General features: G+C 33.1%; 5 protein-coding genes across 7 annotated transcripts; 2 read left to right on the top strand and 3 right to left on the bottom strand.

The window, feature by feature from the left end:
* Nucleotides 1-9,658: 9,658 nt before the first annotated feature.
* Nucleotides 9,659-12,951, bottom strand: LOC133284498 (superoxide dismutase [Fe], chloroplastic-like). The gene is made up of 9 exons (XM_061481525.1): nt 12,821-12,951; nt 12,689-12,741; nt 11,585-11,635; nt 10,964-11,152; nt 10,713-10,884; nt 10,477-10,574; nt 10,169-10,195; nt 10,027-10,050; nt 9,659-9,924 (listed from the first exon to the last, which is right to left on the bottom strand). Exons 1-9 carry the CDS (start codon nt 12,834-12,836, stop codon nt 9,814-9,816), a joined length of 741 nt encoding a protein of 246 aa, XP_061337509.1. The 5' UTR covers nt 12,837-12,951; the 3' UTR covers nt 9,659-9,813.
* A 7,556-nt stretch (nt 12,952-20,507) lies between these two features.
* LOC133284489 (stellacyanin-like) lies at nt 20,508-21,401 on the bottom strand. Its single transcript, XM_061481508.1, has 2 exons — nt 21,242-21,401; nt 20,508-20,902 (listed from the first exon to the last, which is right to left on the bottom strand). The coding sequence occupies exons 1-2, from the start codon at nt 21,399-21,401 to the stop codon at nt 20,508-20,510; spliced, it is 555 nt and encodes a 184-aa protein (XP_061337492.1).
* Nucleotides 21,402-23,790: 2,389 nt separating this feature from the next.
* On the bottom strand, nt 23,791-24,648 carry LOC133284505 (uncharacterized). The gene is made up of 2 exons (XM_061481531.1): nt 24,402-24,648; nt 23,791-23,972 (listed from the first exon to the last, which is right to left on the bottom strand). The coding sequence occupies exons 1-2, from the start codon at nt 24,646-24,648 to the stop codon at nt 23,791-23,793; spliced, it is 429 nt and encodes a 142-aa protein (XP_061337515.1).
* Nucleotides 24,649-31,108: 6,460 nt separating this feature from the next.
* LOC133284496 (polycomb group protein EMBRYONIC FLOWER 2-like) lies at nt 31,109-58,761 on the top strand. Of its 3 annotated transcripts, none has more exons than XM_061481524.1 (23): nt 31,109-31,722; nt 32,202-32,313; nt 32,451-32,598; nt 32,930-32,985; nt 34,424-34,529; nt 34,709-34,823; nt 34,912-34,980; nt 36,483-36,622; nt 36,784-36,846; nt 36,980-37,101; nt 40,903-40,935; nt 41,149-41,180; nt 41,533-41,585; nt 41,681-41,734; nt 41,818-41,877; nt 43,192-43,238; nt 43,423-43,646; nt 49,188-49,326; nt 50,063-50,111; nt 51,287-51,370; nt 57,422-57,501; nt 57,693-57,782; nt 58,096-58,761. In XM_061481524.1, exons 2-23 carry the CDS (start codon nt 32,279-32,281, stop codon nt 58,448-58,450), a joined length of 2,154 nt encoding a protein of 717 aa, XP_061337508.1. In that variant the 5' UTR covers nt 31,109-31,722; nt 32,202-32,278; the 3' UTR covers nt 58,451-58,761. The 3 variants fall into 3 exon arrangements, with proteins under 3 accessions (XP_061337508.1, XP_061337506.1, XP_061337507.1); XM_061481522.1 differs by having other exon boundaries at nt 34,664-34,823; XM_061481523.1 differs by having other exon boundaries at nt 31,712-31,737; nt 34,664-34,823.
* A 6,974-nt stretch (nt 58,762-65,735) lies between these two features.
* On the top strand, nt 65,736-66,417 carry LOC133284539 (ethylene-responsive transcription factor 2-like). The gene has a single exon (XM_061481573.1). It carries the CDS (start codon nt 65,764-65,766, stop codon nt 66,292-66,294), a length of 531 nt encoding a protein of 176 aa, XP_061337557.1. The 5' UTR covers nt 65,736-65,763; the 3' UTR covers nt 66,295-66,417.
* Nucleotides 66,418-72,089: the final 5,672 nt, after the last annotated feature.

Below are 72,089 nucleotides of genomic sequence, written 5' to 3'. Positions count from 1 at the left end.
GCCCTGAACAATCAAAGATAAGTGAGACATGGAAGCAAATGTAAGGGAGTGAAGCAATCAAGCAATAGAGAAAAATCTCAAACTATCTGAAGCTATTATCCTCATCTTCACTGAACCTTCCAACACTGCATAACCTCTAAAAAAGCTCTCCTCTGGCTGCATACTCCATTACTATTGCTAAATGTGTAGGAGTCAAAACCACCTGCATAATCAAAATCCATTGAAATAAGAACACATCATATCATAATATAAATAGTGCTCAATACAAAGTGATCCAACAAGATAAATAAAAGAAGCAAATTCCTTGCCTCCTTGTAACGAATTAAATTGGGATGCCGAAGAGACCTGTGGTTCATAATCTCCCTTGCCACGTTCTCAACAATTTGAAATTTGAAGGGGGGGGCACAATGCCGAAGAGACCTTCTTTGTACACTGCTATTTTTTATATTTTGTTTCTAAATCGTGTTTCAAAGTTATATTACACGAGTAGTTTCGTAAAAAAAAATTCGTTTTCCGAGCAATATTTTATCATCAATCAAATAGCCTTTCAGCAGGTAAATTAACTAATATTTTTGGTAATATTTTGGCCTATCAAATATCTTTTTTGTAATATTCCTGAAAAACTTTTTTCCCACCATATTCTCAGTAATTGTAATTTTTGATTAAAAAAAAATTCTCTTGTACTAAACGCCGTTAAAGTTTATAATTTAAGTGGAAAAATATGTACTACATGATCACCTCAAATTAATTACGCTGAAGGATATTATTGGAAGAAAAATGGAAGTAAGACAGAACACAACTGTCTGTCAAAGTTATGTTGGGATAAAATCTTGGGCTGGTTAACCAAACACGGGAAACAAAGTTAAAAATTATCAAAAATAAAATCATATTTACCTGTATGTTACATAAAAATGAAGGGTTTAATGTTTTTGTATTTCGCAGAAAAAAAATTGGTAACAAAAATAGAAATATTTTTTCAAAAAATTAAATAGGAACCATCATGGTTGCATGGGCTTTTTGACCCTTTTGCCCCTCATTAATTAATTAATAACCATTTTGCCCCTTACCCAGAACTATCTACCAACCTGTTCGTCTTTAATCGATTAACTTGAATATTTAATCAATTAAATGGTCAAAATAGACAAAAATTGTTAACTCGAGATTTAATCGATTAAATCTCCCTCTTTAATCGATTAACTTGAATATTTAATCGATTAAATATCCCAAATAACGTGAAAGCATTGATTGAATGAGACAAACAAGGAAAACTCGCTACGTTCAAAGGGGATGATTAAGGTTTAGTTTACTATAATGATTAAGTTTTTGCTGCCCCAAGTGTTCGTTTGAAATCCGTCTTACTTGCTGTGAAGAAATACAAAATGGAAGTATTTCACCCGGCCTGAACTGAAGTTTGAATATGTTAATAAGGGCAGTGAGTACATGCATGGTGGTCATCCTCAACCAGTATATTGTGATTTAGGGACTTCAGAGGGTACTATTGAGATATATACTGATTAGAATGCTAACAGTGATGGAAGTATTAGATGTGCTCCAAATGAAATGAGAGGTTGTGGTTACTATGTATTGGAGCTGAAGTCCATACTTCCAAATGGATGGATTTCTAAGTTGGAAGCCAAAACTCGTGACATGCTGAAGAAATTTTGCAAAATTAAGCACAAAACTCTTCATAAAGAAGCAATATTAAGCAGCAAATCTATGATAAGAGCTGCTTTTAGAGATGGTACGAATGATAATAACATATATTGTCCAGTGTCAAGTGACTTGTCAGAAGAAGGGCTATTTCTCTTCCAACAACATTGGATTAAAGGTGAACCAATCATAGTTCGGGATGTTCTTAAACTAGGGACAAGTCTGAGTTAGGAGCCAAAGGTCACTTGGCGAGCATTATGTGAAAATTTGCATTCAGGGAACAACTCAAATGCGTTAATGAATCAAGATTGGTTCTCGCTATGCAGTTAACGTAGCGAGTTTTTCTTGTTTGTCTCATTCAATTAATGCTTTCACGTTTATTTTGGATATTTAATCGATTAAATATAAGTTTTAATCGATTAAATATTCAAGTTAATCTATTAAAGAGGGAGATTTAATTGATTAAATCTCGAGTCAACCATTTTTGCCTATTTTGACCATTTAATCGATTAAATATTCAAGTTAATCGATTAAAGATGGACAAGTTGGTAGATAGTTCTGGGTAAGGGACAAAATGATTATTAATTAATTAATGAGGGGCAAAAGAGTCAAAAAGCCAAGAAAATTAAGAGCCTCTTTGACAAAAAATTTTAGGTTAATTTTTTAAAATTAAAGTTAAAAAATCTTTAAAAATAAAAATAAAATTTATTTAGGGATTATATAAAAAAATTTATTAATATTTTTAGGGTTTTGAAGAAGGGACAAGGAATAATTTTTCATTAGGATAAATTAATAGGGTAAAAAAAAAAAAATTGACACGTATCTTTTAACTTTTTCTTTTTTTATTCATTATAATTTTTTATAATTTTTTTTTTTTGTAAAATTATATTTGGTTTAAACTTTTGCTTTTAAGAGAAGAAGCTAAAAAAAAAAAGACTTGTCAAACAAGCACAAAGACATTCAATATTATTTCCAAAAAAAAAGACATTTAATATAAACCCCACCCGTTTGACTTTATTATTATGGATTTATTCGATGGACATGATAATAAAAATAAGATAGCATAAATTATTATATTTTATTCTTATGAATTATTTGGTGAGTCAATAAGATATTATAAATTTACATTGTTAATTTATTTTATTATGCCCACGGTTTGAAAGCTATCTTAGGGGGAGCTTGGTTAGAATCCAATAGGAAAAGAAATTATTGTACTTTTTAAGCTTCCCTAAGAATATGAGAGTCATTTTTTCTCCTGCCGCGAATAGCCAACACCATCATGAGGATCAGCCATAGCCACCACCCACCACCACCATGATGTGCATGCTTGAAAACAAATGTCATTTAACTTTTACCAAATAACAAAACTCTAACTTACAAAACCATAAATCATTTTGTTTTTGTTTTTGTTTTTGTTTTTGTTATTTTGTAATATTATTCAAATTATTTTTGTCGTGTTAATAATTGAAGATTATTTTAAAACTTATTTTTAAAAATTATTTTTAAATGATATTTATATTTTAGTTTCCTTCAAACACAATATGTGTAACGTGATCATATTAGACAATTTATTTAGTGCACATCAAATATGAAATACAATATGAGCTTATTAGGTGATTATTATTTTATACTTTTATTCAACATCGTTTTTGTTCACGAAACGAGCCCTGAGGATGAAAATAAGTCAAGGCAAGGTTAGGTTTTTATATAATTATATTTTGAGTTTTACATGATCTAATAGTTTGATGGAGGCTAAACAATACGTTTGATCTGGTCTCTTTTTCAAAAATGAAAGGCTTTACCTAGCCAATATGCATATATTTAAGACTAAGAGATCTTTTTCTTGAGCATATCTTTGGTACTACATAAGCAAATATACTTTTATCAATAAAAAAAAGAAAATGGGACTCGATGACATTAACTATAAATGAAAAGGAAAAATAAACACATTTAAGCAATGTTATTAAAATCGGTCCGGTCATTGACCCGGTCGAGGTATCGGGTCACTGGTTCAACTGCATGACCCGGTAATTATATGCAATTTTGTAATTTATATTAAAAAATTATAAACATGCTCAAATATCTATAAAAAAATGATAAAATTTCAAATATTTTAATACAAAAAATCACATATTATTATCAAATAAAAAATCGAACAAAAATATAATGATCGTCATACAAGACTTTAGGTTCATAAAACGACATCTCTAACTATAAATTAATTCAAAATTTTATGCATAGTACATAATTGAGATAATATTAGTGTTGTAGGTACATAACTTATGTAAGTCAATAAGCAAAAAAAGATTCAAATATGGCTATTATGATTTTTTTTGAAAAAAACAAAAATTTGGATTTTTTTTTTGGGACCGGGCCGGGTCACCGGTTTTTATGAAACCTGGTCGGGTCGCACCGGTTCTGATGTATGGCCGGTCCGTTGCTTCAACCGGACCGGTTATATGACCGGTTTACCGATTCCTGGGTCGGTCCAATTTTAATAACTATGCATTTAAGTCGATTAATATTTTTCCACTCTGATATGTGATATACTGAATTTTCAGTTTTACGGAAATATCGAAGATATCTATTTATTTTTTTATGCATAAGATTTGAAGTAGACATGAAATAAAATTCCTTGAGAGTGTTAATTATTGAAAAATGATATAGATCTTTTTATTCACGATATTTGAAATAGACGTCCAAAAAAAAGAATTCCTTGAACGAAAAAGTGGCATAGATCTTTATATTCATAATATTCGAAGTAGGTAACTAGGTATCGGAAATAAAAGTCTTAAAAAATGTTAGTTATTAAAAAAGTGATATATTTCAGGCTTTAATGTTTCTAGAGTGAATGTAGATAAGTTATCTACATTCGCTTTCAAAACGAAATCGTTTTAGGTTGAAAAATTAAAAAATTATAATGAAAAAGATAATTATAACCCTTAAATAAATTATAATTACAAAAATACCTTGATTTCCGCCTCAAAACGACGTCGTTTTGGGCTCAAAGTATTAGGAATGTGGCTTCTATACTCAAGAGGGGGGTGAATTGAGTATTGCAAGATTTTCGCAAAAGCCCTCTTTCAGTTTCTAAATAATCATTTCAAGCAAACTTTGATATGTGAAAAGTTAATCAATACATTCAAACAATCTACAACTCACAATTATAGAACTTATTCTAGCACATACAAGATATCAAAGAAGCAATTAAAGTGCTAGAAATAAAGAGTTTAGAGTTTAGAGATATGCAAATACAATATATCCTGGTTCGGTCACCACCACCTGTGACCTGCGTCCAGACTGAAGTTACTCGATCAACTCCTTCACTAATGGTCAAGCTTCACGGGTGCTTGACAAACTTTTACAATCTTTCAGACTTTGGGTTCTTGGATACCTTTCAATCTCCAAGTTTACGGGTACTTTGTAACCTTATAATTCACTCTAAATTTACTTAGGTATTTGGCCACCTCTCAAACAATGGGTCTCACAACCCTTTCAACTCAAGAATACAAGGAGGGAAATATTTGAAAATGAATATACACTCTCAAAGTGTGGATATACAACTTGAAGCACTATGGGTATATGAATTTTCAAGATATGAGCTCAAATATGTTTGATCTTTGAAAGATATGAAAGAATATGCAAGTGATAGTTACAAGCTCTCAAAGTATGTTTAATATGTGTAGGAATGATGCCCAATATTTTTGAGTCATTGTGAATGCATATATAGTGTTTTCATTGAAAACTAGCCGTTGGGAAACTAGCCGTTTATAGCCGTTGGGATCTCATTTGAAAAACTAGTCGTTTTATAATTGTTTATAGCCGTTGGGACCACTTTTGAAAAACTAGCCGTTTTATAGCCGTTGGGATCTGTTGCAATGGTAGTCGATTCCCAACTTGACAGCAAGAACGTTGTTTTGTATTTTGACTATAATTTGAGTTATACTTGTCGGATTGATGTGATCTTGGTCTCTTTGGAAAGATAAAAAAGAGATCTACAATTTTTATGAAGAACATAAGATCCAAATCCATCATATTAGATACGAAAAATTGTATGGAAGGCATCAGCGAAATTAAGCAATAAATTTTAAGCTCAAATGTGTTATAATTTACTTCCAACTACTTTTTGTGAAAGATCTTGAATTGATAAATATGTTTTAAAGTTATAAAATATGTCAAGGATCTTTTTCATGGATTTTTTAAATTTCTTTTAAGTATATAAAAGTTATGATTATGCACTTTGAAAAACACTTTACTTTGAGAAAAACTTTGAGCTCATGCAATGTAATCTATCATATACCCTCACATATATTCTAAGTCCTAAAGATATATTCCAAATATGATTTTAGACTTAGCTTCAAGTTTTGTGTCTTGGATCTTTACCTGAACTTGAGGCTTTGACTTGTTGAATATTTGACACTTTGTTGGTTTTGATCATTTGTCACCATGATTATGATATTAAGCTTCTCTTAGATGTTGTTCATGGTTAGTTGTCTTTGATCTTGATGTTGCTCTTCTAATTATTCCGTGTTGCTCTTGATCCAATGATCTTGCCACTTTAATATGACATCACTCTTCTTGTGTGGCTACATCATACATCTTAAATATCCACATATGGTTGATGCTTTTTGCTCTTGATCAATACTCTTATCTTTTTGTTGTTGCCACTTTGTTATCATCAAAACATACCTTGTATCTACACAAAGTAGATAAGTTATCTACATTGACTGTAGAAAAAGCGAACCCTATATTTTAAAGGTTTTATATTTCTTATGTTACATAAATGAATCTTCTTATGCTATAGAGACAAAAAGTATATGGAACACATATGTTAAAAAAAATCATATGTAAAATCCATGTTAGTACATAAAAAGTATAAAACCCATATTTTAAACATATTAAAACTAACCAATTAAATCACATAATTCAAATATCATATATGCGCCGATTTGTTAAGGTCACATGCCAAGTCTTTTAAAGTTGGTATGTCATCTGATTTAAAAATAGAGGATTTTCCAATAAGTTTAAGAGCATGTTTGACACCTCTCCTTTTTAAGATAAAAATTATTTTTAAATTTAAATTAAAAAAAAGTTTTAAAAATAAAATTACAAATTATCTGATGATTATATAAATTTTTTAGTTTAAAAGTTATTTAAAAACTATTTATTTTAGAAAAAACACATATTTCAAAAAAGCTGAAATATCATAAAAAAAATTTCTCCTAAAAGCTTTTGACTTTTGTATATTTTTTTTCATTATAAAAACTTTTTTATTATAAGAACTGTTATAAAAACTTATTTATCTTTATTTCTAGTTATAAAGAGAAGGTAAACTAAAAAAGAACTCTCAAGGCATTAAGTCTACTTTATTTACTACTCAGGCCAGGGCAAATCAAAGGCAAGTCAATTTAACTGTTTTGTCGTCTATATCCCTGATAATTATGCTATCCATTACATGTAAGGGGTGTTTCACAGAGGATAAAAAAAATTTATCGAAAAAAATAATTTCTAGGAATATGATGAAATTTTTTTTTTTGAATAAATTACTAAAAAATATTTGGTAGGTCAAATTTTTTCGAAAATTTTGGGTTAATTTTATTGATACTATGTGTTAATTTTTCCACCATATTGGAAAAAAATAATTTCACCCCATCAATGGTAATATTCCATAACCATTTTATGAAGAAAAACAAATGATGTGAAAATAATTTTCTCAACCATACTTTTACTTCACCTCCTATCAAATATAGACAAATAATTTTCCCCATTTCATTTTCTTAGGAAATTTTTTTTTCACCTCCTATCAAACACTCCCTAACTTTATTTGGGTTTGACATGTAATTTCGAAATAAATCCTTAATATGGTTTATGGTCTTCCCTAAACTTGTGAAGGGGCGTGATTTTTCTTAGTTCAAACTTTTTTTTACCAAAAAAAAAAGTAATCTATGTTGGCATTTGCTTCAGCCATAAAAAAAGAGAAAAGTGTGTCATTTTAAAGGACGTAAAGTTGTGTCATTTTAAGAGAGAGGAAGAAATAGATAAAAGAAGAGAGAGAGAGTTGACAAAAAAAAAAAAAATAAAGGTGTGAGTCCCACCTCTTTGTGAGAGTGAAAGAATATAAGTTATATTATTTAAAAGGATAAATATTTTTCCCATAAAAAAATGTGATTTCTAATGTCCGAGGCAAGCCGGCAGTGTTGTGTTGGCATAAATTAACAAGCATCACCTTCAGAATGTTTCTTCAATCATGTCCACGGAGAAAAGTAGTGCTGTGCGTGGGTCAGATTTTTGTCCGACTCGACCCAACTTGATTTTTATAGGTTAGGTATTTTGACCCGACCCGCTTTAATTTGATCCAAGTCAAGTCTGACTTGGTTTGAATTTTGTTGAACTAGTTCAGAACTGGATCGGATCTAACCTGACTTGGTTTCTGAAGTGGGTCAAATCTGACCTGACCCTTTTTTTACTTGGTTTCCTCACAAAATTTCGTCAAAATTTCTACATTGCAAATGGCGAGAATTTCGTCACAAAATTATTTTTTCATCGGAATATTTTTTTTCGAAAAGCAACGAAATTTTTTCTCTAATGAAAATTTTTACAAAAATAAATTTTCTTTCGAAAATTAGTTTCCGTCAAAAGTTTTGACGAAAATGATTTCTTCCATCAAATGTTTTAAACGAAAAAAAAATTCTATCAAAAAATTTGACGAAATGTTTTTCGTTCAAAATTTCGATAGGAATGTGTTCTGACGAAAATTTCAACGAAAACTGTTTCGAGAAAAATGTTTCATTCGAAACTTTCGACGAAATTTAGATTCTCTAAAGAATTTTGACATAATATTTTTTCCATCGAAATTTTTTATTACAAAAATGTGTTCCGTAGAAATTTTTGATGGAAATATTTTTTATCAAAAAACTTGACGAAAATATTTAGTTGAAAATTTTTTATGAAAATGTGTTTCGCTAAAAATTTCGACTAAAATTTTTTTTTGTCAAAAAGTTTAACGTCAAATTTTGCCAAAATTTGAAAATCTGTAAAGAATTTTGATGAAATTTTTTTCCGTCAAATTTTTTTGATGGAAATGTGTTTCGTCCAAATTTTCGATGGAAATTGTTTTGAGGGAAATGTCTCATTCGAAACTTTCGACAAAATTTAGATTCTCTAAATAATTTTGACAGAATATTTTTTCCGTCAAAATTTTTATCGAAATATTTTTTGTCAAAAATTTTTATGAAATTATTTTACAGAAATGTGTTCCGTTGAAAATTTTGATGGAAATATTTTTTATCAAAAAACTTGACAAAATATTTAGTCGAAAATTTTCGATAGAAATTTGTTTCGCTAAAAATTTCGACGAAATTTTTTTTTGTCAAAAAGTTTAATGAAAATGTTTCCGTCGAAAACTTTCGCCGAAATTCGAAATCTGTAAAGAATTTTGATGAAATTTTTTTCCGTCAAAAAATTTCGATGGAAATGTGTTTCGTCGAAATTTTTGATGAATATATTTTTTTGTGAAATATTTTAACGAAATTTAGATTCCATAAAAAAATTTGACAAAAAAAAATATTCCGTCAAATTTTTTTATAGAAATGTTTTTAGTCACAAATTTTGATGAAAATATTTTTCGTCAAAAAATTTTGCGAAAATTTTTTATAGAAATATTTTTCGTAAAAAAATTTGTCGTAATTGTTTTATGTTAATACTTTTCTTTTAATGTAATTGTGATTTTTTTTTTCACGTAATGGATATGGGTCAAGCTTTTGGTCAATGGGTCAATATTAAAATCAGTCAGGTCTAAAACTGACCCAAATAAAAGTGAGTCAGTATTTAAACCAGTTCAAAAAATATAGGTATTTATGAGTCGGGTCAAGGGCAGGGCAAATGAACCAGTTTTTTTGCACACCCCTAGTAGGCTATCTCATCAATTATGTGAAAAGCATGAAGTTCTAGATCATAATATTATTTTTCTTATGCTGATTGTTTATTCATAAATAAACCTACTGCTCACTGGGATAAGTTTTATTAAGATTTCTGATCATAGAACATAATCTGCAGGATGGAGTGATTATTACACCTACTATAGCGCAAAGATCATGTCATCTTACACTTTCTAGATAAAAACAATTCACTTTTTCCGCATCCAATTCAGCATCACATAGCAGATTAAATCTCTGCCTTGGCAATTAAAGCCTTAGCTTGTTCAAGTCTAGAGCTCACTGCATCCCAGGAAACAAGCTTGTCCATGAACACTGATATATAATCAGGGCGTCGGTTCTAGGAAGATAAAAAGACAATCATAATTAAGTTAAACTTGCATATTGCACAGAACTTCCAGAGACAATAATTAATTGTATAATGTTTGCAATAACATATTACCTGAAAGTCAAGGTAGTAAGCATGCTGTGTAAAAATGAAAAAATATTACAAAGTCAGCAATTTGTTACTAATGTCTGTTTCAAAGCTTGTGTGTGAAAATTGTTTCATCAAATCACTAACAAAACGTAAATCTGATTAATACCTCCCAAACATCAATGGTAAGGAGTGGCTGCAAGAAATCAAGATGAAAACACATCAGAATTTATCAGGGAAAAGAATCTCATTAGACCTACCTGAGCTATTATTCATGTTTTTAAGACAGAAATAAATAAAGGGCAAATCTCAGTGCACAAGACTCCTCGACTTAAGAGAGTAGGGATGAAGTTCGATTGTATGCAGTTTTATCCTTACATTTTTGCAAAAAAAGAAAAGACTGTTTCCCATATATATTCGAATCCGTGAGACAAGAAATAATGATGAATATTATTACTAGTTCTTCTTACTACTTACATAATAAGCCCCCCAAACAAGGGGGTTCACAGCATTGGGACTCTTGAGCACTACTAGCTTGTTGCCCTCATCCGATGGAGAAGGAGTTACTATATTATCTGTATTTCAATAACAAAGAAAGAAGAAGGAAAAGAAGGGTAAAAACTACTTGATATGATAAGTCAGATTTACCAAGAGATATATCTTAAAATAAAGCTAGAAAATGGGAGTGTGAGGTAGAAAGGGTTATTACTCACATGCAAGCCAAGCCCAACCTGAACCAAATTGTGTTGCAGCAGCAGTCTTAAACTCATCAAGGAATTTTTCAAATGAACCAAAGTCTCTTTCAATCAGTTTTAAAAGATCCCCTGATGGCTTTCCACCACCACCTGGTTTCATGCACTCCCAGAAAAAGTCATGGTTCCAGACCTGCATTAAGTACAAGAAGATTCCTAAGAGACATAGTTTTGAAACTTGAATAAGACTTTCTGGTTACTAGCATGCATGCCTGTGCTGCATTGTTGAAAGCTGGAAGAAGGTCACCCTTATTGTATGATGTAACTATTATGTCTTCTAGTGACTTCCCATCATGCTCTGTCCCAACAATTTGTTTTTTCAGATTTTCCACATAACTTCTGTGGTGCTTCCCCCAATGATATTCAAGTGTCCGCTGACTCATAATTGGCTCCAAAGCATTCTGAAAATTTTCATTAAATGACAATATGAATAAAATGTTGTATCTCTCGTATTATTGTTTATTCAGTTCAGTGCAATTGATATGTATAAAAAAGAATTTAATTGGCTAGTTGTTTTAATTAAACTTTAGAAGGCTTCCTAACATAATGCTTTAAATTAACACAAGCACTGTACAGTAGCGCACCTTTAAATAGTAAAAGTTGAATGAAACTTTTTTTTAACTACTTATTTATGTATCAACAATGCCACATGCTCAATGGGTTACAAGCCTGCCTACTCTCACAAAAACTGAGATGCCTGTGTTGTTGAATTGTTTCATTTTTAAGTTTCTTTACTAAAATAAGACTAACCAAAGTTTTGATAGAATATAAATTTGAAAATGATAAAACAGAGCTAAATCTACTTTCCTCAATGTACAAACTTCAGATCTTACCAGTGGATAAGGTGGCGGCTTCAGCTCAAACTTTGCATTGACTTTTGTACCCTGCAGAGTACTACATGCTTTTAACGAAGATTCATAATCTAATGTACAAATATAATAATATCTTAATGTAAAAGGTTATATTTACTACCTATTTTTTTTACTGCTTCTTACTACTAAATTTTAATCGTTGATTTTCATTAATCTAATGGTTATAATTTATTGGATCTCACTTATTAATTAATTATTAATTTCTAATAAATTATAACCGTTAGATTGACAGAAATCAACGGTTAAGATTTGGTAGTAAGAAAAAAAAAGTAGTAAGTATAACCCCCTATCTTAATATATGTCATACGTGTCAATACTTGTTATTTTGTAAACTCCTCTTTAAAAAAACTTGGGAGCATTTCTATTGACATTTTCCAAAAAAATTCGTAAATAAAATTATGGTAGTAGAACTAGCCATGTATAGATACAACAAAAATAAGTTTAATTTTCAAATTCTATAAGCGGGTTGTCCATGTCCTACCGTGTCTGAGGTGAAAAAAGAAATTGAAATTGAAATTGGACACGTGACGAATGTGTGTCAAAAACATGTTACCAGCATGTTGTTGTATAAGTATATCAATTGAATAAATCATTCTTCCCCCCACCATCCATATTTAATATATCAAAATTTCAATATATTATGAAATTAGTTGTGTTATAGGTTAATTTCCACTACTGAATGCCTAGATCTGGAAGTGGATATTGCTTTTAATTGATTATTGGATTTCAAGTATTCTTTCTACATAATAATTATACAAAGCAATACATATGAAGCCGATGGCTGATAACATTTGATTTTGGCACGAAACTCTCTTCCTACTGCCTCCCACGGTAATCTACTATTATATGCTCCTACCATTTGACTTCCATTTGACTTTGCATTAGTTCTATCATGATTAATATGCCCAATTTGTGCAAAATCACGCAGAACAATAAGGTTTTCTACCTTCTACATATTGATGAGCTCGGTGAATAGAACACTATTACTAAACTATGCCAATTTTATTATACAAAACCCAGTTTCCTGGCAGTGAGAAAAATTGATATAGCTATATGAAAGCAAACCTCTTTGTTAACCAAGTTGAAGCCACCACCAGAAGAACCCACGTTTGGTAACCCTGCTCAACCAACAAGAAATCAAGATCAACAAAAGAGAGAGGCACAACAGTGGATAGAGAGAGTTTGTGTGTAAAGTACCACTCAATGATGCCATGTCTTTTGGTTTATGCAAATATGCGCAGCGTGTGCCTAGAACGAGGTTTGAGGACAGAGGTCAACCTCTTCCTTGCAGGACCAATTTAAACATGTACCAGCACTTCTTTGTGAGAGTAGTACAATTCCTATGTGGCAGTACTACAAGACTTGCATGTACTAGCACTACAGTCTCACAGTACTATTATTATAAGTTAAATGGCATTATTATCTATTCCAATTATTATTATCTTTTAACATAATGATAGCCCAATTACAACTAGCCCAGATCAACTAACCCGACGAGGGAGGTCATGGCTGTGATTCTTTAGGGATGTTTGATAGAGGAGATATTTTTTTTTACTAGATAAATGCAATTACTAGTAATATAGTAGTAAAATGAGTTTGGTAGAAAAGTTAAAAAAAAATTGTTTGATTGGTCAAAATTTTATCAGTAAAATTGGATTAAATTTTGTGAGTCTTTATTTGGTTGAAGGTGAAATAATAATGGAAAAGTGTGTTGATATATCGAAAATAACCCTTGATATTTCAGAAATGTAGACATGTGTATTTAGGAGAGGGTAATATGGTAACACTCTTCATTCACTTTTTTGCAATTTAGCTGATTTTCTAGGAATACCACATTCAAAATGGTAAAGTTCTACCATGATCTGCTTTTGGTTTTGCACATATTTGGCAAAGGATGGGGAAAAGAGAAGCATAACTAAATTTTTTTAATCTTTCTACCAAACAAAGCAATCATGAAATACCAATTCAAGATAGATGGAAACCAAATGAAAAGCTTGAACCAAACGCCTTCAATATATATTATGTGGTTGAGGCAAATCAGGGTTTTAGGGGTTGAAATAAACCCATCATTATCAAATAGGAATATTCTCAAATGGTAAAGAATTTTTGGGTTTTGTTTGTGTATAACTTATGTTGTTGAGTATGTTGGGTTTTTTTTTAAATTATTTAGTCATTAATTTATTTGTTTTGTTTTAGCTCTGAAACTAGTGCATTACTCGTGCCATGTACAGAGGAAAAAGATTATTTTTTTTGTCGGCGACCGTCGTTAATTAATCTCTAAAAGAAAGAACGTGTCACTATTTTTCCCTCTCTCTCTCTATATATATATATATATATATTAGTATATTACCTGTGTGATGCACGAGGGAAATATTTATGTTTAAATTTTTTTTTTTAAAGTACTTGTATGATTTTTTTTTCTCTTTTGTATTGTATTTTTACAGAAAAATATTTCTGCAATTAATTCAGATAAGTTATCTGCATTTACTTCCAAATTGACGTCATTTTAGAATTGAAAAATTAAAAAATTATAATTATAAAGACTATAATAACTCTGAAATAAATTAAAATTACAAAAACACCATGATTTCCTCCCCAAAATGACGTCGTATTGGGCTTACTGCGGATAACTTATCTGCATTAACCGCAGAAAAAGAGAACCCATATTTTTATGTTAAAATTTTAATTTATTTACTTTAAAAGTATAAAAATTTCATTTCTTATTATTTTACAATTAAATTTCAAATTTAAATTATTTTTTATCAGCTCTACATATTTTTTATATTTTTAAATATTTTTTATTTATTCTATAATTTTATATTAAATTTAAATTTATTATTTATATAAATATTTTTTCTCACTACAGAAATATTAAATGATGAACTATTTTCTTACCTATCAAGTTAAAATTCAAATTTAAAAAGTTTGAGTTTAAAATATTAAATATTTTTCCATCCAATAGACATAATAATAAACATCGTTAATAGGCTTAAAAAAAATTCTTGCAAAAAATAGTGGAAAACATTAAAATAGTTTGTGAAATACTTAATGACAAACATCTTTTTCGACGCAGGAGTTGGATGGTCACTGGTCACTGAATGGTCTTTTATTTTTATAGTATTTTAAATTTTTATAATTTTTTTTTTTACAGAATGATAGATGTCATTTTTTTATTTTAATAAAAAAATTTGAATTCTTTTATATTGATTATACATATTTTTTGCAAAATTAATTTTTATCTTTTAATTTATAATTTTTATATTAGTTATACACAAATATTTAAAACGTTTACGTTAAATATTTTTTATAAAAATACTTCTACGAAGTTATTTTTTAAACAATTAGAATTTAAAAATTAGAAGTTATTTTTTAAATATTTTAGAAAATATCAAAGCTATTTTTTGTAGGGTTTAGTTTTTATGAAAAATTATTTAATTATTATAAGCTTCTAAACATATTTTTTTGATTAAATAACACGTTTTCTAAAGCCTAATGTTCAATGGGTTGGAAACATGTAATCATAATAGCATTAAAATAATATTTCGGTAAAATTTATTTTTTAAAGCTTCTAGCAAAATGATGTTTGGTTTGTTTTTGCAGTAGCGAAATTAATTAATCCTAATAGGTATAATAATTAAGCCTAATAGACACAATAATAAATATTATTAATATACTTAAAAATTTCTCATGAGGAAAGTAGTGGACAATATTGAATGCTGAACTTTTTTCCCAGTTACCAAGTTCAAAATTCAGATGTAAAAAATTTGAATTTTAAATATTAAATATTTTCTCATCCAATAGACATAATAATAAATATTATAAATAGGTTTAACAATTTTGCATAAAAAAAATAGTGGGAAACATGCATAGAAGACTGCGCACATTCTCCAAGTAATAACTTGATAGGCTTGGTCATGCCAAACGCGTCATTGCTATTAAAATATAAACCTATAAACACACAAATAATGGGTAAGACTATGTAGAAGAACAACTTGAGAAGATAAATAAGATAAACAGATAAAAACAGAATAAACACATGCACAGAAAATGGATTACCAATGAAAAATATGCAGTAACCTATATCCTAATTATACACAAACTAATGAGGTTTTTTGAACTTATTTTTTATATTAAAATAATCTTTGATTCATTTGTAGACCGAAAAAATTAATTAATCCTAATAGACATAATAATAAATACTATTAATAGGCTCAACAATTTTTTATGCTGAAATTAATGGTATTATTAATAGGCTTAATAATTATCAATACAAAAAATAGTGGGATATTAATACAGCTATTTGCAACTAAACAATGTTAAACTCTTTTCGGTTTTCCCACCTATATTATATTTAAAATTCAAATTTTGAAAAAATAGTGGGATATTAATGCAGATGTTTACTATCAATTAATGTTGAACTCTTTTTCCACTTATATAAAGTTTATATTTCTAATTTTTAAAAAGTTACCAAAAGAGTAATAAACTTATTTGTTGCTGGCGTGGCTTATAATATGTTGATAGTCCTCTCAATACAATAATTTTTTAATTTTTCAGAACCTTTTAACGTAATTGTGGTCGTAGTAATGAAACATGTACCACGTAGCATGGGATCGCGATCTTATTCATCAAGTCACATGGTTTTAGTCGTTATATTAGTTTTATTATTATATGACCAAGTTTGGTTATTTATATCATTATACCTCAGTGTGGGTGTTTTTTTTTGAGAGAAAGGTGGGCATGACAACCATTCTATTTCCTGGTACTGTTTCTGAAAAGAAACAATTCTTTTCTATTCCTGTGCCTTGGAACAGTTTCTGAGAAAAAAAATGTGTTTGATAACATGTTCTATTTTTATTCGGAGAATGAGAATTGCGTTTGATAACATAACAAATAATATTCTAAAATATAATTCCTATTAAGCATAAAAAAAATTTGGAGTACACTTTCCTTTCCATATGGTGTGGCGGTGGCGGCAGCGGTAGTGGTGGCGATGGTGGTGGTAATGGCATGATGGTGGTGGTGACGGAAGTGGGTGCAACGATAGCGGCGGTGGTATTGGTGGCGGTGGTGACAACAGTGGTTGCGACGACGATGGCGGTTGTTGGTGGCGATGGTGGCGGTGGCGATGGTGGTGACGGTAGTGGCTGTGACAATGGTGGTGGTGACAACAATGACTGTGACGACGGTGGTGGTAGTTGGTCGTGGTGATGGCGGTGGCGGTGGTGGCGGCAATGGTGGTGGTGGTGGTGACAACTTTGGCTACAACGATGGTGGCGGTGGCATGCTGGTGGTAGTGATGGCAGTGGATGCGGCAATAGTGGTGGCGACGGTGGTGGTAGTGGTGGCGATGATGGTTATAATGACATGGTGGTAGTGGTGACAGCAGTGGCTGCGATGATGGTGGCATCGTGGTGATGGTGACAGCAGTGACTGCGACGATGGTGGTGGTGGTGGCGGTGGTACTGGTGGCGATGGTGATGGTGGTGATGGCAGTGGTTGGAACGATGGTAGTGGTAGTAATGGCATGGTGGTGGTGGTGGTGACAGCAATGGCGACGGCGACGGTGGTAGTAGTTGGTCGCGGTGGTAGCGATGATGGTGATGGCGGCGACAGCGGTAATGGTGACGATGGTGGTGGTGGTGAAAACTGTGGTTGCGACGATGGTGGTGGTCGAGTAGGCAGTGACTGTGGCAATGGTGGTGGCGACGGTGGTTGTAATGACATAGTGGTGGTGGTGACGGCAGTGGCTGCGACCATAATGGTGGCATGGTGGTGGTGGTGGTGGTGATGACGGCACTGGTGGTACAACGACAATGGCGAAAATGGTAGTGGTGGTCGTGTCGAGATGATGGTGGTGGTGGTGGTGGTGATGATGATAGTGGTGGAGAGTGATTGAGAGAGATAAATGTTTCTCATTTTGTGCCCGGGAATAAAAAAGCAGAAATTTTTTTATTCTTTTTTTTGTTCCTCAGCACAAAAATTAAATCGGTTCATCTCGGAAACAAAAAAAATAAACTGGTTTTACCAAACAAGTTTCCTATTCATTTCTATTCCAAGGAATAGGAATTGAAAAAGAACTAATTTTAGGAAAGTTGTCATGCACACCCAAAGAGTCATGAATAAGAATGTAATTGGTGTTATCCCAAAGAAGAAGAAAAATGTAATTGGTTATCTACTAAATATTAGTATATTAGAATTTATCCTAATTTAATCATTTATTAATGAATACTTAATTTTTTAGTGAATACGTTCAATTATTTAAAAATAGAAATATTAAACGGTTTTTGAGTTCCAAATTTGATAAATGCTTCTTTTTTTTCTAAATCTGTACTTTAAGGAATTTCGTTAATAATTTAATTAATCCAAAGTTTTATACTTTTCTGTTCTAAGTTTGATAGGTTATGTGGCGTGGATGATATTTACTGTTGTTTTTAAAAAGCACTGTTTTTTTAATGCTATAAGATTTTATTTTATTTTTGGGAAAATCATACCCTTATAACTTCACTTCATTTCAATGTAACCACATCAATAGCACTTTAGATATATGAATTTGATATTGTTAATCAAGACAATTACAATGTGAAGTTGAAATAATTATTACTTACTAGGTACAGAAAATAAGAACTCTAAACATAACACAATGACGAAACACTGTTTAACAAAATGTCAAATTCATATATGAGATACAATCGTGAAATTTCTCCATCAGTTACACATTCCCTTTCAGCAGCAAAGCGCATCCATGTACAACACGAAGACTTAAAACTTCAAGAGCTCATGTATTTTTTGTAGTGGGGACAAAAGAAGACATAAAACCATCTTCATCAGCGTCATTGCAATTCACCGAAGGTGGTAACAAAGACAAAGAAATAAGCAACAATTTCGCATTCATTGCAGATTCAACTATAAACACACTGGATTCATATTCAAAACGTATATGTTCTTCAAGATATTGTTCCAAAAGATAACCCTATAGAACAATGTAATAAAAAATATGTCATCAGAAATTTAATAACACCATGAAACCTCAATGTAACACCACGAAAACTCAATAATGTAACACACAAATAATTTCATAAACCCTATTGAATTGATGCAAGCATAAATAAATTGAACCCTTCACAGCAGAGCAACATAATCTCCCTCGAACAGCATGAAAGATGCTGAATATGTAAATAACCATTCACGGTAGCATAAAACCTTTCGCCCTATAAAATGAATAAATGAGAATTAGTATACAAAAATGAAAACGAATTCACAACGTTTGTCAGTAAAGAAACCAAAAATGATACCAATAGAACAACTCCTACACACACAAACGAAGAAAAAACAAACGCAGGCAAGCCAAAAAATAAGAAGAAGTAACACTTCCCAATTTATACAAAAACTCAATGCGTTATTTGAGAAACACCATTCAATGTAATAAAGGTCTTTCTTGAACACAGCGAAATGAATAGGCCCAACATTTTCCAAGGCAGAAGGTAGTGAGATTTTGTTGTATTCAAAAATTGAACTGCAATAAAAGCTGCACTATTTTCACAAAAATAAATTAATCACAATTTTAATTTAAATCAATTTAAAATGTTTCTAAAAGAAGGAAAAATTAATTTTAAGTAGTGTGAACCACAAAGAGAAGAATGCATGAGAAAGTGACACGTCATCAAATTTGTCAACAAATGGTTTTATTTTAGAATATATATATATATATATAGGGGCAGGATATTCTTATACCGGTGTAAGAGTGAGAAATCTTACAATCAATCTTAATCATTGATCCACTTGTATCCAATGGCTCACATTATTAAAAAAAATTAGAGTTCTTAGATATAAATGGGATCAAAGGACAAGATTAAGAGTGTAACTTACACTGGTGTAAAATGATCCTGACTCATATATATATATATATATATATATATATATATATATATATATATATATATATATGTTTCAAACGTGGGAGTTCAGTTCAGCTGTGAATATAATTTGATTTATTTCTACTGTTGAGTAATTGGTGCAAATGTTGATAGTTCATAAATAACACTATTGATAGACCTCTGCTTTATTAAATGAAAGGGCAGGGTTAAATCAGATACTATGTGACAAAATATACAACAAATATTTGAAAAAATAATCAATTCAACCCAAAAGTTTAAGCAGTTAGGTGAAATTACATTTATACTTCTCTAATACGCCCCTTTTCACACGAGAGCCAATTAAAATTGAAAAGTGAACAATATACGTGCCCATTTACCTGTGCTAAAAAATCACATGAGACTTAATTAATTATTAACTAAATGGGGCGGTGAGGATCGAACTCGTGATACGGAAGCTTTGATACCATGTAAAGATTTAATTCAACCCAAAAATTTAAGTTGTTGCGGCATATAGTGTTATTTAATGGCTTTGTAATACACAAGAAGTGGATGAGTGTAAATTTGTACAACTATCATTACTCAAAAAGAAATTGTGAGCTTTTTCAAAACATTTTTATTTCAAAAAAAAAAATGTTCTTGCAATCTGATAGGCTAAAACATTTGAAAACACCTTTGTCAAAAGTTGTCTTTAGTGAAGTTTGATTTCTGAATATGTGTCACAGGTTTAAATTGAGAGCAACCCTACCTCAACTCAAAGGCAGAGTATACACGTATTCAAATCTTTGACAAAACATTTTTCATGAGGAACCATTATGGCAAGGTTGTTACACATAAACAATATGAATGTGCCTTTCATTTAATTGTGTTCAACAATCATGTACAATGTATGTTGTATATGAGTCTTCCAAATCAAGCAAAAGTATACCCTTTTTTTTTTCAATTAATATCTCAAAATAATACACCCAAAACATGAATTTCTAGCTGTTTTTGCAGTTGCAGTCCTTGGATGCTCAATTCTGCAGCATCCCATAAACAGTGACCATAAGAACAATATAAACTAACTGAAGTGCATCCCTTGCACAATTCACAACTCCCTTTGAAACATGTGTGTTCTTCTTTGACGAAGGAGACTGTGCAAGTGTAGTAGTCCTTTGATTCGGTCCAGCCGCAGATGCAGGAGCCAGAGTTGGTGAAAGTGATTTATCATCTTCTACATGAACATGAAGCTTCATCCCTCCAAGACAATACAACTTGTTTCCACATACAAAATACCTGTCCCCAGCTTTTGTCAATGGCACTGTTGTGTTCCCATTTACATAATTTGTCAAAGGATTGGTTGTGTTGCATGTGTTAAAATCTTCTCTTGTAACCTCATCTAAACCGTTGGCTGATGAATATAGGAAAACTGAAAAATCAAAAAAATTCTCAAACACTTCTCTAACAACGTAAGAAGGTCCAATATTCTAATGAAAAAAGAGAATAAAACATACAACTTTTAAATGTTAATAAATTTGGCCTGTGCATGAATTTTGTTCTCTAAATACTTAAAATTATAATACTAGATATTTGAACTTTCAATTTTTTTATTGAATTTCAGCCCCTCAGAATTGATGACCAATGCAGTGTAAATGCCAATATAAAAACATAATACATTTAAGATATTACTTTAATAGAATTGAAACGTGAATAAAAACAACATGAAAATATGATTTCACTGGCTATAAAAGAAACATTAAGTACTTACGAAGAGCATCTCCTACTTTGAACTTCTTATCTGCAACCCATGTATCAAGGTTAGTACTAATGTCCCAGCCAGAGCTATCACCAACAGTATAGGTTGTGGCTGAGCATGTGATTACTGCAAAAGCAAAGAGAAGAGAATAAACTAGGAGCACCTTTTCCATGTTGATGCTAGAGTTAAATGAAATGAGAACTAATTAACGAGTTGGGGCACCAATGGGTCCATCTTAAATATTTGAAGTTTGCTCTTTATCAGATGACCTAACATCCAAAAGGAATACATTAAATAGAAAAAAGAAATAATCTTTTTTTTTTTTCCGAAAGAAAAAATAAATGATAGTTTGATACAATATTAGAACGTTGAAATGTGCATTTTATTTGGTTGGTGGAGTGAGAAGGGGTTAGGTTAGCTGGGCAGTGGTTAAACCGTATTGAACTGCCAATAAGCCTTTAGGTTTGACTTTAAATTTATTCTAGGCGTGCAATATTATTCTTCCATATTCTATCATAAAGCTAAGCCACTATACAAACTGGTTATGTTTTTTCCCCTTACCCATTTTAATTAACATTAGTGTCTTAATAACTATCACTACCTTTTTTCTAATTTTGAATATTATTGAATATACTATTATGTATATTATTATATAAATGTAAGATATATATATATATATATATATATATATATATATATATAAACATGAATATAATAATAAATAAAAATAATATGTGTTTTTTTGTTAAAATAAATAATTTTTAAGTGAATTATCAATTAATATATAACAAAATGTCAATAGATGTTTAAAAATAATTGTAATTGGGGAGTAAGACTTGCTTTTAATTTTATCATTTTTTCTATTTATATATAAATTTTTAAATGAACAATAAGATATATTTACGAATGTTTATTTTTATATTTATTATTAAATTTTTAAATGATGAATTAAATGTTAAAATACAAAAATACAAAAATTAGGAATCTCATATTACCATTCAAATAATAGTATGGAACTTGAAAAATGTTCAAAAATAGCTTTAATTACTATTTTATCTTGTTTATGTTTCTTTGAACCTTTAAATTTAAAAATGAATGATGAATATATTATGTAAGTTTTAAAAAATAATAAAAATATTTTTTTAAAAAGCACTAATTTGTAAATGTAGAGTAATAAGTATTTATTTACCGAAAAAAAGAGAGTAATAAGTATTTATAAAAAACATTATTTACTTATTCTCGAATTTTTACATGAAGGTGTTTAAAATTTTAGAATGAATTTGAATACAAAAGGTTTTAAAAATATTATAGGTTTGGTATTTTAATTGAAAATATATGAATAACGTTTATCCTATCCGAATGTATATTTGTGATTGAGAAAATTTACTTAGAAATTGAATTTTAAAATAATATAATTAAATACCAACTGTCGATTTTCCTTATTGTGTGCTGCTTATAAAGTAATTCTCATACTATTTGTATCTTTTTCCTTTAAATTTACTGAAACAATTTTATTGAATTGAATATAGCCCAAAATTTAAAATGTGGAAAATGAGGTGTAAAAGTGATTTATGTGGAAAAGTGGAAATTGCATTCGGACATTGCCCCATTTTAATGGCGATAATTATCTCTTTTTAAAGTGGCGGGCTATGTAGTTGGACTAATCTTCCCGGTTCTTCGGCATTGGACCTAGGCCCACTGGACCTGGCCCAGATAAAATTTCATTCTTGTAATTAAGAATGCTATTACTTTTTCTATAATGTGATTTTTCTACTACTTTTTTTATTAACTAAATCTAAACGTTTATTCATATTCTATATGGGATGTTTAATTTCCTTCTTTCTAAATATGAAAATGAATTCTAAATCTTTTTTGACAGTTGAAAAATTAATTTATTCTTATCAAAATCTTATTTTCAACTTATAACAAATTAATAATATTTATGTATAGTTACACACTCACAATAGTTTGTGGGTTTTATTAATATCATGTCAAAGGAGATAAGTTATCTCATGTCATAGGGACAAATTTGTTAGCTCCACCACTTGAAAAAAAAAAGAAAAAGATGGCACAATTATTGAAGGATGTGTAGAAGGAAAAACATATCTCATATAACATGAGAATATTTGTTGTATATTTTTACAACCATTTATTAACTCTCTTCTTTACCTGAAACATGAACATGGCTACAAACTAAAACAGTTTTCTTAAATTGTATGAAGATAATTCAGACTCATCAGTCATCGCTTCATAAAATGATTAAGAGTACGAAAGAACTTAAATTTTCTTTAATCATAATTTAGGAAATAGTTAAAAATTAAAGCAATTAAAAAATATTACATCTTTAGTAGTTTCAATACCTTCTAATAACACAATCAAGTAGGATACCAAAAAAAAAAAAATAACACAATAAAGTAACTAACTTTTGTTACCAAAAAAAAAAAAAAAAGTAACTAACTTTAGCCTTCCCATCTCTTTTTTTTTTTTTTTTCGTGTTGTAAATATTCGAAATCTTAGGACACCTACCACATATTAAACGTTATACATTTAAACATTATTGACTAAAAGTTCTTTAGAGTTATGGAATCTTTTTCAGCTCCAAGTTCTTTTGTGGATATGTCTTCTGGACTCACCACAATAGGTAAGAAGCCCGCTTGAGTACCGTCACTATCATTTTCAATTTCTCCTTCAATGCTCAATCCTTCAATTCTTGCTGCCATAGGATCTCCTATAATCCCCACATCTATTAAAAAAAAAAAAAAAAAAACTCAGTCAAAGAATTCAAATGAAGAAAACAAAGTACACCACCCCTGATTTTCTTAAATAAAACATAATTAAATAAATTATATGTTAGAGAGATATAAAATCATTAATGTAACATCATTAAGTTGTCACGAGTTCGACCCCTACCGCCCTCCATTTTGTAGTGAAATTAAGTAAGCAAAAAAAAAAAACTATAATATAAAATCTAACTAGGGACAAGTTTTATTCTTTTATATATATATATATATATATATATATATATATATATATATATATATATATATATATATATATATATAAATAAGTATTATGATTGTGACATATAATATCCAAGAGTTTAGAATATGATCAAAAATCAAGGAGAACTGAGCTTAGAAATCATACAATATTCGAAGAATGCATGATTAACCTGGATTTGAAAAGAGCCAAAGAATGAAGGCACAAACAATGAGAACGAAAGGGATAACATGCACAGCAGTCTCAGCGAATTTAACACGTGCCCTCTCCTTCTTAGCCAACTCAGCAATGGGGTCATACGTAGGCAAAGTGTTACCATCGAACATAGAATAAGATGATCTATGCCCTGGTGATGTTGAACTCGTTACATGTTTGAAGTAATCATCAGAGAACTTGTTCCAGCTTGCAGACCTATGCATCTTAGTTTCGAAGTTGAGCAAAATTGGATGTTAATTTAATTTAATTGGAAGAGAAAAATGTTATAAAGCATGAGAAAGCTATAAGGTCATAAAATGTTGTGCATAAAAACAAATGCACAATCAAAACTAACTCAAAAAATAAAAATGAAAAGAAAGAAAGAAAGAAAAGTCTCCACGAGAATGAAGCCGCTATCATTGAGTTCGGCAATCTTTGCTCTCGCTTCCCCTCATACCCCCTCTTACCGATTCAAGACAATTAAGATTGACATTATAATCATAGTTATATAGATAGACTAAGTAATTGAATTATTAATAAAATATGTAAGAATTTTTAACTTTATAACCCTATAAGTTGATCTTACATTTTCTTATTTTAATATAATTATGTGCCAATCTTTTCAAAAGATTCACTAAATCAAAGTACATTTATCTTTTATTATGCGTTTTTGGTTTAATTTATTTGGTGTTAACAAATTAAATTTCTTTCCAAAATCAATCAAAATTTAATTTATTATTGGTCTTTTGGAGGTTTAAAATAATTTGTATTCTAGCTAATATATGAATTTTAGTATAAAATATAGTTTTCATTAGTAAAATAATTATATCATTTAACTAATTAACCACTAAAGCTATGGATGCTTGGATACCAAAAAAAAAAAAAAAAAAAGCTATGGATGCTTGAAAAAGGTATCATTAATTAGGTTATTGCGAGACAGGGGTGTGATTTTGGTTAGGGCAGTGTTGACTTGGGTTGGGCTGGTTTTCTTAGCCCTGCCCATAGTAGATTAAACTACATGATAGTTAACTTGCAGTGGGTCAAGAATAATTCAAATTAACAAATTATTATTAGTTTAGTTCGGCCTTATACCAATTATTAAGACCATGGGCTTATCTACCAAAAAAAAAAAAAAAAGAGGCCGTTGGCTTTCTCTTTACATGTTTATATAATTAAAATAAAAAAAAATTAATTTTAAATCATTTATCTAGTTAGCTTATATTAAAAAATTTAAATTGATTCACATTAAGAAAATATTATTTATTTGTTACTTAAAACAAATAAATGATTATTATATAATTTAATTTAATTAATTTCAAAAATGAAAAATATTTACTATAATATTTATTATGACCTTTTTTTGGGCAACGATGTTAAGGACGAACTAGTCCAGCTCGACCCATTACAAACAGACTTATATCTAGTCAAGTCCAATTGAATTACTTCAAAGTCAAACTAAAATATTTGTTTGCAGATCAAAGTTTGTAGAGGTGGGTCATCTTTATCCCATCTTATATTCGCAGACGATATCATCATTTTTTCATAAGCCTCAATTGAGCAAGCTCGCTTGGTAACAGATTGCCTAAACCAGTTCTGTAGAATGTCATGTCAGAGTATCAGTATTCCAAAATCTATTATTTTCTTTTCTCCTAACACGAGAGAAGGGGTAACTGTTTCCATTACTCCATTGACGGAATACAGACAGGTGACTAGTATTGGTCGTTACTTGGGTTCTTTTCTAAAACAAGGTCGTGACTCTAAAAGCAACTATTCTGCAATCATGGATCGTGTGAGGAGAAAGCTCGATGGCTGGAAAAATCAGAGTTTGTCTTTTGCAGGTAGGGTGACTCTTGCTAAATCAGTAATTAGTGTTATCCCATCTTCTCATATGCAAAATTGGCTTCTTCCCTGCACTTTATGTGATGAAATTGAACAATTTCAGCGTTCTTTTATTTGGGGTAACAACAATGCTCATTTGGTTTCTTGGGACACTATGTACAAGCCTAAGGATTTTGGTGGCCTAGGGATCATTAACCTTAGAGCCCAAAATGAAGCTTATCTTCACAAAATGGCATGGAAAATTCTTAATGGCCAAGGTGAACTCTGGGTGAGGGTCTTGAAAGCTAAATATGGTAAAGGTCAAGATTTAAGAAGGGGTGTTATTTCCAAGTCTTATGATTCCAAATTATGGCGTGATCTTAGTAAGTGTTGGAATTGTTTCCTTTCAGGTATTCGTTGGGGAAATTGGTGATGGTAATAACATCAGATTTTGGCTTGATAATTGGCTGGGATTGGAGATGAACCTTTGTTCTTTAGGTCAAGCTCTGATTTCAGATTTTGATTTGCAGAAAAATATTGCTCAAGCGACTCCTCAAGGGGTTTGGGATATTTTTCATATTCAAGAGTTCCTAAATGATGATATAGTTTCTAGTGTTGCGGGCTATCCCATTCAGTTAGCAGAAAATGTTGATGACAGATTGGTCTGTTGAATAACCACACTGTTACTTCGTTGGTTAAGGTGGCTTATAGAAATCTGATGAAAATTTTCTGATCCCCATGACAACATCCCTTGGAGAAAGATATGGACTTGGAAAGGTCCCGAGAGAATAAAAACCATGATGTGGTTAGCTTTTCTAAATAAACAACCGATGAGAGGTAGAACTTGCAAATGGAATGGAGGTCCAAACTCGTGTATTAGCTACCCCAATAGCGAGGAGACCCTTCTTCATTTCTTTGAGATTGCATTCATGCTCAAAGCATTTGGAAAGACTGGTTTTATAACTGGGTGCCTAGCGATTTTTTTAATTTGAATATCAAGGATTGGCTCAAAGGGAATGTGAGTAATCTTTGAAACAGGTATGATCATTTAGACAAATGAGACATTTTCCCCCTACGTGCTGGTACTTGTGGACATGGCGCAATCAACACATCCATGATGATAGCTTTCGAAGGTCGCATAAAGGCAAGCATGTTACATCTGATTTTATCTCTCTCATGTTTTCAGTTAGGGACAAGCACAAGAGCATTATTGGACACTCCCCTAGTATTCTTTATCCTAGCGAGTGGTCTCCGCCAAGTCCAGGTTTGTTAAAAATCAATACTGATGATACATCTTCTGCTATTAGAAAGCGTGCTAGTTGTGGTGGTCTCATGACGGATCATAATGGAGTTTTCTAGGTGGCTTCGATTTTCACATTGGTTTTTAATCCCCTAGATGCATAACTTTGAGGAATCCTTAAAGGGTTGGAGATGACTTTGGGTACCAGTGCTAGAAGAATTGAATTAGAATGCGGTGCGGTGAATGCTCTCTCGTTGATTCATGGTAGTCATGACAACCCCATAAATTCCCAGGTTGTGTCCTACATTCAAAAATGGCTTTTAGAGGACTGGATTATGAAGTGTTCTCATATAAATAGAGAGAACAATAGCTATGCTCACTGGCTCGCTTCTCATCCTCACGATGAGCTTAGCAACTTTAATATTTTCTATAGTCCCCCACCACAGCTTGCTGATCTTCTGCAACAAGATATGTCCAACAGGCTTTCTTTAGTTGTAGTTTCTTAGTTCTGTTCTGTTCTGGGGTTTTGCCCCTTCTGTATTAAAAAAATATTTGTTTCTATACGTATATATATGTATATAGATAGATAGATAGATAGATAGATAGATAGATAGAGATGATCATTTGACATGATGTCAAACAAAAAGTTTAACACCACATTTGAGAGCGTTGATCTTTCCTTGATCTAACGACCTGATTTGTAAGCATGTGATATTTGATCTGCCTTGTATGTTATTTGAACAAAATGACAATCTTGTCCACATCTATTAAGTTATTTTGCTTTAATGAAATTATTATAATTTAATACATATATAATTATTTATTTTAAATGCACAAACACTTTTCTCATTGTGATTTGTTATTTTAACCCAAATTTATTATGGATAGACTATTACCTAAATCGTATTGATTTTGTGGCTTTATATACTCGAGTTATCTAGTTTCATTTGTCATTTTTATTCTCCTCTGCGTCGCTACTTACAAACCCTAGTCGTCGAGATATACAAATCAAATCTATAGAAGATTATCAGAGATCGAATCATATCCGGTAATTCTTAATTTTCTTTTAGATATTGAAATTTTGTTTATCTTTATATCTCCAATTATATCAATACACATATAATTATATATTTTAAAGCACACAATGTCTCATTATGATTGAAGTTTTAATGAAACCTTTCTTATGGAAAAAATAATTATCTTTTAATGATATTGATTTTAAAGTTTTATGTATACTCACATTCTCTACTCTTATTTATTTTTATCATTTTGTTCTGCATCGTCGCTTACAAATAATTATAAAATAAAATTTAATTAATTTTCAAAATGGAAATTATAAATATAATATTTATTATGATATTTTTTGGGCAACTTAATGTTAGGGAAAAAATGGGCCAGCTCGACTCATTACCAATAGACCTGTATCTAGTCAGGTCAAATTGGACGACTCCAAAGTCAAACTAAAATATTTATTTTCTATATATATTGGACGACTCAAAAGTCAATTGGATAGGATCATTTGACACATGTGTCAAATAAAAAATTTAACACCACATCTAAAAGTTTCCGATCTTACGTTGATCTAACGACTTTGATTTATAAGAATGTGACATTTGATTTGCCTTATACATTATTTGAACAAAATGACAATCTTGTCCACATCTATTAAGTTATTTCTCTTTAATGAAATTAGTATACTTTAATACATATATAATTGTTTATTTTAAATGCACAAACATTTGTCTCATCGTTATTTGTTATTTTAACCCAATCTTATTATGGAAAAACTATTACCTAGATTGTGTCGATTTTATGGCTTTATATACTCGAGTTCTTTAGTTTCACTTGTCTTTTTCATTCTCCTCTGCGCCGCTTCTTACAAACCCTAGTTGTCGAGATATACAAATCAAATCTATAGAAGATTGTCAGAGATCAAATCATATCCGGTAATTCTTAATTTTCTTTTAGAGATTGGAATTTTTGTATCTTTGTATCTCCAATTATATCAATGCATATATAATTATTTATTTTAAAACACACAATGTCTCATTGTGATTTGAAGTTTTGATGAAACCTTTCTTATGGATAAAATCATTATCTTTGAATGATATTGATTTTTTAAGTTTTATATATACTCGCGTTCTCTAATCTTATTTACTTTTTTCATTTTGTTTTGCATCGCCGCTTACAAATCGTAGTTATTGAGAGAAACAAAAGAATTAATTAGATCCATAGAAGATTGTCTGAGATCAAGTCATATCAGGTAATTGTTTTTTTCTTTTGAAATATTTCATCGGTTAATCGCTTCGTGACTAGCCCGATTCGGGGTGGGTCTTGAATTAAAGCTTTAAACCCTTCCTAAAGATAATACTGGAGAGGATCGAATAAACAATTTCACTTAATTCTATTTGAGATTGAAATTTTTTATTGGTATATATCTAATTATATTCATACACATATAATTTTTTTTTTAAAATGCCTAATGTTGCATTGTGATTTGAAGTTTTAACCCAAGTATCTGTGAATGATATTGATTTTAAAGTTTTTATATACTCAGATTCTCTAATGTCTTTTATTTGGGGGCACGATCTTTTTAAACTGGTGTAAAAAGTTTATGATTAATTAAGGGTTCATTTTTTTTAAAGTTATTTTAGATAATTTTATCTAAAGTTATTTTAGATAATTTTATCTAATGTTCATCGAAATGATGTCGTTTTGGAATAAAAATTATGATGTATTTGTAATTTTAATTTATTTTAAAATTATAATAATCTTTATCATTTTAATTTTTTAATTTTTTAATCTAAAATGATGTTGTTTCGGTGAATATTATATAAAATTATATAAAGTAATATTAAATAATTTAATTGAAGATAAAAAGAAAGATCGGTTTGACTATAGGTTGAGCAATCTAATTAAAATTCAATTTCAAAATCAAACAGTCACTAAAGAATCTGGCCACTTGAATTAAAGCTCATATACAAATACTCTTCAATATTATTTCTTTTCATTATACTTTTTATTTTATTTTTATTTTATGAGTCTTAATGTTTAAAGCGGAAGCATGGTTTCCTTGATTTGAGTGTTGATGTAATCTTAATTATAAGAAACTACTTTCGGATATTCTGATAAGTGGCTGTGTATAATATTAATTAAACTGTCTTTGGAGAGTTTGTGGAGAAGCAAACTCCATCCCTTAATTGTAATCATAAATATTTTTTAATTTATTACGATTATGTAAATTTAAATATTTATTTATGTATTTTTATAAATATATTTACTAATAATAAAAAGTACTTTTGGTAAGCTTGTATTTTTTTTTACATAATTTATTTTATATTCATTACTACTTTTTAATTTAGCAATATATATATATATATATATATATATATAAATGATATTTTTTATAAATTATACTAAGTATAATTAATTATATACTCTTCATTGAAATATGATCAGTCATACTTAGCGTAATTTATGAATTTTTTATTTATAAATATAACCTTTATATATATATATATATATATATATATATATATATATGACATTTTCATTTGATTAATCCCTAGCCTAAGATGGTCTATATGACCTTGCATTGGTTTCACCCTCTCTTTCTCTCTCTATGCTTTTGTTTTCCTTGTGCTTCTGTTCTTCACCTTCCCACCCTTTAAACCCTTTGTTCCTGTCCAAGAGCTGGTAGAGTGTCAATTTTTGTTTTTTCTTCTTTTTTGTAGCACCCATTTGCCTCTTTTGAAGTCCAAGCTTTTCTTTCCTTTTCTACGCCCCTTTTGGACAACTCGACTTTGCTAATGTTTTTTCTGGGCTATGAATGCGTATCACAATGCTTATTAGTTCAAGTTTAGGTCTTGTGCATTGTGTATTCTTTTTTGTTTTAATCCATTTTTTTAATCCATTTTTATTTTATTTTTTATAATTGTTATCTCAATGGTCTTACATATTCCAGTCTTGTCCCTTACATATTCTTCTTCTTCTTCTTCTTCGTGGACAATGAAACCTGAAATTTCCATAATATTGAAAAGAAATAAAAGACTAAGCTAACTTGACTGGCAATCCCTGCATGTGTGAAATGCCAAAAACAAAATATTTTGAATTAGTTTGTTGTGCAAAAGGGGAGATAGATAGATAGAGAAGAGAAGAGAATTTGGGGTGTTTTGAAACTTCACATGGGTGGTTGAACAACTTTCCAATTTTGTATTAGCATCAGCAGAGGCATATGCAGGTCTGCATCAAACAGGCACTCTCTATTCTTCTATATGATTCATTTTCTTACCCTTGTTATCAATAATATTATTTCAGACATTGTAGGCATAGTAGTAGTAATGTTTGTTGTTTTAATGCTTCTTCATACACTACTTGATATATTACATCTGGCTTTACAAGGGAACTAAATGTTATTTTCGCTCCTCTTGTTTTATTTTCCTTAACTTTGAAATCAAATGGAATATTTGTGAACTTGGTAATTTTCCTTAACTTTTGAAGTCACATGGAATGTTTGTGACTTGGAGCTTGCCCTCATTTCATTATTCATGTATTATTTGGATCGGTAGATTTTCAACTTCGAAAAGAAATGGGGTTTTTGTCATGTGTTACTGTTTAAGCTGTGATGTGGAGCACTGATATTGAATGGATCTCCATATCTGAATTACTAAATTTTCAATATATGGTTTTTATGATCTCTTACATCTTTTTCAATTGTAGGCTTTTTGCTTCAGAAAAGTTCACATACTTAAAGGTTCAGATAAATGTGATATATATGCGAGACTACTTTATAAAGAATGCCAGGCTATCCTGTTGCAGCTTGTGAAACAACGTATGTTCTCTTTTAGACAAGGCGTGCAATTAACAAATGTTCTCTAGGTAGTTTCCCATGGAAGGGAAACAACTGTAGTTATTCTTTTTAGAAAAGGGGGCAACATATCCAATATTAATATATGTTTGACCCTGCAGATATTCTATAGGCACAGATCAACCAAGCCATCGAGACGCTTCTGTGCATTTATCTGCGGAAGAGGAGCTTGCTGCAGAAGAGAGTCTTTCAATTTATTGCAAGCCTGTAGAGTTCTACAACATTCTTCAGCGACGTGCTATACGAAATGTACTTCATCTGATTGGCTAAAATTATCTGCCGCCATAAATTATATTTTATGCGATTGTTTATAATCTTTCCATGGATATATTGCACAAGTCATAGGACTGATTTTATTCTTGGTAGCATTATTGTTTCCTTTGAAAATTTTCTCTTTTTCTACCTGGTTTTTTAGGAGGATTTCATATACTTTCTATTTACCTCTCTTTCCTAGTTACTTCTTCTTTATTCTTTTTTTTTTTCCCTCCTGAACTCCTGATTTCTGATCTCTGAAGATATCATCGTCCTACAAAATAATATTGCATGTTGTATTCTAATAGAATACGTGTTGGTTTTGTAGCCATCATTCCTTCAGAAATGTTTAGACTACCAGATAAAGGCTAAGAACAAGAAAAGGTAAAAGCTATCATATATAACCTTCCTTCTCCTATTTACTCCTTCTTCTTTAATAGATTTATATCAATTATATGCCATATGCACATGTAGATGCTTATGCTATGTTTAGTTTAAACAGAAATATATTTTAGGCATGTATCTGTGAAGTCTAGGAGCCATTGTGTACTGGTGACCATAGACCTGAACCTTTTATTTATTTATTAAAATAGACATACGTATTTAATATTATATATTAAGCTTTGTATGGAGAAAAAAATCAATGTGTATTTGCTATTATCATAAAATTATTGGCAACTTTGATATGGAAAAGGGGTATAGACTCAGTTGAAGGAATGTATTTAAGTTGCTAGTTTTGTACTTTGACATGTAGATTTTTGTGGTGCAAAGTCGAATTAGGATTGGATTTGGTATTTCTAATGCAGTTTCTTTGAGCCTCTGACTTTGAGACCTATTCATACTATTGCTGTGGTTTATCATGTGAGCTGTACATGTAGCATTGACTAAGTTAATGCATCCATCTCAAAATAGTGTTGCCATCAAGTGGGAAGATTCAGCTGATATTGATGTTTGACTCTCTTCAACAGCCCTTGATCTATGGGGTTTCACTAACAGATATGATGAGGGAGTGGGCAGCTTTGCTCCGTTGACTCTCTCTTTAGTTGTTTTCTGTTTTGTTCTTTTGTTTAGGAGGATTCCTTGTCCTCCTTTCTCTTTGTGATTTTTTCTCCTCATCTTGATGTTGTGGTTCTACCAGAGTACATTTGCCAAAATAGAATTCTTATGCAAGCATTGCGTCACTAACCAAGACAGAAACAGAATTATGCTACCTTCAGTATTTATACTGTGGAGCTCAGGAAGTGGACTCCGGTTTAGTTATAAGGCACAATTGGTCTTAGCCATTTCTTGTGTGAACTTTGTTGTGTTTATCCTTGGTTTGGAACTCAACCTCTAAAGTAATTCCGATTAACATCCACATTGTGTGAGCCCCTGATCACCATTCAACTACATGTCAACATCAGTACAGAATCATGTTAGTATTCAATGTATACAAAATAAGTACAAAATAAGTCATTGTTGGTTCAATACCAAATGTCTCCTGTTTTCAGGAACACCTAATGTTTAAAACATGCAAAATAGTTCTTGCAGACATACCTCATCCATCCTTGACAGGATAACTGGTAATCTTGTTTAGTATGAGATGATATTTAAAGATGAATGAGGTTTCTGTTATGTAGACCTTGTGATACCTTTTCTATTTGCCTTTATTCAGGTGGCAATATTTTTTATTTTTTCCAGATAAGGTTGAATTTGCTGTAACTTCTAGTGATTTCATATGAGTCATTGTTTTCATTCTGCTGTTGCTTTATTTTCTCTGGTTGTACTTAAGTATAAAAATAAATTTTGAGATGCTAATGAGACATCACGTTTGAATACTTAGGATAAAAATGACAGTTTCATTGTCATGGAGTGTTGATGAAACTCAGACTGTGTTTCCTCTGCATATCTGTCTGGCAAGGCTGAATCCTAATAATAAAGATGCAGAGGTAGGAATAGTGCTTCTTAAGCTGAATCAATTTATATTTCTTACGCTAACTAGTTTCTTTGTGTATAATACCTTATTTAATAATTTTTTCGGCTGCATAATACTTTTTGTTTTAACTTACCAAAAACAAAAAAGTATTCTGCTGTTTACCGAACCAGTCGGTTATTCATCTTTCATGAGTCCTCTGGAATTGATGGAAATACTCTAGTCCGAGCAAACTTTACGCTCCCTGAAGTTAAAAAGTTAGCTGTGGAGGCTAGGGCTGACTCAATTGCTATCTTGTTTTTCACCACTGGTACGCATATGGTTGTGTAATCCAATTGACATGAAAATATATATCTCTAATTTTTGCTAAATTCCTTATTATAACTATTTACTCGCAGTGGAAAACCCAAATTCATCATCTGGAGTCAATGCAAGCCTGGTGCCATTGGATTTGACTTCTTATGAATGTGAGATATGCTTTAATTTCTAACTTCTGACATGGAAAATATGGTTGCCGAATGGCTGTACTGTTACCTTGCTGTTACTTGAGCCACTTTCATATACAATTTGTATAATTTTCTTTGTAAATATAAAAGAAAAGAATTCCATTAAGTGAGTTACATATAAAGTCACAAGAAATCCTCCATAACGAACCAAAGGAATAGTAAAACATAATAGCTGCTTTTTCCCTCCCCTTCCCTTCAAGGAGGACTTTTTATCCTTTTCTTCTGTATAATCTTTCTCTAATACTGAATTCACTTTCTGTTGTATCTACCAAAAAAAGAAGAAGAGTTCCAATCTCTTTGAATATTAGAGCTTTATTGGGGTTGGGGTGATTGATGTGAAGTTATACAATTGTATACTCTTTCCACTATTATAAATAGAGTGTGGGCTAGAGGCTGTGTGTTCTTGAACCTATGACCAAATAGTCAAGAGTTTGATTTTACCATCCCATTCTTAAAATATAATCTCAGTGCAAGGTATGATGGGTGTGTATGAGATAAAAAGAATTCTTGGTTTGCACCTAACAACTTAAGCTCTTGGATGAATTGGTTCTTGACTTGGTATCAGAGTGGTACCATCCAATGTGCTTTGGTGATTTGGGATGAGCTAGGAACAGTTTTCTGACATGAGTTTAAATGCTATAATGTGGTCATTTCGCTGTAACTTTGATGGTGAGCAGTTGCTTAACACTACTGCAAGGAGTGGATATAGTTCCTTGGAGTTCAAGTGGTTCTGATGTGATGTATTGCTTTGATTAGATATTGCTGTGTTTGCCTTGTTTGTCCTCTTATTCTGATTTAGTCCAATGGTGTTATTGCTTGAAGACTTGGGCACTTGCAAGGGTGTTGAGTGTGTTTCTACTAGGCTTTAGAGACCAGCTGGGGAAGGTTGAGATTGTGTCATGTTTATCACAGTATGCTGAGGAGAAGCTGTGTACCCCATTTTTCTTAATGAAATTATAATTTCAGCTTATGGCCTGATGGGTGTGTTAGAAATGAAAATGCTCCTAACAGCTTAAGCTCTTGAGAAGTTTGATCTCTACAATATTCATTAGTATAAATCCCTAACACTGTTGCAAGCAAATGAAATGAATTGTTATCTGAATATCTTTCCCTCAAAATAATAAGAAATTTATAATGGATGATAAAATTACAGTCTATTGAAAATCATTGAGCAGGTGGTAATGTCTTTTTGCAGCAGTTCCTCTTACAGATATTTTGATGTTTTATTTTTTCTCCATTGTTTGTTTTCTTTGTTATTTTTTAAGGAATCTCTTATCCTCCTAACTCTTTGTAATCATTTCCTCTTTGTCTTGGTGAATTTCTTCTTTCATAAAAAAAATATTTTTAACTCTAGCTAGTAGCTACTCATGATGATTCTCCCCCCCCACAAAAAATTATGTTGATTTTGTTATGTAAAAGAGTGATTTGTGAACTTTCATATCATTTCTTTCTGTGCTTGACAGCAAGAGTTGGGAAGTACTGCTTATGTGGGAAAGTATCTTTGCAATCACTTTATATGGCTTGGGATAGTTCTCCAAATTTTAGGTTGGGACAGCGAGCTGAGATAATGTCTACTGTTGATTTGCTTCCATGTATTTTGAAGGTATGACGTCTATCTTTATTGTGCTAGTTAAATGACATAATTCTGTTCTGCTGGTGTTGTTTATTTTATTTTTATTTTTTCTAACATTCCATGTCAAGCTTTTTATCTATTCTTCACAATTATGATAGATGTACTACTCTACTAACTTTTTCATGTTGCAGTATGAATTTCTAAATAAGGGCGGGAGCGTCTCAGTTCAAGACCTCTGTAACTCTGAGAATGTGGTTTGTTCTAGCTTCAATATCGCTTACCCACTAAGCAAAAATTCCCGAACCTAAACAAAACAGACTTAGTTCTTTAATGGAGAACTTGTATTGACTGCTTCTTGTTTCTTTTCTGTTCTTATGGTTTCCAAAGAGTACATCCAAGCAAGTTCAAATCACAATTTCTGCCGAAGAGTTTGGGGCCAAGGACAAATCTCCCTACCATACACATGCAAGCAGTGAAGTATCGTCGTCATCATTATCTCGTATCATGCGGTAAATTTCATTTTTGTCGTAAGTGTCTGTTGGGGAGTTTTGGATATATCAGGATGCTACCATTAGTCTTATTGTTTTAGTTATGTAGCTTTAGCTTCATGAGTTATTCTTTTATACTATTTTTACATCTGTTAAATCTTGCTAAGCAAGCTCGCTCATTACTTAGGAAAGTGAGATGACAATGACTGAAAAACTTACAACTTCCTCTCTCCATCTCTCGGGTTTATCTCTTTCTATTAACAAACATAAAATCATTGGGGATTCCATGGTTGCGTTAGATACATGTTGAGGGACAAAATGAGTAGAACAACACAAGACAAGTAGCTAAATCGCATCACAACTTTTTGTTCATTGTGCTTTTTGTTAGTCGATGCACTGCACAAATGATTTAATGCTATATGTTGTTTGATATGCATAATTACTGAAGAGAACATGCCAAAACTATAATACTCCTTGTGTTGTGCACTGTTTGTTTTTTACTAAAAATATGCAATTGACAAGATTTTAATATTTTTATTTTAATATTTATCATTTAATTATTTTCTCGCTCTACTTTTGTTTATAACTTATTAATAATGTTAATATATTTTTGAATTAATATTATATTTATCATATAATTAAAAATTAGGCCCCTTCAAGCTTCTCTCAGGCATCAATGAACCATATGAAAGGTCTGTGCTTTGAGGCACCACCTCAGTATGAGAAGTGGTGTTAAAAATAGACTGATTCTCTTCTAGCTTCACCCTTAATGTGCAATAGTTTGCCAAATTGCCATTATGAGCAACCCCAACAGACCCAAACTGATATCTTGCACCCAAAGGCTGAAAATCCTTGAGCATGGTTGGCCTGTGGTTGAGTACCTAACATGGCCAACAGCCAAATTTCTGGGTAACTGGTTTTTTCCAACATTTGTCACATCAGAAATGAGCCCAACACTGGTTATTGATTGAAGGACGTTGTTATAGAAGAAGAAGAGGGTCAGTATGTGAAGAAGAAGATGAAGGGAGGAAGCATACAGTGAAATAATGAAGGCTGGTAGAATTATGGGATAAACTAGTCTTTTTCCTTTTTTGTGTTGTGCACAAAATTTTGTTTCCTGGTTTATTGAGTAACAAAAATTAAGAGCTTTGTGTTACCCCTTGATGGGCCTTAAAGTGAGAGTTAGTTAGCAAATTCTTCTAGAAGGTTCTTAGAGAATAGGATAAAAGGAGTGAGAGTGGGGGAATTTGAGGATCTCTTGGAGCCTAGGGTTTTTGGTTCTAAGGGGGAGTCAGGGTCTTTTGGTGTTTTATTCTTGTATTAATGTTTGTACGAAAGAGGCCATGCCTCCATTGTTTCAGTTAATTTAGTGTTATTTTTCTGGGTTCCATCAATTTGGTATCAGAGCATCTTCGATCCCGATAGTGCTTTTGTTGAGATATATAGTCCCACATTGGTTGTATGTGCAACTACTGTGAAATTTATAAGGTCTTGGGCACTCCCACCCTTAGAGCTAGCTTTTGGGGTGGTGTATCCCAAGGTTCTTTACATGGTATCAGAGCCTCGCCGCTTCCCACTTTCTCTTGTGACGTTTCTTAGCACAGGTAGGCTGAGCCTGTTGCATTGTCCACTCTTCAAGCCCAATGGGCTCTCGTGTGAGGGGGCGTGTTGAGATATATAGTCCCACATTGGTTGTATGTGCAATTCTAACGCAAATGATGGAAAGAACGCGAAGGGGTGCTGGGTCATGTGAGAGATGCATGGGTCATGGGGGAAACGGGGTGGGAGCAAATGGATTTATGGATCGACCCGTTTTGGGAAATAGAGATGAAAGAAATGGGCTGCCACTTAATGTAGGAAATTCACAAATTGCGCTTAACACGGTAACCCAAAGTGCCAATAGTCAAACCAGCCCAAATCTACCTTTAGTAGCTAGTGAAAGGTGAACACACCCTAATCGTGGAATTGGGGGTTAGAATGGCACAATGGGGTAGACAACCAAAGGAGGCAGCCATAAAGGAGTAGGAGCGGCGGCGCAAGGCAGGGCCACCATGACGGCGGAGCATGGCAGCAGCGATGGTCATCGAAGATCGTGTTTCCAGCAACTGACTTGGGAAGAGCTGAATGACCCGGGAAGACACAACTGGGCTTTGTCAAAGCTAATGAACAACCCCAGGGTGCTGCAGAAAGCTTGGGAAGAGAGTGATTAGTGTTGTGGGAAAAGATAGACTTGTTGAGGAAACAAATATTCAAAGTCTTCCTTACATTAGAGCCATAGTGAAAGAGTTAGGCCACATGCACCCTCCACTTCCTGTTGTCAAAAGAAAATATGTAGCAAAGTGTGAGATTGATGGGAATTTGATCCCAAAGAGAGCATTGGTACTTTTCGTTGTGTGGGCTGTGAGAAGAGACCCAGAATACTTAGAAAGTGATGTGGAAGGAGAACAAGGAGGCCCAATTGATCTTAGTGGACAGCATTTCAACTACTGCCATGTGGGTCAGGAAGAAGGATGTACCTTGATGTGAATTTGGCTTTAAGCATACATGGTCCATATGCTTCAAACAATGGGACCCCGGTGGAAGTTCTCTCACATCACTTATCCTCTCTCTTCACCTTGAGGACAAGGTGAGTTTTGGAGGGGAAGTATTGATGGGCCTTAAAGTGAGAGAGTTAGTTAGGAAATTGATGGTTCTTAGAGAATGGGATAAAAGGAGTGAGAGTGTGAAGAGTAAGGTAGACATGTTGTTGAGATATATAGTCCCACATTGGTTGTATGTGCAATCAATGTGGAGTTTATAAGGCCTTGGACACTCCCACCCTTTGAGCTAGCTTTTGGGGTGGTGTATCCCAAGGTTCTTTACATGGTATCAGAGCCTCGCGGCCCCCCACTTTCTCTTGTGGCGTTTCTTAGCACAGGTGGGCTGGGCCTGTTGCATTGTCCACTCTTCAAGCCCAATGGGCTCTTGTGTGAGGGGGCGTGTTGAGATATATAGTCCCACATTGGTTGTATGTGCAATCAATGTGGAGTTTATAAGGCATTGGACACTCCCACCCTTTGAGCTAGCTTTTGGGGTGGTGTATCCCAAGGTTCTTTACATGGTATCAGAGCCTCGCCACTCCCACTTTCTCTTGTGGCGTTTCTTAGCACATGTAGGCTGGGCCTGTTGCATTGTCCACTCTTCAAGCCCAATGGGCTCTCTTGTGAGGGGGCGTGTTGAGATATATAGTTCCACATTGGTTGTATGTGCAACTAATGTGGACCTTTATAAGGTCTTGGGCACTTCCACCCTTAGAGAATGGGCTAAAAGGAGTGAGAGTGTGAAGAGTAAGGTAGACATGTATTGAGTGAGAGTGGGGGAATTTGGGGATCTCTTGGAGCCTAGGGTAGTTGGTTTTGAGGGAGAGTTGGGGTCTTTTGGTGTTTTATTCTTGTATTAGTGTTTGTAAAAAAGAGGCTATACCTCCATTATTTCAGTAAATTCAGTGTTATTTTTCTGGGTTCCATCATCCCTTGAGTTAGTTTTTGTCCGGTGCTTCAACTATTTTATAAATCAAACAAAGCACAACTTTTTGTACTGTGCTGTCCCTTATATTTTAACAAGTCAAATGCACCATCTGAGTGTTAGTTAGTACTTTGCCTCTATGAAATTTTCTTGGGTTTTCCATAATTAAAATAGGAAGCAGTTTTTTTTGGTTTTTTTACTGCGAGGGGGTTGAGGTGGGAGAAGAGGGGGCTGGGGTTTGAAGTATGAACTTTCATGAAATATCTATTATATAAATTATGGTGTATATTTTGACTTCTTGCTGCATGTATGGTTCAGGTTGAAAGAAGGAAATGTCATGTTTAATTACAGGTATTACGTCATAACTTCTTTGATAGGATATTTTTCATGGCTTCTTTGTGGGTTGGAAATATGCAGAGGGTTTGAAGAACTCTTTTGTTTAGTTGCTTTCTACTTCTCTTTTGCTCCCTTTCCACGTGTGTTGCTCTTAGAAGAAATGCTGATCATTCTTCTTCGTTTTCCTCTTATGTTTTAATCATTTTTGTTTTATAAAAAATATCACAGGTATTACAATAATAAGTTGCAGAGAACGGAAGGTAATGTAAATATTGCTCTCTAAGACTCTTGCATTTATTTGTTTGATTTTTTCCCATTTGCTGCTGTTTAGCTTGTATTCGGCCTGTTTGGCTAAGTTTGGCTGTGTTTTCCACTGTTTGGCTGGGTTTATTTGTAACAAGATGGGAGCTTTATATCAGCTTGAGGAAAAGTGTTAATATTACATTGATATTACATCATTAGCATTAATGTTAGAAAATATAAATTAGGCTATAGATTTTTTTTTTTGTCAGCTGAGATTACTCTCTAATTGATAGTTAACTCTTCTTTTCTTTTTTAATATCAATTTTTCTGTTAATTGGCTTATATAGTAACTGAAAGCTTTGATTGCAGTTGTTGAAGATTTCTGCTGTCCATTCTGTTTGGTTAAATGTGCAAGCTATAAGGTTAACACTACTTTGACTACTAATTCAAAGCTATACATTTTTCAATGTGATAATTATAAACCTGTTTTTAATAGTTCTGACATAACCTGTTTTAGGGTCTAAGATATCACTTGTTCTCGTCACATGATCTTTTCAACTTTGAATTTTCGGTCAGTAATCTTCAGTTCTCTTGCAAGCTTTCTAATAACTAAGCTGTAGTTAGCCATGGTTTCAAGTATAAATAATTTTGCAGGCATCGGAGGATTGTCAGGTTGTAAATGTGTCTGTAAAAACTGATAACTGGAGATCTGAGGTGAGAACAGTTTGCCCACAATTTTTTTTCTGTTTAATTTTTGTAAATCTATTATTGCTTCTTAGTATCGAATTGGTTATTATTTGTTTGTTTACTGGTACCTTATTCTTGGAAATATTAATATTCTCTTTCATTTGGGACCTTGTATATATTTTTAGACTTAGATATTATGATTTGGAGCCTTGTTTCATTTCTCCTTTGTTCTGTTCATTCATGTCCATCCCTTTATTAAAGGAAATTTTTTGAGAGAGAAAAGGTAGAAAGTTAAACTAGGAGGAATATAAAACCTTTTTTATGCCATATTGTTCATGGGTTTACTTGGCATATTTCACAAATGTTTTCTTAGAAAAAACTTGTATGATGGGGTTAAAACTATTATGCATACACATGCCAAAGTCATTGGGATTTCTGTAATCCCTATAACATAGGATTACACTAGGAATCAACTTTTTGCCTTTATGTTTTTATCTTGGTTTTGGATGTGCCTATTGAGCATATCCAAGACTTAGTGCCATAATGCATGCTTTTTGCAGATGATATAGTCCTAGTGGGGGAGTTGAGAGGGGAATAAATGGTAGACCAGAGTTGTGGATAAAAGCTTTGGAAGCACATGGTTTCCGATTAAGCAGAAGTAAAGGAGTATATAGAATGTTAGAGAGAGATAAAATCATTAATGTATTTTCACCCAAGCCTTAAGGCATTAGGTGCATGGGTCCTTCCACTTATATGATGCTCACTTAGTCCATTCTTAAGGCTTGGGTGAGACTACATTAATGATTTTATATCTCTCTAACATAGAATGCAAGTTTCGTGATCAACTTGGCTGCCTTTTGATGTAGAATGATAGGCTTAGAGTTCTTCTCTATGCTAGATTACTCCTCTGATTGGATTTCAGATACACATTGAAGAGAAAGGACAAAGAAAATCTCGATATTATAATTATGAGAAAGGTCTGAATAACATAAGGCACTTAAAGAGTATTTATAACCAAAAGGTATAAAAGTCTTAGATAAATTCTATCAAATATTAATTTCCTCAAATATGAAATCCTAATTGAATCAAATTAAATAGGAAATCTTAACATGTTAATATTTTCCTAAGAACATATAACTTATTAAAGACAATATTCGTAAAAATAATGAAAGATCTCTTAAAAATAACATTATCGGTTCCTTTGCATGGTATTAGTCTTGTGGAGAACATCTGCCTAGAAACATGGAAGAAGCATGACAAAACTGTCTAAGCTTTGTTTTAGCACGAATGCATTTGGAATTTTGTGTTTGCTCCAGAGGCTTATTAATTAATTTCCTCCAGATTGTTGCAGATGGTGTTGATCCAAAAGTACAAACTTTCATCTATTGGTAAGATATTTTATTCTTACACTGTTCCGAAATTTTAAGGGGGCAAGCGTAGGAGCAGTGCTATGGTTGCTCTAAGTTTGAATTTAAGAAATAGTTTCTTCGTAATAAATTTCTCATCCCCATATATTTTCATTTAGATACATGCTATGAAGTAATATGGTCAACTAATAATATCTATATGTAGTGCCAAGCCACTTAAGCGCAGAAGTTCGGAGAATGAATCTTCTGAAAATGTGAAGGATGCCGAGTCACTGCTCTTAGAGTCTGAAATTCCTGCAGACCCACTGCTCTTAGAGACTGAAATTCCCTCAGAACCATTGCTCTTAGAATCTGAAATTCCTGCAGACCCACTGCTCTTAGAATCTGAAAATCCTGCTGGAGAAACTGAGCTTTTGGAGAAGGCTGATGGTATGTAACTTACTTTTGCAACTATATCAAGCATTTTAGCTGATGATACATGTTCTTAAAAACTTATAAATAATGCTACACAGCCAGCAAAATTTGATAGAATACAGTCAGAATTTGACATGATTCAATGGTGGTTGTTGGATATGTTGCTGGAATATCTAGGAAATATCTCATAATATCATTATTGTATTTTAGATAATTTCTTAGGATTGGTTTTCATATTTTCATATATTTCATGATTTTTTCCCTTATTTTATTAGAATCAAGAGTATAGTATTAGAATAAAAAGGGGTTAGTGTTTGTCTTTTTTAGCACATTGTATGCACCGATATTACTATAATTTTATGCAGAGTATTTTTTTCCTATCCGTTCCTCTTTACCTACCTAAAACCCTATAATTTCAACATGGTACCAGAGCCATGATGTCCACCTTGAGCATGGAACTTGATTATTACCAAATCCATATTTTTTTTTTGTTTGCTCTTGAACTCTCTTGTATTGAGTTTTTAGTCTCAAGCTCTTGTTCTGGTATGCGTCCTTGTTCTCGTTTCAACTTCTTCATGCAATTTGGCTTTGTTTCAACCTGTCTTTCCACATATGAGCTCCATTCCAGCTTGTATTTCCGCGAATTGGCTCTTTTCTAGTCTATATTCCTGTAGATTGGCTTTGTTCTAGCATGCCCTTCTGCAGCTTGTCTTTCCATAGATTGGTCCTCGTCTTTAGTCCCATAGGCAGTCTGACCTCCATCTCCAGCCCTAAATGTCGTTTGGCCCCGTCTCCAACCTACATGCAGTCTAGCCTCGTCTCCTGCCACTAGGTTATATTTTTTGGTTCATTTTCTTTCGGTTTGTTTAATTGTAACAAGCTAGTAAGCTTTAGCTTCACCCCCTCCCCCCAAGGCTCCCCAACTTGCGAGGGTAAAGGCGAGGGTCATTTGTACGCAACCTTACCCTTGTAGTTTTTCAAAGAAACTATTTACCAACCTTCCAGTCACAAGGAGTAATCTTATCACTCCTCCAAGGCTTGCCCTCAGGGGTAAGTAATAGAATATATCAGAAATATATCATAATATCATAATTGTATCTTAGAATTTCTTAAAGTATGTTTGATAATCTTAGGATTGGTTTCCATATTTCCTTATGTTCCAATATTTGTTTCCTTATTTAGTCAGGATCAAGGGTCTAATATTAGTATAAATAAGGGTTGTTTGAATATTAAAATGTTAAAATATTTTGTTATTGTTTTATTTGTCCTTTGTCATGTAAATAAGGCCTAACCCATGTACTCTCTAATTACAAATACAAGCTTTGTCTGATCACACTAGACACACAATTCATCAATCTTAAGTTGCTATCGGAGCTTACATTACCAAAGCTTACATTCTGGGAAACTCTACTTCCGTGAAACCCTATCTGTGTTTCCTCAAAAACATTAGGCACACTTCCTCGTGGTCATCTCCTTGTCGTGCTTCTTATCGGGAAGCAATCCTCTTCGTGCGTCCTACTGGCAGCCTCCTTAGCCATTAGCCACTGCCCGATTTACGTCTGATCATCTCCAGCAATCAACCGTTGTCATATTGTCGTTTGACTGATGCGGCTGACGATTTTTCCGGCATCGAAACCACCTCCTCAGGGTGGTTCGTTATGTACTGTCGGTGCCCCCATTAGAGCTCTGACGTGCCCACACACGCTTGCCAACCGCCGCTGCCCAACTTTCTTCCACACATGCATGTGGATGTGCCGCCCTCGGACGTCTGATCACTAAACAGGTCATTGTGATCTATACTGTCTAGATTTGCCCTTTTTCGGTAGTAGGTCCTCGGTTTGCGTGACTTCTTGCCTCTCTCGTGTTTTACGTGTTTTTGCAGGTTTTTGGACCTCATATCTTCAGATCCATTAGACACCATAGTGGAAGACTCAAGTTCTAGTGTTTTTGGGTTTTTTTCTCTTGCCTATGCAGCCAAAGGCACTTGCGGCGTTACATCTGCTACTGTCCCATCTATTACCTCAGGAAAATTAATTGGATCATGCAAAGAACCAATTCAACCCAAAAGCTTAAGTTGTTAGATAGGCAGTAGGCTACATTAATGGTTTTATATTTTTCTAAAACACCCTTTCACATGAAAGCCCACTGGACTTGAAGGGTGAATAATGCATAGGCTCACCTATCCTTGCTAAGAAACTCTACAATACTTATTATTTGAATGAAAGCTGTTAGGATCGAACTTTTGACCACTTGGTCACAGAGGCTCTAATACCGTGTAAAGAACCAATTCAACCAAAAAGCTTAAGCTATTAGGTGAGGCTACATTAATGGTTTTATATTTTCCCAACACATCTATTACTCATAAGACTTGGTCTTCCTATGTTGAAATCTGGTTTACAGCTCAAGGATATTTAGACCATCTCACCACAAAATCTGATGATTTTCCTAAGGATCAACAGTCTGAATGGAAGAAGATTGATACTCAGCTTCTAAGTATTCTTTGGCATTCCATTGATATAGAAATCATCGACCCCTTCAGGACTTGCTATGATGTGTGGGAGGAAGCCAAAAGTTTGTGTACAAATGATGTCCAGCAGCTCTACTCGATTGTCTGTCATATAATGGAGTTGCACAAATCATCAAATACTTGGATTGAAACTCACTTTGGTAAAGTTCGTTTTTGATGCAGGAGTTCTCAGTTATGCTATCCTATACGAAAAATTCATTTAAATACAAATAGTAGCATGAGCGCTTCTTTATGGTCATAGCTTTTTCTAGTCTCTCAGGGGAGTTAGATGGCATTCACCAACAGATTTTAACCAATGCTGAAACTCTCACCTTATCACAAACATTCCAACATCTATTGAACCATAAGGGTAAGGATATGTCCGAACCTGCCGTCACTTCTTTGACTATGCACTTCTTAGATTCCACTGTTCTCGTCGCTCATACTCATAACTTCAGTGAGAACAATGGATGCAGTCACGGTCGTGGATAGAGGCCTCATTTGCAACTATTGTCTAAACTTCGGCCATGTTGAGGAGCGTTGCTATTGTTAATTTCCTCATCTCAAGCCACCCACTGCCAACTTTGCTTAGACCAACACTACACCACCCTCTGCTAAATTAGTGATTATCTTTAGCGCAGATTTTTAGGCTATCTTTCAATTCAATGCTGCTTCCTAATCTTCAGTTCCAAAAACTAGTAATCTTGTTTCTTGTTTTTCTCAATCGCCCATTGGGCCTTGAATAATTTCCTCGTGATCATCTCTATAGTAATAAAGACCTTTTTACCTCTCACCCATTCTGATGATTTCTTGCTAATGGAAATAAGGCCATTGTCCGTGGTATTGGACAAGTCCGTCCATATCCTTATCTAACGTTGACATCTGTTCTTTATGTTCTTGGTTGTCCTTTTAATTTAATATTCGTTAGCCAATTAGCTCTTCTCTTTCATGCTCCATCAATTTTTCTAAAATTTCTATTTCTGTGCAGGATCTGGGTACGGGGAGGACGATTGACGTGGGTCGTGAGTCATGAGATCTCTACCATCTCGTTGTACCTAGTTCCCCGGTGGCATGTCCTATCACGGAGTCTCCAGAGCTAATTCACAGTCGTCTTGGTCATCCAAGCCTCTCCAAACTTCAGCGGATGATTCCTTTTTTATTTGATCTCCGGTCTTTAGATTTTTAGTTTTGTTAGCAGGAAAACACAGTCGCTTTTCTTTTGTGAATAGAGTCAATAAACGAGCTGATGTTTCTTTTTCTATTCATTCTGATATTTAGGGTCCGAGTCGAACTATGCCTGTTTTGGGTTTTTAGTATTTTGTTACTTGTATTGATGACTTTTTTCGTTGTACTTGAGTTTAGTTAATGAAAAATTGTTCAGAGTTATTTTCTATTTATAAAATTTTTTATGATGAAATTCATACTCAATTTGGCTCTTCTATTTGGATTTGGCATAGTGACAATGGCAAAGAATATTTATCCTTTGAAATGTCATATTTTTTGGCCCGCACGGCACCTTGCATTAAACTACCTCTTCTAATTCTCCACAACAAAATGGCGTGGTCAAATGAAAAAACAGACACATGGATAAAGTGCGCACCCTTTTTCTGCATATTAATGTTCCGCTTTGTTTTTGGGAAGATGTTGTTTTTACATCCCGTTTTCTCATTAATCGCATGACCCCTTTCGTGCTTAACAATGAAGTTCCTCACATTATTCTATTTCGTGACAGGAGTTAGTGTTTGTTTGTTGTAACTGTAAGTTGTAACACATCCTTGACACCAATATTGATATAATTTTATTCTGAGTATCTCTCCTATCCATTCCTCCTTTCCTTCCTAAAACCTTATAATTTCAACAATTTCAAAGTGGAGGGGCCTCTTATCTGTCTAAGAATTAATATGGATGCCTACTCATTATGGCTGAAAAGCTTTGGCTATATAATATTTTTCAAAACTTATAGAAGAGGCTAATATATAGTTATCTGCAAATTACTTCTCTGCATGGCAGCGGAAAGCTAAGGATTTAACACATGAAAATTAGGGCCTTCTTCGAGAAATTAAAGGAAGAAAACTCTAAATTAGGGGAATTTAAGGCTCACACAAGATATGTGAGGAAACTGCTAGTTTAGGGTTTTATAGAACTATAGTTTTCAAACATGGTATTATAGCTGTCAAATTCACCATGAAAACCTAGGCCTGCCTTCGTGGCAGTGCTTCATTTTCATCAGGAAAAGAAAATTAAAATAAAATACGACCACAGAGGAGGTCAATCTCCTTATTGCATAGCTGTGATTAGATACCCGATCTGGTCCAGAGGAGTGTGGTGTCAATTGTCAACTCAGGTGATATAATTTCCATGCAATCTGTTGCAGTATTGTGTTACGGAAAATATCTAGCAAACCACCAGTGCCAGTGACCATGATCTTAAGAGTTGACTGATTCTGATCAGTCAGTAGCTTGGATTGAAGATCATACTGGTCTGCTCAGAGGTTGTGCACAGCCACCCAGAACTAGTCAGAATGATAGAATCGACTGACGTTACAATCTAGTTTCAAGTGAGGAATAACCGTTAATGATATCTGAACAATTCTGAGATCAAGCAGGCATAACCATATGCAATGTTGCAATGTCCTTGTTGATGCTCCAAATGGGTAACTTCATTTCATCTTCTTAAGTAGGGCCCTTATCTTGGGTAATAGGTCAGTAGGTCGCCAATCAAAGCATCCAATGAAGGGCCTCAAATGATTCTCTCCTCTGTGCTGGGATTCTTGAAAAATCCAGTGATCACATTTGCAGTAAGCCATTAACTCATGTCATAGTTTAGTTGGTCCTGACTCAAAGTTGGAAATATTTTTCCCCCTCAATAAGGTTTGTTAATTCCTTTTTCTCATGTGGTCTTATTGTTAATATATTTGTTGAGCATGACCTCTTGTTTCCGAATACTCATTCTGGTAAAGATGGAAATAGTAATGTCAGATGGTATTGTTGTAGAGTACTACCATTAATGCTGCAGTGTAAGGAGTGTCACATACAGCTATGACATTGCAGGGGTTTCAAATGCTATTATTCAATCAAATCCTGATCCAGATTGTGTCCCACCAATATCTGAGCATGATCATGGCACTTCTGCAGTGCGACGGGTTGCCAAGAGAGGGAAGTTACAAGTGGAGCATTCTGACTCACGAAAGTATGTCCTTCTGGATCATTTCTCTATCCCTGGAAAACAAAAAGGGGTTCTTACATTTTGGGAACTTTTTAGATGCATAATTACTATGGGGAACGATTTGGTCCCTCATTCAATTACGATGCTAAAATGTTACTGAAATATATGTCTCCCAAGCAAAATAATTTCATCGAGCAAATCATGATTATATTTTTGACATAATAACTGACAGAACAGTATTATATAAAGCTGTTCACCTGATAGATGAATGATATGCCTTAATTGTTAAATGAAGATATCTTGTTCAATTTGAGCAGTAGCTTAATCTATTATATGATATAATAATATATAAAACTGATGGGTTGTAGCAACTTGTCAAAATATTACATTTGGGATCTTATTGTATATGGCTGACAGTGTTGATTTGTTTATTCCGGTTTTTTTTAACTTTTATATTTGTGTATGTTAAGTAGCAAGGTCTGTTAACTACGCATGAGCTTGATTTTCCACTTATTACTAGATTTGCTGTATTTGTAGGTCAAATGTATTTGATGTCATTACAAATATATAACAAGTTAATAGGGTATACAATTTTTTTTACATGTGATACCTAGACGAGTGGGATTTCATTGGAGTTTATAGGCAGTGTTGAAATAAATTGTCATATAGCATTTTCTACTTGTGATTATAACTCTTGCTATAAAAGTATAAATAACTTCATGGACACTGCTTTGACATGGTTCTTTTCAAAACATTTCAGCACTGACCTGTTGAGAAAGCGACAGTTTTATCACTCTCGCAAAGTCCAGGTGATGAGTGACTACCATTTATTTTTTTATTTTGTACTTTTATATTCTTTGCATATCAGTAGAAATTGTCTTGAAGAAGCCATGAAGTGAGCACCATGGAGAGGCCTAAACTCAATCCTTCCCCTAAAAAATGTGTGGAAATCATTTGATTCAGTTAACATTGGTTGGGCAGATGTAATTTCAGAATGCATTCTTTAAAATCAGATTGTAGCTTTTAATTTTTGTTGAGATATATAAAACCATTAAAAAAGCCTTCACTCAATAGCTTAAGCTTTTGAGTTGAATTGGTTCTTTACATGGTATCAGAGCCTCGGTGTACCGGGTTCGATCCTCACCGCCCCCCACTTTATTTCTAGTGGAATTTCTTTCTTCGCACAGGTAAGTGGGCCTGTGCATTGTCCACCCTTCAAGCCCAGTGGGCTCTCGTGTGAGGGGGCGTGTTGAGATATATAAAACCATTAAAAAAGCCTTCACTCACTAGCTTAAGCTTTTGGGTTGAATTGGTTCTTTACAATTTTCTAAAACAATTTTTTTTCTTGATATCTGTTTTTATCTGTTTAATAAATTACCATTTCTTGACTGAAGAAGCTTAAATTTCAGTGGGGTTTGTATGCGTGTAATATAGAAAACTATCACGAACTGGGTACATATTTTTAGGGTTATAAGTTTCTCCTGTTACAAGGGAAACTTATAACCCTCCAGCTGAAACAAAAAATTGTGGGACCCACCAAATTTTTATTTTTTATTTTAAAAAAAAGGATGATGTGACAGATATTTGTATCTGCAAAGGGGATGAATTTCTCCTGCAACAGGAGAAACTCATTTCCCTAATTTTTATGTGATGATTGTAATTTTTGCTCTGATCTTGGTACAATATCACAAAGACGCATATTGGTGGTCAACCTATGGACTCTATTGGTATCATTTGTATTGGTGGTTGCAGAAAAATTGCTTTGTGCATTAAGTTTACTACTCAGCTTTTTATTTAAATTAATTTATAGTTGTGATGAGCTGTGGTTGCCTGAAGACTGAACAACATTCTTTTCTGTTTAATATTATAAAAAATAAAAAATAAAATTCCAGTTTTTTTTTTTTATTCAAAATGTTTGAGATGCCTTTGCTATCTTATGTCAGATTAGATTTTTTACTCATTTTTCTCTGCCTTTTGCTTAAAGCCAATTGCACTTCAAGACGTTCTATCTGGTGAAGACAGTGAGAATGAAATTGATGAAGAAGTTGCAGGCATTGAAGAACGAAGGGTATATACAATTATATAAGTGATCTTTTGTTTTGATTCTCTACAGTTTCTTTTTTTTCAATTGTAACTCATGTTGAACTGGTAGAGCTTTATAATAATTACTGGATGGCAGGAGCTTAAAAGTGATATATAGGTAACCTAACCTTTCTGAAGGCTTATCTATGACTGTGAGGCTCAACAATTGGGACAATTTTTTTAACCAAATTTTGTTATAAACTGTTGAAATACAAGATAGTTTTAAGGAGAGACTTGAATATAAAATAATAGAAGAATAATATGTTGTGTGTCAGAGAGTTACAATATATAGAGACCTTAATGGGCTTAAGTGAAAGGCCCAAACTTAATCTTAATACAGTCAGAATATTTACGGATAAGACAGAATCCAATCATATCTAATCATATCATATCTAATATTCTAACACTCCCCCTCAAGCTGGTGCGTATATATTATGAGCACCAAGCTTGTTACAAATGTATTCAACCTGAGGACCTCTAAGAGCTTTAGTGAAAACATCTGCTAGTTGATCAGAGGAGTTGACGAAAGCAGTCTTGATTTCTCCTGACTGAATCTTTTCTCGAATGAAGTGACAATCAATCTCTATATGTTTGGTCCTCTCATGAAAGACAGGATTAGAGGATATATGTAGCGCAGCTTGATTATCACAGATGAGTGTCATGGGTTGTTTCTGTTCACAAAGATGAAGCTCCTGAATCAACTGCTTTAACCAGACTAACTCACAGGTAGCATTTGCCATTGCACGATACTCAGCTTCTGCACTAGATCGAGCAACAACAGGTTGTTTCTTGCTCTTCCACGAAATTAAGTTTCCTCCAAAGAAGACACAATAGCCAGAAGTAGAGCGCCTGTCCGAGGGTGATCCTGCCCAATCAGCATCTGAATAACCACAAATTTCTGTATTTCCCTGATCTGAATACAACAAACCTTTTCCTGGTGCTCCTTTGATGTATCGGAGGATCCTCACAGCAGCATCCCAATGTGAATCACAAGGGGAATCAAGAAACTGACTAGCCGTACTAACAGCGAAAGAAATATCTGGCCTAGTCACAGTAAGATAGTTGAGCTTCCCAATTAGCCTCCGATAACGTCCAGGATCAGATAACGGCTCCCCCTGTCCGGGCAATAACTTGACATTAGGATCCGTAGGTGTATCAACTGGTTTACTCCCCAACATACCAGTTTCTTCTAGGATATCCAGGGCATATTTCCTTTGACAGATAGAAATGCCCTGTCTGGATTGCGCCACCTCAATTCCCAAGAAGTAACGCAGCTTCCCAAGGTCCTTTGTTTGAAATGTACTAAACAAATGCTGTTTTAACTGACGAATTCCGTCTTAATCACTTCCGGTGAGAATGATGTCGTCAACATAGACTAACAAATAAATACACTTATCAGGAGATGTAATCCTATAAAACACAGAATGGTCAACTTTACTGCGGATTAAGCCAAACGCCTGAACAACAGAACTGAAGCGACTGAACCATGCTCGAGGAGACTGCTTGAGACCATATAAGGATTTCCGAAGACGACACACCTTTCCAGACTCCCCCTGAGCAACAAAACCAGGTGGTTGCTCCATGTAAACTTCTTCTTGTAAATCACCATGAAGAAAGGCATTTTTGATGTCAAGTTGAAGGAGTGGCCAGTGACGAACAGCAGCAAGGGCAAGAAAGAGGCGGACTGACGCCATATTAGCGACCAGAGAAAATGTATCGCTATAATCAAGGCCAAAGATTTGAGTAAAACCCTTGGCAACTAAACGTGCCTTGAGACGATCAATATGGCCACCAGGTCCAACTTTCACAGTAAAAACCCAGCGACAACCAACTATAGACTTCTCTGGATGAGCAGAAACAAGGTCCCAAGTGCCATTGGAATGAAGTGCAGTCATCTCATCAAGCATTGCTTGGCGCCACCCTGGATGGGAAAGTGCTTCACCTGTGGTCTTAGGAATAGAAATAGAAGAAAGACTAGAAACAAAGGTGAAATGAAGAAAGACGGTCATAACTCAAAAAGGTATAAAGAGGATAAGGGTTACGAGTAGTACGTGTACCTTTTCTTTGAGCAATGGGAAGAGTCTCTGATGAAGGATCCGGAGGGGAAGAAGCAACAGCAGTGGGCGATGAGTCAGCAAGAGTCGAGTCGACAGGAGGCACAGTTTTGCGACGCTGATAGGTGAGAAGTGGACGGTCCTCAGGTATAGAAGCAATAGGTTGCTCATCTGGAATAGAAGCACCTGCAGCTGGCAAAGACAAGTCAAGAAAATGGACAAGAAGTACATGATCAACCTGTGACATCTGAGATGGGATAGAATTAAAGGGTTGTTGATCAAGAAAAGTGACATCAGCGGAAACTAAGTAACGCTTAAGGTCGGGAGAATAACAACGATAACCCTTTTGAAGACGAGAATAACCAAGAAAGATACACTGAAAGGCTTTGGATGTTAACTTATCCTTACCAGGAGTGAGATCATGAACAAAACAAGTACAACCAAAGACATGTGGAGTTAGAGGATAAAGAGGAACATCTGGAAGCAATAGATTATGAGGAATGTCATTGTGGAGCACAGATGAAGGCATGCGATTGATGAGAAAACAAGAGATGAGTTCAACATCTGCCCAGAAGTGAAGGGGAACCTGCATATGAATAAGAAGGGTACGCGCAGTTTCAATGAGATGTCTGTTTTTACGTTCAGCCACCCCATTTTGTTGTGGAGTGTGAGGACAAGTAGTTTGATGTAAAGTACCTTGTGTGGCCAAGAAATTAGAAAAATCAATAGAAACATATTCCTTAGCATTATCACTACGTAGAATACGAATAGAAACACCAAATTGAGTATGGATCTCAGTAGAAAACTTTTTATAAATGGAAAATAGCTCGGAACGATTTTTCATTAAATAGGTCCAAGTGCAACGGGAAAAATCATCAATAAAGGTAACGAAATACCGAAAACCTAAGACAGACAAGGTACGACTTGGACCCCAGATATCTGAATGAACAAGAGAGAAAGGGGCATCAGCTCGTTTATTGACTCGACTGACAAAAGAGGAGCGTGTATGCTTCCCTTGTTGACATGACACACAATCTAAAGACTGAAGACCGGACAAAAGAGGAACCATTTTCTGCAACTTTGAAAGACTTGGATGACCAAGGCGACTGTGGATAAGTTGTGGAGATTCTGTGAGAGAGCATGCTACTGAAGGACGAGGCACATCCAGATAATAAAGCCCCCGTGACTCACGACCCACTCCAATCATTTTCCCCGTACCCGGATCCTGCACAGAAACAGAATGGTTAGAGAAAGTAATGGTGCAAGTGAGGGAGTGGATCAACTTACTAATAGAAATTAAGTTATAAGGGATGCCAGGAATGTAATAGACAGATGTCAGGGCCAAGGTAGAGGTCGGACGAGCTTGTCCAATCCCACGAACTGGGGCTTTGGTTCCATCCGCAAGGGTAAAAGACGGTAAATGATCAGAATAAGTAAGAGATGTAAAGAGCTCCTTATTAGCACAGAGATGATCGGTAGCACCGTAGTCAAATATCCAAGTGCCAAGTGATGTAGAATGAGAAACACAAGCAACAGGATTACCAGTATAAGACTGAGACTGAGGAGAAGCCTTCCTGAGAGGGGTTTGGAGTGCAGCATAGTCCGAACCTGAACCAAATGATGCATTGTCTGACTGAGCTATATTTGCAACAATAGAAGGAGAGTTAACCTCCGAGAGATCAGGCGATGCTGCTGCCATTTAAAGATAAAATATAAAAGCCGTAAACGAAGGCAAACGATATCCAATCAAGAAGAATCACGCGTCTAAGGTCAGACCCACAGAGAAACAATCACAGATCCAGAAAGGGGAGGAGAAGGCGAGCTTCTCTGTCCAAGACCGGCCGGAAAAAGCCGCCGGAATAGTGCTCACGCGCCGGCAGAAGGTGGCGCGTGAAGCCCACGCGCAGAGAAGACAGGTGGCGCGTGACGGCGCGTGGGAGATGCGTTGCTGACCGGACCACCACAGACCTGGTCGCCGGGAAGAGAGGTTCCTGATCGCGTGAAGTTTGGTCGGAAAAGTTGCCGGAAAAAGTCTCTGGTTGCCTGAACAGTGATTCTGACGGCGGGCGGTGGTTCCGGTGGCCGTCGGACGCTTTTGGAAAAATCACTCAGAGGCTGTTTACAGCCCTAGAAGGCTTGCCGGAAGGACGCACGGCAAGAAAGAGGACTCCTAAGCAGTGGGCTTAGGTTTTAAAGCAAAAAACAAGGTTTCTAAGCGGAAGCGAGGGTTCCCAGAACGAAAGAGCTCTGATACCAACTTGAATATAAAATAATAGAAGAATAATATGTTGTGTATTGATATGTGTCAGAGAGTTACAATATATAGAGACCCTAATGGGCTTAAGTGAAAGGCCCAAACCTAATCCTAATACAGTCAGAATATTTACGGATAAGACAGAATCCAATCATATCTAATCATATCATATCTAATATTCTAACAGAGAGAAAGAAAGAAAATTGAAGAGATGTGAGACAAAATACTTTTGCTAGTTATTTAGATTAGAATGGTTTAAATACATAAGCTGACCCTATACCTTTATTTATACTAATACTATGATTACACAAAAACCGTTTACTTAGGTTGCACTACAAGTAACTAATTACTTAACCCATAAGATTCCCCTAATTACTTAATATTATGTTGTATTCCTTAACACTCCCCCTCAATTAAGCTTTCAGTTTGCCAGAAAAAGGGAACCCAAATTAAAATCAAACTACATAATAGCTCAATCCATTAGCCAAAGATCATATGCAAATAACACCCCCCCCCCCTAATTAACAGCACCCTTGGTGACGTCCTTGATAAATAGCTCTTCAATCCATTTCTCCTTGCTCTTTAACACCCAAACAACTCCTTGTAGCTGCTACTACACACAAAACTCCTGGTTGTGCCCATTGCAGTAAAATTCCAATAACTATCACAAATCACAATCACCTTAACTGGGATTTAGATCCTCTCATGTGAAAAAGTAGTCATGTGGTCATGTTATTTGATGACAACCACTCATTTCCACTTATTAATGATTAGATAAGATAGAGAAAAATATATGATTTTTAAATGAGTGGTTGTGATCAAATAACATGATCATATGATCATTTTTTCACATGAGAGGATTCAAATCCTCTTAACTGAGGCTCAATGTTATCAGCTCCATGCCTAAAAAATACACAAACTTAAAAATAAGAGCACATTACCATCACTAACAGTAGAATTGGGCACATGACTTGCCTTCCCAAGTCAGAACATGCAACATTCTTGCCCAGAACTAAGCTTGTGCCTTGCAGGTTTTTTAAAACAGATTATACAAAGAAATTCATCTGAGTCTCACCTTGTACTTTGGCGCACTGCACTACACGTAACTAATTACGTAACCAATGAGTCTTTTTATTACTTATGTTATTTTCCTTAACAGAAGAAAGATGAATTTTACATCATGTGCGCTACAATTGGTGGTTTGACCAAGTTTTAGACCTAATTTTGAAAGCTTACCATTTTTTTATTCCAACTGGAAAATTAAAGTTCTCCTTGATCAACATCAACATCAACATCAACAACACCTTTATCCCAAATTAATTGGGGTCGGTGGTAGATGAACCCACATGAAAGATACAAAACGGTTGAAAAAAAGTAAAAAAAATAAAAAATAAAAAATAAAAAATAAATAAATAAATAAATAAAAATACACAAATAAAATAATAAAATAAAATAAAATGAAATAAAAATATATGTATATATAAATAAATAAAAGTAAAAAAGAAAGGGACAAGAAGAAGTGGGGGAAATGAAGGGGAAAAGGACTAAAAAAGGACCATCTGGAACATAGGAATAACAGCGAGTTTAACCCTCCACCATACTTATAGCTTTTCACCACAAGTTTTGGTTGAGGCTGGGGTTGGGATTGTGAAATCTGTTGCACTTTTTACTATTATTCACACTTTTATTATGTTTTGAGGAAGCATTGACATACACTGATTCTTTGCAGATGCTTGGTAATTTTATTGATTTGAACGACGATGAGAAGCGACTCATGCATATATGGAACTCATTTACTCGGAGGCAAGGGTAAGTTCTTTTCACTTTGGCTCAGGTCATTCACTACTTGTTGCATCTTCTTTGTTTTGTTTATTACCATCATTAACAAGTAAGGATATAAATATTTTATGCTGAATGCACCTTTGAGCTTTAGAAAGATGATATGCTTTTCCATTCGGATTACTACTTTCTGGTTTTCAATTATTTTCTTTTTGTGGCAGCGTGCTGGCAGATGGTCACGTTCCTTGGGCATACGAGGCTTTCACAAAATTGCATATCGTTGAGCTTGTCAAATCCACCAGTTTTGCTTGGTAACTAGCATCTCTCTTGTGTTTGTGTTCCCATTTTAGAAATTTATACCTAACTTTGTTGTTTCTTTCTCATCCTGTATTGGCCTTTTTTATTTATCAATATTTTTACCTTAGTTGAATGAACATAATCATGACAACATGTACCGTCTTCAAAAACAATTTTTTTCAAGATTGTTTGGTTGTCAAAATGCACTATTTTATGCTATTTTAGCATTCTGTGGCTTTTCTTACTCCAAATGTCATGCATCATACTCTCTCTTCTTCTTTTTTATGTATAAAGATCTGCAAATAATTATAGAAGTCTTTTTGGCAGGCATTGGAGACTGTTTATGATCAAACTATATAATCATGGTCTTCTAGATGCGCGAACCATGAATGAATGTAGTATAATTTATCAAGATCACTACAATGCTGCAAAATCAGATCGCAATAGGCAGAATTCAGATCCCAATAGGCAGAATCCAGATCCCAATAGGCAGAATCCAGATCCTAATAGGCAGAATCCAGATCCTAATATGCAGAATCCAGATCCCAATAGGCAGAATTCAGATCCTAATAGGCAGAATCCAGATCCCAATAGGCAGGATCCAGATTCCAATATGCAGAATTCAGATCCCAATATGCAGAATCCAGATTCCAATATGCAGAATTCAGATCCCAATAGCTAAAGGAAATTCAGTTTTTTTATCCCATATAAATAGAAGAAACAGATTACATTGAAAGGGACTTCTTTACTAGGTGCAAATTGCTATCACCGTTTTGTGGAAGCTTCTTTCTTTCAATTTATAACCTTGTACTGTTATTATCTTGAGAGTGTTGTACCATAAATTTGCCAAGGGATAAAAGTTTCATCCCTTTGTCTCTTTTTCTGCGGCAATGAGCTTAAGAAGTTTTTAGCAACCTGAGTATTATGTGCTTGATCCATTTCTGTTAGTGTTTGAAATTCTGTATGGGAACTGGATCCAAAAGGAACATTGTGTACAATTTGGAAAAATGGTAGACAATTAAAACTCAGTTGTATGCATAGCTTGGGTCTTACTTTCTTTAAATATGTTATATTTTTTTACTTAATATACTTTTTGACAACAATTGGGGTACATTTTCAACGAATTTTTTTAATGAATTCTTCCACGTACATGTTTACAATGTTTATGTCTAGTCCCTTAGTGGCATACCATAAGAGACCAATTTGATTCTCGATGAGACACTTGCATCCCTTTTCCCTATCTACTTGATACCAGAGAAAAAGAAAGAAAAAAGCAATTAGTCCTATTGTAAATGGGTTGTGACTAATCTTTTATTAAAGAGTGAGGTGTCACCTCACCTGTATAAATTATCAATTTTAATAACATGGGTGAAACTTAAAAATAATAATTTGAGCAGGGTATAGTTTTTTCGACCAACCCTATAACTTCAATTTAACATATGGTATTCATCACTCCTTTGTTTACTCGAAAGTTTCTAAATATTTTTATGGTCAAATCAAATTAGGGGTAGGATATTGTAACAACTAAATAGGATTACTATCAATGTTACTACTAATCAATTTCACCGTTAGATCGATTATGTTGATCCAACGGTTATATTTGTTTTCATCTTTGTATGATTATGATATCCCATATTTAATGCTTTATATTTATTTTTTGTTATGATTTTTCATATTTAATATATTTAATGTTTTCACATTAAATATGGAGAATAATAACCATACAAAGATGGAAATAAATATAACCGTTGGATCAACATAATCGATCTAACAGTGAAATTGATTGGTAGTACTAGTAACATTGGTAGTAACCCTAATTGATTGTTACCCTATCAAATTATTAGTTCTTATAATTTTTACTCATTTTAATTATGGTTTTCTGTTTTCAAATCAATCCTTTGACATGCAAACTTTTCAAATATTCCCCTATATCAGCTTTTGTTATAACACTATAAAAAAGAGTAAATATTATTTTTGGTACTCAGTAGATTTCACGATGTCCGCTTTAGTCTCTAGCAAATAAAAAGGCCCATTGTGGTCCCTAAGAAATTCAAAATGGACCCATTTAGTTGAAATCGTGGTCCCTCACAAATTCAAAAAAGACCTATATTAGTCCCTAAAAAGACTAAAATGGGTATATTTTGAATTTCTTATGGACCACGATGTGCCTTTTTATTTGCTAAGAACTAAAGTGAGCATCGTGAAATTTGATGAGAAGCAAAAATAATATTTACTCGTATAAAAAATTGACATTCAATAGATGCGTTTTTTTAGTAGGTACTTTTTTGTGTGCTCTATTTTTGTGTAAAACGTTAACCAAGTGTTCCTTTCTTTCAGAATAGTTTATGTCAGAACAAAAGCTTACTGTGAGGACTATTTTGAAAACGTTTATAAATGTGAAGACTATTTCGAAAAGAAAAAAAAATTATAGGAATAAAAATAAAAATGAGTGGAAACTATAGATCAAAATTTTAATTTAACAATCTTTTATATATCATTTTACTTTTATTTATCAAACAGGATTTTAGATGGTTGATAAGGTGGGATTTATAATAATCATGGAATTTGCAAGATGTCTGTCCAATTGTCAATGGAATTTTCAGGAAGCATGGTAAACCATTCCAATGCTTGCGTTCTCATAAAAATTAAAAAAAGTTTTGCATAATAACAAATCGATCTGCCCACAAAGTGACATTGCAGCTCGGAACACAGTTATGAACTCCCTTGAATCCGAGCTTCCGTCAAATGCCTTCAGATCATTCGGTTGCCTAAACCAGGATGGAATAGGCTCCGCCCTCAGTCTCCAAGTGAGAGGAGTTCCGGATGGTCCATGCAGAGTAGGTCCTGCTTGAAACTGTGGTGGGAAAGGTGGGTGTGGGTATCGCATCCGTAGTGATAAGATTATTCGCTGGTTTATGGGGTATAGACTTCTAGGGAAAGCTCATTGTTGTCCAAGGCCTGGGTAAATTGCTTGCAACCCATGTTATGTTACTAGGATCCGATAACCTCCCTGGAATCCCTGATGGGCAGCGTGGAAATGTTGGTCCTGCGGCTGACGGGTATTATGATACCCATGTTCATGATATTGATTCTCTTGATGGCGTGCATGATGATACATGTGCCCATAGTACTGGTTCTCCTATTGGCGGGCATGATAGTGTCCTTGATCTTGGTGTCCTTCCATCCTTCTGTCATTCCTTCTATCTTCTTCATGATGGATCGTCGTCTCAGAATTCGCGCATGTTCAACTTGGTCCTCCTGGGTACGCTCTTGATTCCTCCTCTGACCATCGTGTCCTCTTCTACTTCGAGTAACTTGTCGTTCAGGCTGGCTCCTAGATTTCCATGAATGTTGTTGCCGGTTCATTATGTTCTCCTCATTGTGTGGAACACCCCAAATTTCTAATAATTTTTAAAATATACTTATAACATTATAATTGTCAAAATATACTTATAACATTATAATTGTCAAAATTCACGTATAATTATTTTATTTAAATTGTATAAATATTACAGAAGTTAATCTAAAATTAACTTGGGAAAATGTTACTGCCGCACCTGTACATGGACAAGTGCAAGACTAACTTTATTACATCAAAACTAAAGTTTAACTTGAAAGAAAACATGTCTTTTTAATAAATAAAGAAAGATGTAAAATCTAGAGCTAGCCATAAATTTTTCACTGCCCACTGTTGGTCCAATACTTTGGGAACTTGACTTACTGAAAATCTGCTCTCCCGAATGATCATTGCAGTCAAACAAACACAAATACAAACAATCAGCAAAGCTGGTAATCCTAATCAAACACAATTTACATAATAAAATAAAATGTATAATATAATAATTGAACCAAATATCAATATCAAATCAAATAATATTTATTATCTTTATTAAGTTTATTTAGTGGGAAGAGAACCATGGTAGACTCGGAGATCCTATTAGTCTACCCTGTGACCCGTATATCATGCCAGTCACATATCAACAATTTGGCCATTATCAAAAACATCTTTTCCTAGTGTGCACACCTCTTTTCAAAGTTGCTACTAGTATCCCAGATATCCTGCCAGATACCACTTTGAAAAGAACGGATAATCTTTTTTCACATCACATAATTATCGGAGGTATAAAGCCCAAAATTTTTGTGCATCACTTTAGGAGGTACCTCATCTTCCCGAAGCTATCTTCCCACTACTAATTTATTTCAAACGCATACAATCAAAAAAAATTCAATCGTAATTATTTATTCTTTAAGTATTATCATTTCTAAATGAGTTGCTCAAGGGCATTATAATTTTCCAGAGTATAATAATTCAAACATCTATCATCATAAATTTTTGAATTTATTTAAGGGATAGAATGATTCAGATATTCCACATTTATTATAGTAAAAACCCATCATAACTTTCCAAATAATTCAAATATTCGACATTTATAATAGTAAAACTCAAATCCAATCATCGTCATTCAAATAATCTCATCACATCAATTATCATAGTTATTCAACTAATTCAATCATATAAATATTCAAATTCAATCATAAAACACATATTTGGAAAGTTTTTCTTAAAGAGTATCAAAATTTCATAATTTTCATAATTATTCAATAAGATCCATATATTGCACATAAATCAATTTTTATATCATATATTGCACATAATCATAGTTTCCAAAATAATAAAGTTTTCCAAAAATATTATAATTATCACATATTGTAATTTAAAATTAAAAATTACCTATAAAAAAATATGGGTTTTATAAGAGTTATGTTGTAGGAAAAGTGATTGTGTAATATTATAGAGATTCGTTTTGCGTGCCTTAATTTTTTATTTATTTTTTTGTTTTAAAAAGTGTGAACCCCACAAAATGTTGTGAGGGTAGGAAAGTTTGTTGTGTTATGTTAAAGGATAAAACGAAAACCCAAAAAATATTCATACAGAACTAACCTAAGAACATCTAGGGATTAATGATTTGGGGAAGAGAAATGGTTGGTAACCAAAGAAAAATAATAATAAAATAAAATAAATAAAAATTTGAAGTAAGAAGAGAGAGGGTAAAGGAGAAATGTTGAGGATTGGAAATGAATTGGTTTGATTAGGCTAGGCCTCTATTTATAGTTGAAGTTCTGGGTTCAAATATGGGTTTCATGCAATTATTTTCTTATTCTTCATTGATGTACCTGGCTCAGATATTGGCTTTGTACACTATTTTCTTATCCTTCGTTAATGTACCTGGCTCAGATATTGACTTCATACACTATTTCTTTTTGTTCTTAATTTCTTATGGCTCAGAATATAGCTGACTCATGACTGACTCATTATTGACTCAATGCTGGCTTATCAGATCTAATCAAATTACTAATCAAATAATCACTTAATGCATAAATCACAATTTATCATCTAATATATGGGTTTTATATCTCTCATTCAACATGAGAATTGAATTCTCATGTTGTAGAGACAAAAAGCATGTGGGACCCGTATGTAAGAAAAAATTATGTGTAGAACCCACGTTAGCACGGAAATCGAAGGGTGTGTAGGAAAATTCAAATTCTCATGTTAAATGAGAATTATAAAACCCCTAATATATATATATATTAATAATTTATTATTAATAATTTATTGTATTATAAATTACTATTATTTTCCTAGATATTATATTGTGAGTCTTTTCTTGCCTCCGAGGTTGAGATAGGGGAATGTAGCTTGGAATAGGAGATCGCGAAGTTCGAGTTCGGTCCCCCTGTTATGGTATGCGTTGTGGTCTCTCTTCGGGTTGATGTCTCATCCTTCTCCTCAAAGTTCCATCTTTCCTCGTTTCTTTGAAGAATGCTCGTTGATCTTCAACCGGTTGGATCAATGCGCGTCCAATGGTGTTAATGGAACGACTCCTAGCATCATATTGAAAAGAATTCTCTTCAAGGAGTGGTCCATTTTCAGTTCGACAGTAATAACTGTTGTTACTAGCCATTACAAAATGTGGGAATAAAACTTTACAATTCTCACAAACGACACTATATGTTCTGAGTGAACAACAACTAGGGTAATTGGGCAAGTGTTTGGATAATGAGAAGTAATAGGGAATAATAAGGATATATGTTTGTTGGGAATTTTGGTGGGTAATATGATGTGTAAGTTTTGGTATCTATGGCCGAAAGATAAAATTGATATTTCAACTGTGTGTTTATCTCATTCATTGGTAGCCTTCAAATAGGCGAACATACAATAAATGGTTAGCACAAGATCAGCGATTTGCTAACAACTAACAACGTAACAGACTAAAACAAATAAATACTCTATATCTAAACAGTCCTACGGTTACAAAGAATTCAAACTATAAACGTTATAAAGAATTCAAACCTACGGTTACAAAGAATTCAAACAATATACGTTACTGTTACATATAATCTCCAACACTCCCCCTCAAGTTGGAGTATGTAAGGATGAAATGCCCAACTTGGGAAGAAAACTAAGAAGCTCGCGTTGTCCCAAGGCTTTAGTAAACAAATCAGCAAGTTGGGAACGAGAAGGCACATGAGCTGTTGTAATATGCTTGGCTAGAATATGTTCACGTACAAAGTGGCAATCTAACTCAATATGCTTGGTACGCTCGTGAAACACCGGATTCGCTGCAATGTGTAAAGCAGCTTGGTTATCACAAAACAATTCCATAGGACTTGAGTGAGTGACCCCAAGAGAGGTGAGAAACGACTTGAGCCACACAATCTCTGCTGCAGCTGCAGCCATTGATCTATACTCTGCTTCTACAGAAGAGCGAGACACTGTTACTTGTTTCTTGGTCTTCCAGGATACGGGTGAAGAACCCAACATAATAAAGAAACCAGTGAGAGATCGTCTGGTAAGAGGACATGAAGCCCAATCCGAATCACAATAGGCATGAATTTTTAGGTCACAATCCGATTTGAGGAGAAGTCCTTGACCAGGATCTCTCTTTACATATCGAAGAACCCGGAGAACAGCCTCATAATGAGCTAGGCGCGGTGAATGCATGAATTGAGAAAGGATATGAACAACATAGCTCAGGTCGGGTCTTGTGATAGTGAGGTAAATCAACTTACCAATGAGTCTTCTATACCGTTCAGGGTTCTCATATACTGGTCCGTCATCCAAGGCAAGACGATGATTTTGTTTTATGGGGGCCGAATGTAATGTAATCTTCATTAGTGTTGCTTGTGTATTTATAATAATTATTATGAATGTTTGAGAGAGAATCATGGGATAGAACGGTTATCAAAAGATAATCATGAAAGTTGCAGGTGGGTTATGTTGGGTAATGGTGATCGCGAGTTTGAGACCTTGATCTTGGCTTATGGGATTAAGTCTGCAATTCGAGCTCACAGTTCTAGTTCTAGTTCTAGTCGGGATGTCAAGTAGAAACCAAATAAGAAAATTATTTAGACAAGAGATTTGTACTAAGTAAAAAAGGCTTGAGTGTTAGGTCAAGAAGAAATATGGGTTTAACCCGGAACAATCCCTAATAAAATATAATTGTCAGATATACAAAAATAAATTAGAAGTAAATTTTTAATCATTAAAAAATTGAAAATAAAAAGAAACAAATCACACTGCGAATGGTGGAGCGCATGAATATAATTAATGTAAAAATAATATTAAGAAATATCGTAGTAAAAATAGTAATATTATAAATAACATTAACAATCGATCGACGCAAGACAATCTTTCTGTCAACTAATCATCCCTTAGGGACGTGACCCAACTCTCAACTCTTCACACGTCACACACTATTTCACCAAAATTTTCCACTCTGAAAAATGTCACAAATGACTTTATTTAAACTGGAAAAATCAACAAAATTCAATTTAATTGGCTTTTACTATGAAAATTCAAAACTAATAATAAATATATACACAAATTCAACAAAATTTTTCCAATTCAGTGGACCTCACCTAGTTCATAGTGCTTTGTTACACTATAAATTGAAAATCCCCGCAATCCGTTTATCTCAAACTAAAAGCAAAATGACCGATGCTACACTAACCGAGCAGTGGAGCGACTTGCCGTTTATGATCAACGACGCTGACGACATGATCGTCTTCAACTCCCTGAACGACGCCGTTTCACACGGTTGGTCTCCATCCGATTACACAACACCAAAACCGGAACCAAACGACGGTCCAAACGCCGTCGTTTTGCCGCATAAGGAGAAAAATAAGAGCTTGGGAACGCACTACAGAGGAGTGAGGCAAAGACCGTGGGGAAAGTTCGCGGCTGAGATTCGCGACCCGGCTCGGAACGGCGCGAGGGCGTGGCTCGGCACTTACGAAACGGCTGAGGAAGCCGCTTTGGCTTATGATCGAGCAGCGTTCCAGCTTCGCGGCTCTAAGGCTTTGCTGAACTTCCCGCACCGAATCGGTTCCGGAGATCCGCCTCCGGTCAGAGTCACGGCTAAGTACCGCAGTGGCGCGCCGCCAGCTACGGCTGTTAATGGCGGCTCGCGCAAGAAACTGAAAGGACCCGCCGCAAGTGAAGTGTTGCCAGCTGGCGAGTAACTATTGGTTAGTTTTTTAGGACTGAGGATAATTAATTTAAGTGTAGTGGTAAATTATGTACCAAAAAAAAATAAAATAAAAAATGTAGCGATAAATTAAGATGAGATGAGATGGATATGTTTGGAGTTGAAATAAATTACACTTTTTGAACGCTCGGTCAATTGGTACGTTTCATTTTTTTTAATATTATTTTTGGGAGAGATTTAAATTTTAAATTTGAGATATATCTCAAATTTTGAATTAATCCATGGAAAATTTATAGAAAAATTAGCATAAATAATCTAAAAAAAAAAAAAAAACTGTTTTGCTATTAGTTGATTGCAAGTTTGAGATGGAAGAAGTGGGTCCATGTTAGATTGAATGGAATGAAAGCAGCGCAATATTGGAAATTGGTACACACAAGTACAAGTCGTTCACTTTATGAGGTTGGAAAGATAAAAAGCTCATTCCCTAAGAAAATGGGCATTATAGATAATCTTTTGATACTATAAAATAATAATAATAATTTTGATTTGAATTTTTTTACGAAAAAGGATATTCTTACTACCAAATTTTTTTATTACTAACTTACTACCTATCTAATCACCATTGAATCAAAGAGAGAATGTTAAAAAGTTTTTGAAAAAAGAGAAAATGTTGATCCAATGGTTATTAGATAGATAGTGAGTTGGTAGTAGAAGATTTTGGTAGTAAGAATATCACTCCTCTTTTTTTACATTATTATTAAATTCCGTGTTGATATATTATTATAAATTTTATAGCTGTTAAATAATAATTGTAATATATTAATGTGTATTAAAAAAGAATTGAAATTAAATCCTTATAAGATTAAGAAACTCATTATAAAAGTTAAAAAAAATATTATTGCTCCTAAAAATATCATAATTTTTTAAAAGATTTAATAATTTTCTACATACTAAACATAAAAATGAAATAAAGAGATATCATCTGGTCTTGTCCACACCAAATAAAACCAGAGAATTATGAAGTTATATTATGTTCCAATTTCACTTTTATTCTCATTTCGTCAAAAACCATATTTTCTAATTAATTAAGCTTGACCTGGAAGTATTGCTGTGTGAAAGAATAATAACAAAAGAATAGTACAAGATTACCAAAAAAAATAAAAGAAGAAGAATAGTATAGGCGCTAGGCCTGGAATAAATGAGTAGCTCTATTCGTCCACATCCCGCTCTGTCCTTTTCTTTTAGTTACTTTTTGAGTTTGAGTATACGTTAATATATAGTTTTTCTTAATTATTATTTGTCTACAATTTTGAACAATGGAAGTCAGTCTATTCATAATTTCATATCTCTATTGATATTGTGTTGGATCTTAGGTAGAGCCAGCAAGTTAGGATTTATGAAAGTTGGAACTAAGGTGCAACTAATCTAAATCATATGTTAAATGCAAGGTGCCTAGTTTGCTTAGGGGCCAAAGAAAAAAAAAAAATCTTTGTTCAGGAGTGCCAGACTAATTAAAATATTTTATTTTATTTTATTTTCAAATACAAAATTTACATGGTCAAAATTAATAGAAGGGATATTTTGACTCCGCTGTAAAATTAAAAAGTCTACTCCTAATTTTAATTATTAATTTTCGCCCATCAAATAATTATAGTTTATTGAATTATATCAATTAAGTAATTATTAATTTCAAATAAACTATAATCATTAAATGGCCTAATCGACAATTGACATGAAAAGTAAAATTTATTAATCTTACAGCGGAGTCAAAAATCCTTCCACTTCGAATAAAATCTTAATTCGAAATGAAACATTAGCTTACTATACGTACCTAGGGGGGGAGAGGAAAAAAAAATTATTATCTATGATTTATCATCCTTTTTTTGGTAGGTTTGTCGATGATTTATTGATATAATTATAGTCTTTACACCGGCTTAAAAATACAAGTCTGATGTATGTAATACATAAGCAACTTGGAGTCATCTATACATGAAGTGGATATATAGTCCACCTTTGAAATTTCCAATCTTAATTTGGGATAGGTATATCTAGTATGAATAAAATCATAATTCTGACTCCCAATATATAGTAATAAAAGTTGTCTTTCCTTTGTAATTATCATATTAAATATATCTCTTGTTCCAAAATTAAGTTGCATACATGTCATAAATATTTAACTTACTAGAAAACTCAAATAATTAAGAAATATTTGTATAATATTTTTCGATTTTTTTTCTTTTATTACCTTGTAATTAAGTGTGACTGTATGACCTATACAATATGAAATCATCTTGTTCTTTTTCTGAAATCTTCTTTTTACTGAAGGAAAATATTTATTCAAAGTTTCTACATATAAAGGATTTTATTATCTGAATCAATTGGCACTTTCAACTTTTGAGAGGCTTTGGAAGCATAATATTGGAAAGCTAATTTCAATTCTCCAAATAATTTTCATTTTGAAGGTAAGTCAATTTGTGGGTGTGGATGGAATAGTAGTAAAAGTATGCTTAATTTATAACTTTATCATTTTTTTCAAAAAGAAATGATAACTTTCATACTTGATGCACTTTTTTTTTTTTTTTTTTTTTATAAACATACTTGATGCACTTAAATTATGCATCTTAATTCCAAAACCAACGTTTACACCTTAAAAAAAAATAAGGAGAATATGTTTTTCATATTATATGAAATAATTTTATTTCATGCAACACATAAAAAGTGGATGAGAGTGTGAGAACCACTAAGAAGAAGAGAGAGAAAGATAAAAAGTGAGTGAGACCCATTTTTTGAGTGTGCATGAGATAATTTTATCTCATACAACATGAGACACATATTTTCCTAAGAATAATGTTGAAATCTTTAATGGGAAACTTCAAAAATCTTCCTATGATTTTACTTTGAGTCACTTATTTCTCTATACTTTTTTTTCAATCACTTATTCCGATATAATTTTTTCGATCCAAATCTCTCCTTAACATTGTTAGAAATTTAACTAATATACCTATTTTATACTTCTTAGAAGAAAAAAAATAAAGTGATGACAAAAAATAAAAAAAATAAGATCAAATATTTTGAAAACTTATAACACTAACATAAAAGACTAAAAGTGAAAAATAAAATAAAAATAGAAGAAAAAAAAGATCAAATATGTCTAAATCATAGTTATTAAAACCGGACCGACCTGGCCGGGTCGACCCGGGAACCAGTCATATAACTGGTCCGGTTGAAGTAACGGACCGGCCATGCATCAGAACCGTGCGACCTGGTCCGACCCGACCCGGTCCAAAAAAAAAAAATTCCAAATTTTTATTTTTTCCAAAAAAATCATAATAGTCGTATTTGAATTTTTTTTTGTTTATTGACTTACATAAGTTATGTACCTACAACACTAATATTATCTCAATTATGTACTATGCATAAAAGTTTGAATTAATTTATAGTTAGAGATGTCGTTTTATGAACCTAAAGCCTTGTATCACGATCATTATATTTTTGTTTGATTTTTTATTTGATAATAATATGTAATTTATTATTTTTTGTATTAAAATATTTGAAATTTTTATTAATTTTTTTTAGATATTTGAGTATGTTTATAATTTTTTAATATAAATTATAACATTGCATATAATTACCGGGTCATGCGGTTGAACCAGAGACCCACTGGTTAAACCAGTGACCCGGTACCTCGACCGGGTCAATGATCGGGTCGGTTTTAATAACATTGGTCTAAATCAAAAAGAAGAAAATAGATTAAGAACAAAAAAATAGAAGAAAAAATAAGACCCAATATGTTTGAAACTTATAAGAGTAATGAAAAAGACTAAAAATAAAAAAAATGAAATAGCTTGAAGATAAAGGAAAAAATAGAACAAAGAAAAAAAAGACCAAATATGTTGGAAATTTACAATATTAATTTTTATTTTTATTTTTATTTCTTTTAATAGTGATAGAAAAGACTAAAAAGTAAAAAAATAAAACTAAATATACTGGAAACTTACAATAGTTATTTATTTTTTGTCATAGATTTTTCTTTAATTTCTTTCTTGTCTTCCGTCTATTTTTTTTTATTTGGACTTTTTTTTTAAAAAATTTAGTTTTTTTGTCATTGTTATAAATCTTTAACATATTTGGCCTTATTTTTTCTTTTCTTTTTTCCCTTAATCTATTTTCTTCTTTTTGATTTAGATATATTTTATTTTTTTGTTCTATTTTATTTTTTTATTTTAGTATTTTTTGTAAGTGTTGTAATTTTCCAAAATACCCGATCTTATTTTTACTTTTTTGGACATCTTTTTATTTTTTTCTTTTAAGAAAAGTTTAGGTATATTAGTTAAGTTTCTAACAGTATTAAGGAGAGATTTTGATGAAAAATATTATAAAGGAATAAATAATTATAAAAAAAATATAAGAGGTAAGTGATTCAAAACAAAATTATAGAAAAAAATTTGGAACTTTTTTCAATCTTTATTGCAGGTATAATTACAGGGAAACATCCTCATTTTGTTTTTCTAATATCATGGGGAGACAAATATCTTCATAAACAAGATAACCACAGGGAACCAATCTGTTTGCCGAATGAAAAATTATGCATAGACCAGAACATGGTAACTAGACTTGACTCCTAGGCAAATAGAAAATTATAAAGCTTTCAATGGAAATATACCCAAAAGATGTTGCTTTCAATTGTGGATGAATGAGCATGAGTACAAATAAGCCACTTAACTGCCATTTTGACGTGAATGATTTATTTCGTTGACTAGAAAATTAACTAGTATAACACTTTAGTTATAATTCCATTAATCTTAACTTCTACTTAAAAAAGAACACCAAATTTAATGCTCCTAGTTTATTGAAATTTTTCTCCCGTGAAAAAAAAGCTGCTAATTAAGTCAGCTAAAGCTACTGAGAATTACCTTGGGGGAAGATATGTCCCAACGTCATTTGCTCCACATTATATATATATATATATATATATATATATATATATATATATATATATATATATATGAAAAAATTGTTTGATGCACACAATATTAGCTAACGGAGTAGTCGCACCTTAGCTCAATAACACTTTGCATCTGAATTTTCCTTTTTATTAAGAGATGTTTGGTACAGGAGAAATTTTTTTAATCCAAAAAATGATTATTACTGGAATATAGTAAGAATTATATTTTACTGAAATATTACTAAAAAATTGTTTGATAAACTCCTATTTTCTCAAAAAAATTAAGTTAATTTTACTGAGTTTGTGTTTGATTGGTTATGAGATATTAGTGGGAATATGAGGTTATTTTATCAAAATAACCCCACATTTACCAATTTTTTGCTATGTTCTTTGTTTTCCTTGAAACCCTATTTCTTTGTTCTTGGTTGTGTTCTTCGTGTGCCAATTTTTTTTTGTAGAGCAATACCAATTTTTTGCTATGAGCAATGCCAGTTTTTTGCTACACCAGATACTCAGCCTAAGTCTCAGTCTTTGCTATGTTTTTTGTTTTCCCTGAAACTCTATTTCTTTGTTTCCGCTATTGTTCTTGGTTGTATTCTTCGTGTACCATTTTTTTTTCCAGAACAAGAGTTATTGTTGCTCCCTCATGTCCGACCACCTACACCGAGGGAGCAACCTAGATCATCTTCACAAACCTTGGGTATTTCTCAAACAAAGCTCTGATGAAACTTCACAAAACATCAGGATTAACTTAGTCCTTCACTTCGCGGTTTCTCTGTTACTTTTCCAAGAAACAAAAAATTCCTACTAATCTTTGGTATTGTTACGGTGGTATCCGATCTCAGATTTGCAAAGCAAAACGAAATTTGGAAAACAAATGTATC

This window comes from Gastrolobium bilobum, unplaced genomic scaffold (genome assembly GCF_033153095.1).
Source record: "Gastrolobium bilobum isolate Gb01-03AN ecotype WA unplaced genomic scaffold, APGP_CSIRO_Gbil_v1 utg7094, whole genome shotgun sequence".
NCBI lineage: Eukaryota > Viridiplantae > Streptophyta > Magnoliopsida > Fabales > Fabaceae > Gastrolobium > Gastrolobium bilobum.
This window is presented reverse-complemented; position numbering and strand designations above follow the sequence as displayed.

Bases quoted from the DNA above. Each gene is read 5' to 3' on its own strand.
- LOC133284505 (XM_061481531.1), bottom strand. From the start codon at position 24,648: ATGCATAGGTCTGCAAGCTGGAACAAGTTCTCTGATGATTACTTCAAA. The intron at 23,973-24,401 runs GTTAATCATGCA...TTTTTTTAATAG, and splicing joins TTGGCTCTTTTCAAATCCAG to ATGTGGGGATTATAGGAGAT.
- LOC133284539 (XM_061481573.1), top strand. From the start codon at position 65,764: ATGACCGATGCTACACTAACCGAGCAGTGGAGCGACTTGCCGTTTATG.
- LOC133284489 (XM_061481508.1), bottom strand. From the start codon at position 21,401: ATGGAAAAGGTGCTCCTAGTTTATTCTCTTCTCTTTGCTTTTGCAGTA. The intron at 20,903-21,241 runs GTAAGTACTTAA...TTGATTTTTCAG, and splicing joins CAAAGTAGGAGATGCTCTTC to TTTTCCTATATTCATCAGCC.
- LOC133284498 (XM_061481525.1), bottom strand. The intron at 10,575-10,712 runs GTGAGTAATAAC...ATTGAAATACAG, and splicing joins AGGTTGGGCTTGGCTTGCAT to ATAATATAGTAACTCCTTCT. The intron at 10,051-10,168 runs GTATTAATCAGA...ATTTTTACACAG, and splicing joins TTACCATTGATGTTTGGGAG to CATGCTTACTACCTTGACTT.
- LOC133284496 (XM_061481522.1), top strand. From the start codon at position 32,279: ATGCCAGGCTATCCTGTTGCAGCTTGTGAAACAAC. The intron at 32,599-32,929 runs GTACTTCATCTG...TTGGTTTTGTAG, and splicing joins AGCGACGTGCTATACGAAAT to CCATCATTCCTTCAGAAATG. The intron at 41,586-41,680 runs GTTAACACTACT...AACCTGTTTTAG, and splicing joins TTAAATGTGCAAGCTATAAG to GGTCTAAGATATCACTTGTT.